At 38.8% G+C, this 72,089-nt stretch overlaps 1 protein-coding gene and 1 long non-coding RNA gene across 5 annotated transcripts; one reads left to right on the top strand and one right to left on the bottom strand.

Moving 5' to 3' along the window:
- Window positions 1–34,754: 34,754 nt before the first annotated feature.
- HMGN3 (high mobility group nucleosomal binding domain 3) lies at window positions 34,755–65,020 on the top strand. Of its 4 annotated transcripts, XM_019029857.4 has the most exons (7): window positions 34,755–34,891; window positions 51,255–51,305; window positions 57,677–57,706; window positions 62,631–62,681; window positions 63,872–63,985; window positions 64,106–64,205; window positions 64,539–65,020. In XM_019029857.4, the coding sequence occupies exons 1-7, from the start codon at window positions 34,877–34,879 to the stop codon at window positions 64,550–64,552; spliced, it is 375 nt and encodes a 124-aa protein (XP_018885402.1). In that variant the 5' UTR covers window positions 34,755–34,876; the 3' UTR covers window positions 64,553–65,020. The 4 variants fall into 4 exon arrangements, with proteins under 4 accessions (XP_018885402.1, XP_004044366.1, XP_018885403.1 ...); XM_004044318.5 differs by lacking the exon at window positions 64,106–64,205 and having other exon boundaries at window positions 63,872–63,944; XM_019029858.4 differs by lacking the exon at window positions 64,106–64,205.
- On the bottom strand, window positions 49,208–57,961 carry LOC134758757 (uncharacterized). Its single transcript, XR_010134298.1, has 3 exons — window positions 57,715–57,961; window positions 57,472–57,543; window positions 49,208–49,276 (listed from the first exon to the last, which is right to left on the bottom strand). It is a non-coding gene; the product is annotated as an uncharacterized lncRNA (long non-coding RNA).
- Window positions 65,021–72,089: the final 7,069 nt, after the last annotated feature.

The following is a 72,089-nucleotide window of genomic DNA, read 5'->3' as shown; positions in this document are numbered from 1 at the left end:
GTTCTTCTTATATTCTGGACAGTTAACTCTTTTCAGATATATGATGGGCAAATATTTTCTCCCATAGTATGGGTAGTCTATTCACTGTTTTTGATAGTGTCTTTTAATACACAAACTTTTTTTAATTTTGGTGAAGTCCAGTTTATTTGTTTTTTCTTTGGTTGCTTGTGCTTATGGTGTCATATCTAAGAAGCCACTGTCTTGGTCAAAGGTCATAAAGATGCATGCCTACGTTTTCTTCTAAAACTGTTATAATTCTGCCTCTTATATTTAAGTATTTGATCCATTTTGAGTTAATTTTTGCATATAGCATGAGGAAGGCAGTCCAAATTCATTACTTTGCATGTGGATATCAAGTTGTCCCAGCACGCTTTGTTGAAAAGGCCATTTCTTTCTCATTGAATGGTCTTATCATCCTTGTCAAAAATCAGCTGACCATACATGTATGGGTTTATTTGTCTAAATTTATATCAGTATTATACTGTTTGAAGTAGTATTTCTTTGAAGTAGGGTTTGAAATCAGAAAGTGTACATCTTTCAATTTTGTTCTTATTTTTCAAGAATAAGGTTATTTTTATTATTCTGGGTTCCTTGTAATTCCACATAAATTTTAGGATCAGCTCATTTATTTCTGAAAAAAAGGGAGTTGGAATTTTGTTAGAGATTGCATTATATCTGTAATTAATTTGGGGGATATTGCCATCTTGACAATATTAAGCTTCCAATGCAAGAATACCAGATGTCTTTCCATTTATTTAGGTCTTCTTTAATTTCTTTCAGCAATATACAGTAGCTTCCAGTGTAAATGTCTTATGCCTCTTCGGTTAAATTTACTCTTAAGTATTTTTTATGCTATTGTTAAGTGTAATTGTTTTCTTGATTTTATTTTTAGATTACTCATTGCTGATATATGTGATTGCTCATTACTGGTATGTATAATTACCCCTCACTTTTGTACATTGAGCTTGTATCCTGCAAACTTGCTGAGCTTGTTAGCTCTGCTAGCTTGTTTGTGGATTCTTTATGGTTTTCCACATATAAGATCATGCCGTCTGCAAATAGATATATTTACTTCTTCCTTTCCAATCTGGATGCCTTTTTTCTGTTGAATATAAGTGGTAAGAGCAGGTATCCTTGGCTTTCCTGATCTTAAGGGGAAGGCTTTCTGTCATTCACCGTAAGCATGATGTTTGTTGTGGGATTTTCAAAGATGCATTTTACTAGTTTGAGGAATTTCCTTCTACCCCTAGTTTTTTGAGTATTTTTGTATGAAAGAGTGTTGAATATGGGTCAAATGCTTTTTCTGCATCTAGTGAAATGATCATGTGGAGTTTTTTCCTTTATTCAATAATATGCTGTATTACATTGATTCAGTTTTGTGTGTTGAACCAATCTTGAATTCCTGGAATAAATTTCGTTTGGTCATGATATATAATCCTTTCTATATGTTGTTGGATTATGTTTACTACCATGTTGTTGAAGACTCATAACAGATATTGGTCTATAGTTTTCTTTTCTTATGATGCTTTTGTCTGGCTTTTGTATCAGGGTAATAGTGGTCTTACAGAATGAGTTAGGAAATGTTCCCTTCTCTTTTATTTATTAGAAGAGTTTGTGAAGGATTAGTGCTAATTCTTCTTTGGGTGTTTGGTAGAACTCACCAGTAAAACCATCTGGTCCTGGGCTTTTCTTTAATAAAAAATTTTTGATAACTGATTCAATCTCCTTACTTGTCATGGGTGAATTCAGATTTTATATTTCTTCCTGAGTCAGTGTTGGTAGTTTGTGTCTTCTAAGAATTTGTCATTTTATCTAGGTAATCTAACTTGTCAGCATACCATTATTTAACCATATTTCATTAAAATCCTTTTTACTAAGGAGGAACATTGCTACCAGTGTCCCCCCTTTCTTTCCTGATTTTCATAATTTGAGTCTTCTCTCTCCCTTTTTCTCTCCCTTCCAGTAGTTATCAGTCTAGTTAAATGTTAATCAATTTTGTTGATGCCCTTAAAGAAACAACCTTTGGTTTCATTGAGGTTCTATATGATTTTTCTATTCTCTACTGTATTTACTTTAGCTCTAATATTTATTACTTCCTTCTTTCTGCTTGCTTTTGGTTCAGCTTGCTCTTCTTTTTCTTTTTTCTTAATGTGAAAATGTAGGTTATTTCTTCTTTTTAAAATGTAGGTGTCTACAGTTATAAATCCTCTCTTCACTGCTTTCATTGTATCCCATTAGTTTTGGTATGCTGTGTTTTCACTTACATTCATCTAGAAGTATTTTCCAATTTCCCTTGTGGTTTCTCCTTTGAAAATCATTGGTCCTTTAGATGTATGTTGTTTAATCTCCACATATATTTGAATTTTTCAAATTTTCTTCTCTTTTTGATTTTCAATTTCATTTCATTGTACCTATGAAATGTTAATACCATGAGTATACTGTACAGCTGTGATTTATACATAAAAAGAATAAGCTTGGCTCCTCTGCCAATGGAGTAGCCATTCTTTTATTCCTTTATTTTCTTAATAAACTTGCTTTCACTTTACTATATGGACTTGCTCTGAATTCTTTTTTGTGTGAGATCCAAGAACCCTTTCTTGGCGTCTGGATTGGGACCACTTTCCAGTAACATCTTGCTGGCAAAGGACGAAGGGAAAATATTAAGGAGTCCCCTGACCCAAAGGAGATAGACTACAGCACCAATTGGCTGCCTTTGGGTAAGTGGTGGGGTACTAAGGTAAAGGGTGGGATTGGGTTGGAGGTCTAACTTTGGAGGGTTAGCGTCCCTCCTAAGACAGAGTGGGTTAAAAGCCCCTCTTAATAAAAGACAACGATATTTGACTGAACTTGGGTTCCAGGCCCAACTTAGGAAGGCTTACAGTCCTTCCTAAGATTTAGGGGGTTAGAGGTCCCCCACCTCAGTAAGTCCTTCTTGGTTAAAATGGATTTGGTACTATGGGATGTTAGTCACTATTCTTTTTGGATTAATCTGCCTTGTGCTCTTTGCTGATGGCTATGGGTGACAGGATTAGGCATATGTAGTATCATGGGACATGGGGAACTTTCTTCTCCCCAAAGGGGGACACTTGAGAGCTGATGGGACTGCTGGAAAAGATCCCTTCACTGCCGAGAAGCCTGAACTTTTGATTCAGTGTCGCTGTAATGGATGGGTCTTTCTCTGGTCTCCCTGAGCTCTTTACCTTCTCCACTGCACTGCAGGCAATGATTTTCTCTTTCTTTCTCTCCTTTCCCTTTTCTATCTTTTCGGTTACTCAGAGCGACCATCTTGCCCAGAGATCACATGTTGAGACTCCTTTAATCCACTTTGAATGGATTAAAGATGACAGGGCCCATCCATAGGCAACTTTGAGCCTTGCCATTTCAATTTTGGGTGCTAAGCAGAGTGGCTAATATCTATGTTTTGTCACATGTGTTTTGCACCAGCCAGAATGGAAAATGTTAATTCGGGTCCCCCATGCAGTTGGTTTGGTGGCATCTTACAAAATTGAGAGGCTTTGCCTGTGATTCCATGAAACAGAAAAAAAAAAAAAAAAAGATTTTCTTTTGTGTTTCAGCTTGGCCCCCAGGGTTATAGTGTGGCAAGGAGGGTTGCTAGGGCCCCTGAGGGAAAGGGAATCCAGAAGCCTGGTATGCCAGCAAAGAGTTAGGAATTTCTTACTAGTCAGGCTTCTGGCTTCTCTTACTTTGTGTAAACCGGTTGAATGAATGGTGAAAATCACTGTTTATCTCTACTGTAAACTTTTGATTAATGGAAAAAAGATTTGTGAGGCTAGTCTGAAGCTGTAGTGAATATGCTGTACTTTGCGCTATGAATTTGTCTGTCTGTGTCACTCCGTCATAAAGAGAAGTACCTTAGGATAGAACATGGGCTTAGGACCACATAAGCCAGCTGTTCAAGCCAGTCCAGCAAACTGGTTAGTTGTGTCCTTGGGAGCTTGACCTTGTAATCACATGGCAGTACTTTCTTTTAATCTCTGCCTTCCAGGAATTTTGAAATTCATGTCATAGTTAGCTCTAAAAATTATCTTTGAGCAGTTAAAAGCCTTTGCAAGCTCAAAATTGACTGCTGTAGGCTGCTTCTGGGAAGGGCAATAGAAACCACCAAATGCTGTAGCTAAGCAGCTAAGGTTTCACCATTTTACAATGGTGGCTTGGGTTTAGGTTCAATTCCTGGCTTAGGGAATGCATCCTTTCTGATTTGATATCTGTGTGATCTTTACTGTTTGTTGATTGTCTTCCCCTCCAGGAGCCATCTTGAATTTTCCTTTCTCTGAGCACCTAGGAGGTTACCTTTGCAAAGTTTAAAAGCCAGAAATATTGGCCATTTGATGTGGCTAAAGTCAGGTAATAAGAGATGTAAAAGGATTTTTTTTAAGAGTGCTATGGTAAAAAGTCAGCTTAATTAAAAGCTGATATTCAAGCTCTAATAACCTGGGACTCCTTGGGCAAAACAGGTGCCACAGACCCTGTTTTGGGAAAAAAACCTCTGTTTTCCTCATGAAACCTCAGGAATTGAAAGTGGATACACCCCTCTCAAAATCTAAGCTGTGTTCTGTTTTGCATTGCATTATCTGACATTTTTTACTTTTGGGGTATAAGAAATTACTTCACGTTATGCGAGAGTTTTGTGTATAATAATTAGGTAGGACATATACTTTTGGGGATGGCTGATGGCAGTTATGGGGAGATACTGGGTTCCTTGCACGTTTGAATTAGAAAAGCAAGCTCTTGGTCACCTGGAAGGTATGGCAACATCCCCACCCTTCTGTTGAGAAATAAGACTCCCATGGGAGATGGACTGATTCCCTCTTTTTGGGATCCAGAATCTGGTATAAAAATAGGACCTTCAGGGCCAAGATGGCCGACTAGAAACAGCAGTGTTCGGAGGCTCCCAGTGGAATGAAACCATAATAAGCATGTGAATCCTTCACCAGAAACCAAGGTATCCAGGTTCTCTCATCAAAATTGACTAGAAGGCTGGCGTGACTCATGGAGAGAAGGAAGAAGAGTGTGGTGCAGCAGCCCACCTAAGAGCCACAGGGGCAGGGGAACCCCCTCCCCCAGCCAAGGGAGGCGGTGAGTGAGCATGCTACCTAGCTGTGGAAACTGTGCTATTTCTATGGAACTGTGCAACCCCCCAGTTGGAAAATCCCACTCAGGAACCCACGTGACCAGGGCCTAGCGTCCAAACCCTGGAACATGCAGATTCTTACAGCCTCTCAGCTGGAATCTGTTTAAGCCTACTAAACTCCTGGGGGGAAGGGCAACCAGCACCTGCTGGGGCTGCCTGCTGTCTAAGCCATTTGAGCTCTTTGGGGGAGCGGCAGCAACTAGCACTGGGACTCACAACAGCCTAACACACTAAGCTCCCTGGGCAGGGGAAAGGCGGCACTCATTTCTATAGCTCCAGGCTGTGATTTTCTCCTGCTGGAGGCAGGGAGGCTGGACAGTTTGGTCCCAAGACTTGTCCCCACAGCCCAACACACTGGCTGTGGCAGTCTGCAGCCAGAGTGCCTCTTCAGGTCTAACACTGACCCATCCTTCCTCATTGGTTGGGGCTTCCCTACCAGAACCCCAATAACTCCAGCCACAGGCTCAGAGACAGAATTCAGATCTCTCTGGGCCTGAGCCCCTAGGGGGAGGGGTGGCCACAGTCTCTACGGACCAGCAGAGTTAGCCTCTCCTCCTGGTAGTTCTGAGGAATCCAGACAGCTGAGATGAATGGGTTTTCACCCAGTGAGGCACACCCCCTCCACCAAGGGAAAAAGTGCTTCATTAAGTGGGTCCTGTCCCTGTGCCACCCAACTGAGTGAGACCCTCCAACAGGGGTTGTCAGACACTCTATATAGGAGCAGTCCTACTGGCATCAGATTGGTGCCACTTGAGGTTAGAGGTCCCAGAAGAAGGAGCAGGCACCATCTTTGCTGTTCTACAGCCTCCTTGAGTGACATCTCCATGGAGCGAATCAGATGAATATGGCCAGAGGTGAACCTCCAGCAAATTGCAGCAGTCATACAGAAGAGGAACCTGACTATTGAAAGAAAAACAAACAAGCAGAAAGCAACAACAAAACAGCATCATCAACAACAACAACAACAAAAAGACCCCCATGAAAACCCATCCAAGGGTCAGCAGCCTGAAAGACAGAAACTAGACAAACGCAAGAGGATGAGAAAGAATCAACGAAAAAATGCTGAAAACCCAAAAGGCCACAGTGCCTCTTCTCCTCCAAATGATTGCAGGGTCTCTCCATCAAGGGTGCAGAACTGGACAGAGGATCAGATGGATGAATTGATAGAAGTAGGCTTCAGAGGATGGGTAACAAACTATGCTGAGCTAAAGGAGCATTTCTAACCCAATGCAAAGAAGCTAAGAACCTTGATAAAAAGTTAGAGGAATTGCTAACTAGAATAACCAGTTTAGAGAGGAACAAAAACAACCTAATGCAGCTGAAAAACACAGCACGGGAACTTCGTGAAGCATACACAGGTATCAACAGTGGAATCGACCAAGCAGAAGAAAGACTATCAGAGTTTGCAGACCACCTTACTGAAATAAGACATGCAGACAACAGTAGAGAAAAAAGAATAAAAAGGAATAAACAAAGCCTCCAAGAAATATGGGACTTCATAAAAAGACTGAACCTACAATATTCAGGATATTATCGAGGAGAACTTCCCCAACCTAGCAAGACAGGCCAACTTTGAAATTCAGGAAATACAGAGAACACCATTAAGATACTCCACAAGAAGATTGACCCCAAGACACATAATCATCAGATTCTCCAAGGTCAAAATGAAGGAAAACTATTAAGGGCAGCCAGAGAGAAAGGCCAGGTTACCTACAAAGGGAAGTCCGTCAGACTAACAGTGGACCTCTCAGCAGAAACTCTACAAGCCAGAAGAGATTGGGGCCAATATTCGACATTCTTAAAGAAAAGAATTTTCAACCCAGAATTTCATATCCAGCCAAACTAAGCTTCATAAACAAAGGAGAAATAACATCCTTTCCAGACAAGCAAATGCTGAGGGATTTTGTTACTACCAGGCCTGCCATGCAAGAGGTCCTGAAAGAAGCACTAAATGTGGAAAGGAAAAACTGGTACCAGCCACTGCAAAAACAAACCAATATATAAAGAGCAATGACACTATAAAGAAACTACATCAACTAGTGTGCAAAATTACCAAATAGCATCATGATAACAGGATCAAATTCACACATAACAAAACTAACCTTAAATGTAAATGGACTAAATGCCCCAATTAAAAGACACAGACTGGCAAATTGGATAAGGAGTCAAGACTCATTGGTGTGCTGTATTCAGGAGACCCATCTTACATGCAAAGACACACACAGGCTCAAAATAAAGAGATGGAGGAAAATTTACCAAGCAAATGGGAAGCAAATAAAAGCAGGGGTTCCAATCCTAGTCTCTGACAAAACAGACTTTAACAAAGGTCAAAAAAATAAAGTGGGCAAAGGATATGAACAGGCACTTCTCAAAGGAAGAAATTTATGTGGCCAAGAAACATACGAAAAAAAGCTCAACATTGCTGATCATTAGAAAAATGCAATAAAAACCACAATGAGATGCCATCTTATGCCAGTCAGAATGGCAATCATTAAAAAGTCAAGAAACAACAGATACTGGCAAAGCTGTGGAGAAATAGGAATGCTTTTTTTTACACTGTTGGTGGGAGTGTAAATTAGTTCAACTATTGTGGAAGAAAGTGTGGCTATTCCTCAAAGATCTAGAACCAGAAATACCACTTGACCTAGCAATCCCATTACTGGGTATATACCCAACAGAATATAAATCATTCTATTATAAAGATAAATGCACATGTATGTTTAGTGCAACATTATTCACAATAGCAAAGACATGGAATCAAACTAAATGCTCATCAATGATAGACTGGACAAAGAAAATGTGATACATATAAATCATGGAATACTACACAGCCATAAAAATGAATAAGATCATGTCCTTTGCAGGGACATGGATGCAGCTAGAAGCCATCATCCTCAGCAAGCTAAAACAGGAACAGAAAACCAAACAACACATGTTCTTACTCATAAGTGAGAGCTGAACAATGAGAACACATGGACACAGGGAAGGAAACAACACACACCAGGGACCATCAGGGGAGAGAGGTGAGGGAGAGCATCAGGACAAACTGCTAATGCATGTGGGGCTTAATACCTAGGTGATGGGTTGATAGGTGCAGTAAAACACCATGTCACACCTATGTATCAATTATATATGTTTACCTATGTATCAAACCTTCACGTTCTGCACATGTATCCTGGAACTTAAAGTAAAATAAAATTTAAAAAAAAAACTTTACCAAAAAAAGGAATTATTTTGTAACAAGACACAGTTGGAGAAATTGGTTATTTTACCAAGGCTTTGACTGGAGTGGCTTGCTTTCTTTTAAGGAATCAAACTTGACTTATAGAGCCAATAAAAGCCTCTTTGGAAAACTGGCCTCATACCTTGTCTACACAGTCCCTGTACAGGGTTCCTGACCTGTGGTAAGTAAAGAATGTCACTTTCTAACAGGCCCAGGAGCCCCAGGTTATCTTGGTACCTCAAGAAGAGAGGAATTTACCCTGTTCATAGGTATTTGATGATAAAAACTCATGGCTAGGCTCAGGTTTAAAAACAGTCTTATCTGAGATTCCTTTTATGGAACAAAGTTCCATAAAAGCCAATGTAAAAAGCTTATATGAAAAATAATTATTCTTGCTGCACTTTATACCAATAATCAGGCCAAGTATAATAAAGCAAATTGGTCTTCCCATGATAGGTCTTTAGTAAAAATGGGAAACCAGAAAGAGGAAAATTATGTTTCAAGAACTAAGGTATACCTGTTATTTGATTCTAGTCTCATCAGTTGTTTTTGAGTTTCCTTTTTCCCAGCAATTTAGACTAACCCCGCTTATTCCTGTGAACCAACCAGTGATCTCTGGCCAGTGCTCAAAAGAAACAGGAGGGACCAGTAATGTAAAAATCTGGATTAGTATTCTAATTCTGGGTATGTATTGGTATCAGCTAGCAACCCCACATCAGCTTGTTTCCAACAGTTGCCCAGTTCATGGAGAGTCTTGTTATTTAGTTTACTTGGGATAATTTTACTTACTTTGCTTTACTGTTGTGCAATGTATTCCTGTTGTACTCATTGTGTAGGAATGCAGGATAAGCTTACCAAACATTTTCTTAAATCGAACACTTGTTAATCTTCCAGATATCACCTTTTGTTGGAACTTGGAGTTATAAATGGCCATACTGATGCTTTCTGACTGAGCTCCTCTCTACCCCAAATACAAGAGACCCTAATAGTTAAGCAAGAATATCATCACCCCTATTCAGCCTGAAGAAGTTACAGAAGATGGATCTTCACTGCTCTAGAACCCTTAGGATTAAGGGTTCTCTTATAAAAAGGAAGCGGGAAATATGTCAGAGGCGTTTGAACAAGAGCTACTCCATCTTAAATAGGGGCTGGGTAAAAATAAGGCTGAGACTTACTGGGCTGAATTCCCAGGAGGTTAAGTCATTCTTAGTCACAGGATGAGATAGGAGGTCAAATCATATTTTCCAGCAAAAGTAAAACTATTAATAACATTACATCAGAGTGAACAGGCAACCTACAGAAAGGTCACAAAGACCTTGCTGATAAAACAGCATATGGTAAAGAAGCCGGCCAAGGGGGTGGAGCCAAGATGGCCAAATAGGAACAGCTCCAGTCTACAGCTCCCAGCATGAGCGATGCAGAAGACGAGTGATTTCTGCATTTCCAACTAAGGTACCAGGTTCATCTCACTGGGGAGTGCCGGACAGTGGGTGCAGGACAGTGGGTGCAGCACACCGTGCATGAGCTGAAGCAGAGCAAGGCATCACCTCACCCGGGAAGCACAAGGGGTCAGGGAATTCCCTTTCTTAGTCAAAGAAAGGGGTGACAGAGGGCACCTGGAAAATTGGGTCACTCCCACCCTAATACTGCACTTTTCCAACGGGCTTAACAAACGGCACACCAGGAGGTTATATCCCACACCTGGCTTGGAGGGTCCTACTCCCATGGAGCCTCACTCATTGCTAGCACAGCAGTCTGAGATCACCTGCAAGGTGGCAGCGAGGCTGGGGGAGGGGTGCCCACCATTGCCGAGGCTTGAGTAAACAAAGTGGCCAGGAAGCTTGAACTGGGTGGAGCCCACCACAGCTCAACGAGGCCTGCCTGCCTTTATAGACTCCACCACTGGGGGCAGGGCACAGACAAACAAAAGGCAGCAGAAACCTCTGCAGACTTAAATGTCCCTGTCTGACAGCTTTGAAGAGAGTAGTGGTTCTCCCAGCACACAGCTTGAGATCTGAGAACAGGCAGACTACCTCCTCAATTGGGTCCCTGATCCCCGAGTAGCCTAACTGGGAGGCATCCCCCAGTAAAGGCGGAATGACACTTCACACAGCTGGGTACTCCTCTGAGACAAAAGTTCCAGAGGAAAGATCAGGCAGCAGCATTTGCGGTTCACCAATATCTGCTATTCTGCAGCCACTGCTGCTGATACCCAGGCAAATAGGGTCTGGAATGGACCTCCAGCAAACTCCAACAGACCTGCAGCTGAGGGGCCTGACTGGTAGAAGGAAAACTAACAAACAGAAAGGACATCCACACCAAAAACCCATCTGTACATCGCCATCATCAAAGACCAAAGGTAGATAAAACCACAAAGATGGGGAAAAAACAGAGCAGAAAAACTGGAAACTCTAAAAATCAGAGCACCTCTCCTCCTCCAAAGGAACGCAGCTCTTCACCAGCAATGGAAAAAAGCTGGACAGAGAATGACTTTGACGACTTGAGAAGAGAAGGCTTCAGAAGATCAAACTACTCTGAGCTAAAGGAGAAAGTTCGAACCAATGGCAAAGAAGTTAAAAACCTTGAAAAAAATTAGATGAATGGATAACTAGAATAACCAATGCAGAGAAGTCCTTAAAGGACCAGATGGAGCTGAAAACCATGGGATGAGAACTACGTGACAAATGCACAAGCCTCAGTAACTGATGCGATCAACTGGAAGAAAGGGTATCAGTGATAGAAGACAACATGAATGAAATGAAGTGAGTAGAGAAGTTTAGAGAAAAAAGAATAAAAAGAAACAAACAAAGCCTCCAAGAAATATGGGACTATGTGAAAAGACCAAATCTACATCTGACTGGTGTACATGACAGTGATGGGGAGAATGGAACCAAGTTGCAAAACACTCTGAAGGATATTATCCAGGAGAACTTCCCCAATCTAGCAAGGCAAGCCAACATTCAAATTCAGGAAATACAGAGAATGCCACAAAGATACTCCTCAAGAAGAGCAACTCCAAGACACATAATAGTCAGATTCACCAAAGTTGAAATGAAGGAAAAAATGTTAAGGGCAGCCAGAGAGAAAGGTTGGGTTACCCACAAAGGGAAGCCCATCAGACTAACAGCTGATCTCTCGGCAGAAACTCTACAAGCCAGAAGAGAGTGGGGGCCAATATTCAACATTCTTCAAGAAAAGAATTTTCAACCCAGAATTTTATATCCAGCCAAACTAAGCTTCATAAGTGAAGGAGAAATAAAATCGTTTACAGACAAGCAAATGCTGAGAGATTTTGTCACTACGAGGCCTGCCCTAAAAGAGCTCCTGAGGGAAGCACTAAATATGGAAAGGAACAACCAGTACCAGCCACTGCAAAACCATGCCAAATTGTAAAGACCATCAAGGCGAGGAAGAAACTGCATCAACTAACAAGCAAAATAACCAGCTAAAATCATAATGGCAGGATCAATTCACACATAACAATATTAACCTTAAATGTAAATGGGCTAAATGCTCCAATTAAAAGACACAGATGGGTAAATTGGATAGAGTCAAGATCCATCAGTGTGCCGTATTCAGGAAACCCATCTCATGTGCAGAGACACACATAGGCTCAAAATAAAGGGATGGAGGAAGATCTACCAAGCAAATGGAAAACAAAAAAAGGCAGCGGTTACGATTCTAGTCTTGGATAAAACAGACTTTAAATCAACCAAGATCAAAAGAGACAAAGAAGGCCATTACATAATGGTAAAGGGATCAATTCAACAAGAAGAGCTAACTATCCTAAATATATATTCACCCAATACAGGAGCACCCAGATTCATAAAGCAAGTCCTGAGTGACCTACAAAGAGACTTAGACTCCCACACAATAATAATGGGAGACTTTAACATCCCACTGTCAACATTAGACAGATCAATGAGACAGAAAGTTAATAAGGATATCCAGGAATTGAACTCAGCTCTGCACCAAGTGGACCTAATAGAGATCTACAGAACTCTCCACCCCAAATCAACAGAATATACATTCTTCTCAGCACCACACCACACCTATTCCCAAATTTACCACATAGTTGGAAGTAAAGCACTCCTCAGCAAATGTAAAAGAACAGAAATTATAACAAACTGTCTCTCAGACCACAGTGCAATCAAACTAGAACTCAGCATTAGGAAACTCACTCAAAACCACTCAACTACATGGAAACTGAACAACCTGCTCCTGAATGACTACTGGGTACATAATGAAATGAAGGCAGAAATAAAGATGTTCTTTGAAATCAACAAGAACAAAGACACAACATACCAGAATCTATGGGACACATTCAAAGCAGTGTGTAGAGGGAAATTTATAGCACTAAATGCCCACAAGAGAAAGCAGGAAAGATCTAAAATTGACACCTTAACATCACAATTAAACGAACTAGAGAAGCAAGAGCAAACACATTCAAAAGCTAGCAGAAGGCAAGAAATAACTAAGATCAGAGCAGAACTGAAGGAAATAGAGACACAAAAAACCCTTCAAAAAATTAATGAATCCAGGAGCTGGTTTTTTGAGAAGATCAACAAAATTGATAGACCGCTAGCAAGACTAATAAAGAAGAAAAGAGAGAAGAATCAAATAGATCCAATAAAAAATGATAAAGGGGATATCACCACCGATCCCACAGAAATACGAACTGCCATCAGAGAATACTATAAACACCTCTACGCAAATAAACTAGAAAATCTAGAAGAAATGGATAAATTCCTCGACACTTACACCCTCCCAAGACTAAACCAGGAAGAAGTTGAATCTCTGAATAGACCAATAACAGGCTCTGAAATTGAAGCAATAATTAATAGCTTACAAACCAATAAAAGTCCAGGACCAGATGGATCCACTGCCGAATTCTACCAGAGATCCAAGGAGAAGCTGGTACCATTCCTTCTGAAACTATTCCAATCAATAGAAAAAGAGGGAATCCTCCCTAACTCATGAGGCCAGCATCATCCTGATACCAAAGCCTGGCAGAGACACAACAAAAAAAGAGAATTTTAGACAAATATCCTTGATGAACATTGATGCAAAAATTGTCAGTAAAATACTGGCAAACCGAATCCAGCAGCACATCAAAAAGTTTATCCACCATGATCAAATGGGCTTCATCCCTGGGATGCAAAGCTGGTTCAACATACGCAAATCAGTAAATGTAATCCAGCATATAAACAGAACCAAAGACAAAAACCACATGATTATCTCAATAGATGCAGAAAAGGCCTTTGACAAAATTCAACAGCCCTTCATGCTAAAAACTCTCAATAAATTAGGTACTGATGGGATATATCTCAAAATAATAAGAGCTATCTATGACACATCCACAGCCAATATCATACTGAATGGACAAAAACTGGAAGCATTCCCTTTGAAAACTGGCACAGGACAGGGATGCCCTCTCTCACCACTCCTATTCAACATGGTGTTGGAAGTTCTGGCCAGGGCAATCAGGCAGGAGAAGGAAATAAAGGGCATTCAATTAAGAAAAGAGGAAGTCAAATTGTCCCTGTTTGCAGATGACATGATTCTGTATCTAGAAAACCCCATCGTCTCAGCCCAAAATCTCCTTAAGGTGATAAGCAACTTCAGCAAAGTCTCAAGATACAAAATCAATGTGCAAAAATCACAAGCATTCTTATACAGCAATAACAGACAAGCAGAGAGCCAAATCATTAGTGAACTCCCATTCACAATTGCTTCAAAGAGAATAAAATACCTAGGAATCCAACTTACAAGGGACGTGAAGGACCTCTTCAAGGAGAACTACAAACCACTACTCAATGAAATAAAAGAAGATACAAACAAATGGATGAACATTCCATGCTCATGGGTAGGAAGAATCAATATCGTGAAAGTGGCCATACTGCCCAAGGTAATTTACAGATTCAATGCCATCCCCATCAAGCTACCCATGACTTTCTTCACAGAATTGGAAAAAACTACTTTAAAGTTCATATGGAACCAAAAAAGAGCCCACATTGCCAAGAGAATCTTAAGCAAAAAGAACAAAGCTGGAGGCATCGTGCTATCTGACTTCAAACTATACTACAAGGCTACAGTAACCAAAACAGCATGGTACTGGTACCAAAACAGAGATATAGACCAATGGAACAGAACAGAGCCCTCAGAAATAATGCCATATATCTACAAGTATCTGATCTTTGACAAACCTGACAAAAGCAAGAAATGGGGAAAGGATTCCCTATTTAATAAATGTTGCTGGGAAAAACGGGCTAGCCATATGTAGAAAGCTGAAACTGGATCCCTACCTTACACCTTATACAAAAATTAATTCAAGACGGATTAAAGACTTAAATGTAAGGCCTAAAACCATAAAAATCCCTGGAAGAAAACCTATGCAATACCATTCAGGACATAGGCATGGGCAAGGACTTCATGTTTAAAACACCAAAAGCAATGGCAACAAAAGCCAAAATTGACAAATGGGATCTAATTAAACTAAAGAGCTTCTGCACAGCAAAAGAGACTACCATCAGAGTGAACAGGCAACCTACAGAATGGGAGAAAATGTTTGCAACCTACTCACCTGACAAAGGGCTAATATCCAGAATCTACAATGAACTCAAACAAATTTACAAGAAAAAAACAAAAAACCCCATCAAAAAGTGGGCAAAGGATATGAACAGACACTTCTCAAAAGAAGACATTTATGCAGCCAAAAAACACATGAAAAAATGCTCATCATCACTGGCCATCAGAGAAATGCAAATCAAAACCACAATGAGATGCCATCTCACACCAGTTGGAATGGCGATCATTAAAAAGTCAGGAAACAACAGGTGCTGCAGAGGATCTGGAGAAATAGGAACATTTTTACATTGTTGATGGGACTGTAAACTAGTTCAACCATTGTGGAAGTCAGTGTGGTGATTCCTCAGGGATCTAGAACTAGAAAAACCACTTGACCTAGCCATCCCATTACTGGGTATATACCCAAAGGATTATAAATCATGCTGCTATAAAGACACATGCACACGTATGTTTATTGTGGAACTATTCACAATAGCAAAGACTTGGAACCAACCCAAATGTCCCACAATGATAGACTGGATTAAGAAAATGTGGCACATATACACCATGGAATCCTATGCAGCCATAAAAAGGATGAGTTCATGTTCTTTGTAGGGACATGGATGAAGCTGGAAACCATCATTCTCATTAAACTATTGCAAGGACAAAAAACCAAACACCGCATGTTCTCACTCATAGGTGGGAATTGAACAATGAGAACACGTGGACACAGGAAGGGGAACATCACACACCGGGGCCTGTTGTGGGGTGGGGGGAGGGGGGAGGGATAGCATTAGGAGATATACCTAATGCTAAATGACGAGTTAATGGGTGCAGCACACCAACATGGCACATGTATACATATGTAACAAACCTGCACGTTATGCACACGTACCCTAAAACTTAAAGTATAATAATAATAAAATTAAAAAATAATAATAAAATAAAAAATAAACTAGGTAGCCAAAAAAAAAAAAAAGAAGCCAGCCAAATCCCACCAAAGCCAAGATGGCAGCAAAAGTGAACTCTGGTCATCCTTACTGCTCATTACATGCTAATTATAATGCATTAGCATGCTAAAAGACATGCCCACCACTGCCATGACAGTTTACAAATGCCATGGCAACGTCAGGAAGTTACACTATATAGTCTAAAGAGGGGAGGAACCCTCAGTTCTGGGAACTGCCCATCCCTTTCCTGGAAAACTCATAAATAATTTGCCCCTTGTTTAGGATATAATCAAGAAATAACCATATAAATGGCAGCTGAGCCTCCCACACTGTTGCTTTGCCTATGGAGTACTGATTCTGTTATTCCCTTACTTTCTTAATAAACATGCTTTCAATTTAAAAAAAAAATAGTCAAACAGAGAGCCAAATCATGAGTGAACTCCCATTCACAATTGCTACTAAGAGAATAAAATAACTTGGAATACAACTTACAAGGGATGTGAAGGACCTCTTCAAGGAGAACTACAAGCTACTGCTCAACAAAATAAGAGGGGACACAAAAAAATGGAAAAACAATCCATGCTCATGGATAGGAAGAATCAATATTGTGAAAATGGCCATATTGCCCAAAGTAATTTATAGATTCAATGCTATCCCCATCAAGCTACCATTGACTTTCTTTGCAGAATTAGAAAAAACTACTTTAAATTTCATATGGAACCAAAAAAGAGCCTGAATAACCAAAAAATCCTAAGCAAAAAGAACAAAGCTGGAGGCATCATGCTACTAGACTTCAAACTATGCTACAAGCCTACAGTAACCAAAACAGCATGGTACTAGTACCAAAACAGATATATAGACCAATGGAACAGAATAGATGCCTCAGAAATAACACCACACATCTACAACCATCTGATCTTTGACAAACCAGACAAAAATAAGCAATAGGGAAAGGATTCCCTATTTAATAAATGGTGCTGGGAAAACTGGCTAGCCATATGCAGAAAACTGAAACTGGATCCCTTCCTTACACCTTATTAAAAAATTAACTCAAGATGGATTAAAGACTTAAATGTAAGACCTAAAACCATAAAAACCCTAGAAGAAAACCTAGGCAATACCATTCAGGACATAGGCATGGGCAAAGACTTCATGACTAAAACACAAAAGGCAATGGCAACAAAAGCCAAAATTGACAAATGGGATCTAATTCAACTAAAGACCTTCTGCACACCAAAAGAAACTATCAGCAGAGTGAACAGGCAACCTACAGAATGGGAGAAAATTTTTGCTATCTACTCATCTGACAAAGGGCTAATATCCAGAATCTACAAGGAATTTAAACAAATTTACAAGAAAAAAAACAACCCCATCACAAAGTGGGTGAAGGATATGAACAGACACTTCTCAAAAGAAGACATTTGTGTGGCCAACAAACATATGAAAAAAAGCTCATCATCACTGGTCATTAGAGAAATGCAAATCGAAACCACAGTGAGATACCGTCTCACATCAGTTAGAATGGCAATCATGAAAAAGTCAAGAAACAACAGATACTGGCAAGGCTGTGGAGAAATAGGAATGCTTTTACACTGTTGGTGGGAGTGTAAATTAGTTCAACCACTGTGGAAGAAAGACAGTGTGACAATTCCTCAAGGATCTAGAACTAGAAATAGCATTTGACAGAGCAATCCCATTACTGGGTGTGTAACCAAAGGATTATAAATCATTCTACTATAAAGACACATGCACACGTATGCTTATTGTGGCACTATTCACAATAGCAAAGACTTGGAACCAACTCAAATGCCCATCAATTATAGACTGGATAAAGAAAATGTGGTACATATACACCATGGGATACTGTGCAGCCATAAAAAAAGGATGAGGTCACGTCCTTTGCAGGGACATAGATGAAGCTGGAAACCATCATTCTCAGCAAACTAACACAGGAACAGAAAACCAAACACCACATGTTCTCACTCATAAGTGGGAGTTGAACAATGAGAACACATGGACACAGGGAGGGGAACATCACACACTGGGGTCTGTCGGGGGGTGGGGGAATACGGGAGGGATAGCAATAGGAGAAATACCTAATGTAGATGATGGGTTGATGGGTCCAGCAAACCACCATGGCACGTGTATACCTACATAACAAACCTGTATGTTCTGCACATGTATCCCAGAACTTAAAGTATAATAAAAAAAGTAAGCTTTTTATATATAATGCAGAATGAAGAATAAGTAAAGTTTTCAAGTTAAAGTAAATTAAAAATTAAAAAGGTATCAATATTTAACTCAACTTTAAAACAATATGCTGAGTAGCTTCAAATATAATTTACATGCTTAAATAAATTATAATATATCAAATTACAGATGCAAATGGTTAATATATAGAATTACACAATAATGATAGCAATAGGATCAATTTTAAAAACATTCAAATCATATTTTTCAGCAAAAGTAAAACTATTAATAACATTAATTTCTTAAAAATTATTTTTAGTAAACTTTTGACCTTTACTCAGTATGAGAACATCTTTTAACTTATTTAGCTGCTAGATACCCTTTCAGATATTGTTGGCATTTTTTCCTTTTTAACATTTGACAAAATGAATGATGAATTGATTAATTTTGTCAAATTAAATAATGCAATATAAAATATTTTAGTTTAATTCTGAAAGCCCAGTGTGCACACAAAAGCATGAGGATCAAATATAAACAACATCCACAAGGTGGCCAATAGCAGCCCATAGCGATGCTTGGGCCATCTCTTGCAATATGACTTTAAGATGGAATAATCATGCATTAGAAAGTTCTTTAATCACAGCCATCTATTCCACATAGTTTTGTAACAGTGATCTTCCATACATTTTGCATATTTTCCAATTATTCAATTTCTATACTGCTAATGTGATGCCCCAAAACAACAGCAAAACCCAGTAATAGAAATTAAATACTAAGGAATAAGGTTTTATTATTTAGGGTTGAGTTTGTAGGGCTACAAATCATTGCAATAGCTAAGATTTTTTTTTTTTTTTTGCCCTCCATGAACCAATTTTAGCCCTGTTGGGGGCGGTATCACCCCTGTTGAGAGGTCATGGTCTAAATAAAGTATCATTTGTCACTCCTGTTTCTAAAATAATCTCCTGCTAGGCCTCAATACCTCCTTTCTTCCCCTCTGCTCTGTTCTGCACAATGCTATCACATGATTTCTCAAAACATAAATCTGATCACCCCACCTCCTTCAATGATTTCAGTGCTTTCAGAATGAAGCCACAATGCCCAACGCTACCTACAAATCACGCATAACTTGGTCCTAACTCTGGTTTCACCTCATACAACATTCTCCAACCTTCTCTGCACTTCATCAGCACTAGGTTACATTTCATTGAACCAATTCATGCCACAGGGACTTCATACACGCTGCTCTTCTGCCTGGAAGCCCCTTCTCTGCCTTTTTTGTTTAGTTAAAGGCTACTTCTTCAGACTGTTGCTTAATCATTCCTTCCTCAAGGAATCCTCTACTATTATCTTCAATTTCATCAAATCTGCCTTTAATAAACTGTGATAGAGGCATACCTTCCCTTCAATAACACTCATCCCAGTTGTAATTTCATATTGATTGTGCTGTAAGTGTTATAGTTGCTATACTTTATAGTTTTTTTTTCCCATCAGTATCTCCCCTGTATCTAGCACAAGTCTGATACATGGTAGATGCACAATGAATTTGTTAAATGAATGCATAATTGATGAATTAATTGTGTTTTAATGAACTTGAGTAATTCAAAGAGGTAAAAAGTGAATGACATCCATACCATAATAGTCAGCAAAGGCTTGATGAGGCAAAAGTAAAACTATTACAAGTATAAACTATAGTAACAAGTAATATGACTCTATACCTTGATTCTTCTACTAAATTATATTCCAGGAATCTTATTTTAAAGTCCAATTAAATAAATTTTGTGGGTTGCCATATTGTCACCTTAGAATGCCATCATATGTAGTGAATACTAAGACTGTTCTAAATATAACTACTTTTCGATACTTCAGATCACATCCTAAAAACTTGTAGTGCCTTAGGGACATCATTGTGAACCACAATTATCATAGCACAACTCAGCAGTCACAGACAACAAAGGCTTGCTTTCAGGATCTGTCAAAAATGCTGCACCAGCATTTTGCACTTCAGCCTTCTGCTGTGCTCTGGGCTGAAGACAGTACCCTGGCATACACCAAGTAGGCAAAATTAGCTCTCACAAGCCTTATCCATGGGAAATGGGTAAGGCAACCACTAACCTCTATCCACAGAAAATGGCCTTCACGCCATTTATGGTACAAGTGTTTAGCGTTGTTCCTGCTGAGGACAGCAATAATGTAGTGAAACATATAACAAACAGGGTTTAGTCAGAAATTTGGGACTTAATCCTGCCTCCATTATTAACCAGTTGGATGATCTTGGAAAATGCATTTGACCTCTTTATACCTCATTAGAAAGTTAGAATAAATCAGTAGTTGAAACATTTTCACTACTAAGCTCTCCTGTTAATAACTTTTAACCATAAATCTTGTACTTCAAAATATTATATTTAGAAAAATTCACTTACTGAGCAGTAAATTTTGTTTTGTTAAAAATTCTGACAAATATCTAAGGGGGTTAGGAATGGTGGCAAACAAAAAAGGGGAGCTGTGGGAGGCAGAAGGCAGGGTACATGAATGGGCGGGAAGGAGATGTCAGGGAATTAGCGTCCTGTTTTTATAGAACAAAGACTGAGCACGTTAGGGAAACAAACTCCAGCAAGAGTAGGATTTTCTCTAGGTATTTTGAAATATTAAAAATAGTTTACAACACCCATTACTACCTTTGTAATTATCCAAAGATCTGGGGCTGGACACTATAGCACAAGATGATCCCTGAAGTGCCTAGGAAAAGTGTGCTTCAAAGTGAATTTCTATTAAAAGAGTTTTGAGTCACCGACTTCTGTAATCAACTTAGGGAAATTTGGGGGGGGCAGGCAAAGGGGAGTTATCTCTTGTAAATATAAGTTACATGTTAAAAAAAAAAGTCATACAATTCAAAGGAAAATATTTCTGTGCTGCAAATACACATTCAAAATATTAATTGTATAAATATGTCCTACCATTGGTTTAAATTCATTTACATTATGCATTCCCAGTGAGTACACTATTACACTCAATTGGGCAAAAATTATTTCTTGGGGGATGCTCAAAAAAATCTTAATATTGCAATGGTATATGGGCCGCCAAAGCTCAACCCTACCTGGTAAAATCTCATTTCTTAATTCTAGTTAATTCCTCTCTTTGGGTTTTGGATTTGAGAGAGGTATCACATGAGCAGCATGGACACTGAATTCACCAAAGGTACACAAGATACATGCCAGATCAATGCTACAAAACTATGCACATAGATAGCTGTGAATCAAGGACTTTCTCTTGTTTGATGGCTGAATCTCAGACTCCTATTTCAAGAAGTGGCCTGCTCATGGCTATGGGTTGCTGTTGGCCTGTGGATGTTGTTTATATTTGTTCCTCATGCTTTTGTGAGTTGGGCTTTGAGAATTAAACAAGAATAGTTTACATTTTATTATTTATGCTGAAAAAAATCATGTGATCCATTATTAGTTATGTCAAGTGCTAAAAAAATCTAAATAAAATCTAGCAATTACATTAAATTATATTCTCATATCAAGCAAAAGCCTAAAGTTAACTGATTAAGAATAGTTTTTAAGAAATCAATTTAATATTTTTATTTCAGCTGGAAAAATAATACTTTGGAGTGATTTTTCAAAACTTTGATTACATTTCTATCATTCTTATGTATTTATATAAATTTCTAGGATTTGACCCCTCTTTTGAATTTAGTTCCTTTAGAATTTTTTGTATTTAACAGCTATCATTTTAAAAATTATTTTCTTAGTTTGTCCAATTTTTTTCCAGTTAAAAGTGAGAGTGACTGTCATAACTTTCTACATTCTAACTGGGGCAGAATGCTACTTATTTTAATTTTGCCATATTGATAGAGGAGAAAAATTAACAGGATACAGGGATTCTATATATTTGAGAAAGAAGAAGGGGTAGATCAGTATCCGAGGTGAAGATTAATTCTCCAGGCTAAAGACACTGACACACTAGGCACTTTATTCTGAAGGGGTCTCTATATAGGGAAAAGCAGCAAATTGATTTCTTACAAATGGGCCCAAACACTGGGGATGATGCTGATTCTCAAATTGTGGGGCTTAAGCTCTTTAAACTCTTCTTATGTAAAGTCAGTTGATCCATGCCTTTGAACTAAAATTTCTTTTAGTTTCCTTTTAGGGTCAAAAGCAGATGTAAAACCTCATTCAATACTTTTTTCTTTGGTCCAGAAAGAGATGTTAGCCAGAATGCTAGATGAGATCAAAGATCTAGGGAGAAGCTCTAGTTTCTAATGTCCATGTATAGCCACCCTTTGTGGGTCACAGTTTGTAGAGGCCTGAAGCTAGGCAGAGTATGTATCTTTCTGAAGTTGCATATTCTGATAATTAATGGTTTTCCATAGCTAATCATCCCAAAGAGGAAACCCTGTCATCAAGGCTGCTAAATGAGCAAATTAAGGAACTTTGTGCTAGAGAATGAGTTTTTGGCTGGGCACAGTGGCTGATGCCTCTGATTCCAACATTTTGGGAGACCCAAGCAGAAGGATCACTTGAGCCTGGAAGTTCAAGAACAGCCTGGGCAACATAGCAAGACCCTGTCTCTATCTTAAAAAAAAGTTACTGAAAAGAGAATGAATCTTTCTACTTCATTGCAGTATATTAGGTATTTGGTTAGCAGATAACTTAGCTACATCCAGACCTGATGGAAAGGACTAACTATTTCCTGGAGGTGTGTTAGACTTTGAGCTGAACACTGTAACTGGAAGATGTGGATGGGTTTCTCCTTTGGACAGAAGGTGAGTATGTTCTATGTGTCAAAAAAACAGTATGAATATTTGGGTGGCCAAAGTGGAGGGCATTGTGGCTGAAGCTGCTAATGTATTATTTTTCTATTGCTGTCATAACAAATTGCCATAAACTTAGTGACTTAAACCAGTGGTCCCCAACTGTTTAGGCATCAGGGATTGGTTTTGTGGAAGACAATTTTTTCACGGACTCAAGGGTGGGATGGGAGATGGTTTCAAGATGAAACTGTTCCACCTCAGATCATCAGGCATTAGATTCTCATAAGGAGCATGCAACCTAGATCCCTCACATATGCAGTTCACAATAGGGCTTATGCTCCTATGAGAATCTAATGTCATCACTCATCTGACAGGAGGTGGAGCTCAGGCAGTAATGCTCACCTGCCACTCAACTCCTGCTGTGCAGCCCAGTTCCTAACAGAAAACAGATGAATGAACAGATAACAGGCCATGGACCCATGGCCCGAGGATTGGGGACTCCTGGCTTAAACAACAGAAATTTATTATCTTTCAGTTTTATAGACTAGAAGTTTGACGTGGACCTCACTGGGCTAAGATTAGGTGTTAGCTGGGCTGAGTTACTTTCTGGAGATCCTAGGAGAAAATCTATATCCTTGCATTTTCCAGTTTCTAAAGGGCAACTACATTCCTTGGCTAATGGTTCCCTTTCTTCCTCCTCAAAGCCAGCAATGGTGGGTTGAGTCCTTTTCACATGGAATCTCTGACCCTCATCTTAGCTCCCTTCTTACCATAGCTTGGAAAAATTATCTGGTTTTAAGAATCTATGTGATTAGATTGGGCCTACAGGGATAATCCTAGATACTCTGCCTGTCTAAAGGTCCTTGCCTTAATCACATATGCAAAATCCTTTTTCCTATGAAAGGTAATACATTTACAGAAACATTCTAGTATTAGGATGTAGACATCTTTGGGGGAAAATTATTCTACCTACCACAGCTAATTACACTTCAATACTAATGTTCTTCTTCATCACAAGTATTTACTAAAAACTGGGAATATCACTATAAATATCCATGTCATTTACTAAAAACTGGGAATATCATTGCCCAGAATAAAGATCATGTTTCTCCACTTCCTTTGATGTGACTAAATTCTATGATGGGATGTAAATGGAAGTGATATGTGCAGCTTCCGGAAGTTGCCTTAAAGAGGGAGGACATTTATCATTTATCCTTCCTGCTGGCCAAAATGAACATATGAGGAATGAAGGTGGATAAGACATCTTCAGCCAAGATACAGAAGGTGCATAATGAAGGTGAAAGAGTAATGAGACAGAAAAGTGTGTCTCAGTTAGTTGTGGAACCACTGTATCAACCCTGTGTTTTTAATGTGAGGGAAAATACTAACTCTATTTTCCTACCCACTGTTACTTGGGAGTTTTCATACTCACAGCCAAAGCTAATCCTATCAAATACAGCATGTAATAAAGTTGCCAGTCCAGTGTACAGAAAATGAGATAAATGGATGAGGAATGAGAAAACAGGATTTGAGATTTCTCCAGACTTTGGCCAGTTAAAGAAGGAGAAGCTATGGGTATGGCCATCCTCCCTACCTTCCCACCCCTACAGACTCAAGAAGAAGGTGTAACTGCAGGACACAAGAGAACTATAGGGCTCAAATACATCAGCCTTCTCCATTATGGGAGTCTCTCATCAAAGTTCTCTGCAAACTTTGAAAGAGTCAAGTTTTAATTTTAAACCTTATCAGTTTTCACTAGGAAAAGAAAAAGGATCCCCAAATCTCTGTGGCTTCAAAACAGCAAAGGCTTATTTCTCGTTCACTCTACATGTCCATCTTGGGTCAGTTGGGAGCTCTGTCCATTTTAATAATTCAAATGCCCAGGTGGAGAGAAGCACATCTTTGCATGTGCTTCCTTGCTCATGGCAGCAAAAAAAGGGGGCAGTATGGTGAATCATGCACTGGTTCTTAATGATGGTGCTCAGCATAGCAACACTATTCACAATGGCCAAGAGGTAGAAGCAATCCAAATGTCCACTGATGGATGAACAGATAAATAAAATATGGTATATTCATACAATGGAATATTACCCAGCCTCAAAAAACGGAGGAAATTCTGTCACATACTACCACATGAATGGACTTTAAGGACATTACGCTAAGTGAAAGAAGCGAGTCAATAAAAAGACAAATACTGTATGATTTAACTTATGTGAGAGACATAGAGTAGTAAAATTCATAGACACAGAAAGTAGAATGGTGGTTACCAACGGCTGGAGGAGGTGGAAAAGGGAAGTTGTTTGATGGGTATAGAGTTTTAAGTTTTGCAAGATGAAAAGGTTTTGGAGAGTGGCTTCACAACAATGGGAATTTACTTAACACTACTGAACTATATACTAAAAATGGCTAAGATGGTCAATTTTATGTTATGTGTTTTTTTGCTGCAATTAAAAAAAATGATACTCAGAAAAGACACACATCACTTCTGTTCACATTTAATTAGCCAAAGCAAGTTACATAGTTATGCCTACCTTTAAAAGATGGGGAGGGGAAGTGCAATCCTGCCATGAGGCAGTAAAGCAGAAATATTTGGTGAATAGTACTAATGATAATTGCAGTCTTCACTTCAGGGCATGAAGTATTTCCTTCATCTTTCCTCCCATGTACAAAATGTATTCATTCACTTTCCTCTGAGGGAAGAAAACTCAAAAGTCTCAGTGATGGCATCAATTTCAAAACCCAGGATCCCTGGATGATGCATGGTAGTCTTTATGTCAGGGGATAATGTGAAGGAGCCTGTAAAATAGGTCTGTGTATATCTCCTTTTGATCCAGAGACCTGGCCCTCCCACCTCCCACTCACACATTATCCAGTAGTAGAACAGAGTCAAGATACCTTCAACAAATACTCACATTAAAAAGCAGAAGAATGGGAAACATATGGCAGTCATTGGCCTCTCATTAGCAGTCATTGGCCTTTCAATATTAGACTGGGCAGATGTTTTAAACCTCCTACCCAGAGGATTGGAAATGTTCCTTGAATAGGCTGGATTTCCTGAAAGGAGCTCCCCTGTCCACTGATCTCCGTGATTCTTGGATTCTCCCTTTGGGAAAGTCCTCTTTCAGCCTTCTCTGAATAGGCACCCCGCTTCCTGCCTATAAATGGTGCAGAGTCCAAGAGCCATGTTAAGTCTCAAATTGCAACAATCACATTTAATCCAGGTTAGAGCCTTTGTTTAGCAGTAAAACTGTCTTACAAAATTAACCTTGGTTGTCTTCTGACTTACTCCCATGTTTCTTTCTAGATTTATTTCTTTGCCATATTTCTGTGTTTTCTTGCCCCAGCAGTTCTGTTTTCCCTCCCTCTCCCTTTTCTCCCTCTGTCCCCTCTCCCCTAATTATAGGTTCCTTGAGCCTAGCAGTGACAGCTACGCCTTTTCCCATGAGCCAATTTAAGTCATTCTGGGCCATTTGGTCTAATTGAAGGAATCACTGGGCACCATACCCTAATTCACGGTCAGTGATCTGATCCTTGCCACAAAGCTGAGTTTTAATGTGCTTTTGTTGCTCAAAGGATCGATTTTACCTTTCATTTTTTAGACTGAGAAGCAGTTGCCTTTTCCAACCTTATAAGTTCTTGACTTTGCAGACTCTCTAAATCTCTTTCATCTACCCTTACAAACTGACCAAGTCTTCTCTGAATATATCTTTTTCTTAAAATGTCTTCTTAAATACAATTAATAATAGGCAATAAACAATAATGATAATCTGTTTTCAACCTCTTCCCCAAAGTTAGATATGCCTTTTGCCTCCAAATTACTGTAGGCAATAGTCATACCAAACTTTTCCCCACTAGAAAAATAATTTCCATTCTTCCAGGCTTCAGTAATAGTTTGCTTGATTCCCTCTGACCAGCTCTTAAGCCAATGCCACTTATTTTAGGGTTTGTTTTATTATTAAAGCAGCACCTTTCTCTTAGGATCTAAGTTCTATATCATTTCAGGATAAGATAGATAATCCTGTGGAAACAAATTTCCCTCAAATCTCAGCAGCTTAAATAAAAGGTTCATTTTTAGCTTTGACAGCTCTATGTCCATTGGAGGGGGGGATATTCAAAGGGTTCTGTTCTGTTCACTGTGATCACTGAAAGAAACACATGGGCAATCTCCATATCAATATCTGTTTCCATAATCAGCTCCAGTGAGAGTGTGTCTCTTTTTTGTTTTTGTTGTTGTTGTTCTTTGTTTTTTGTTTTGTTTTGTTTTGTTTCATTTTTTGAGACAGGGTCAGGCTCTGTCACCCAAGTTGGAGTGCAATGGCACAATCTCATCTCACTGCAACCTCCACAACCTCTCTGGCTCAAGCAATTCTCCCACCTCAGCCTCCTGAGTAGCTGGGACTATAGGCACATGCCACCATGCCAGGTTAATATTTGTGAGTTTTTTATTTTTGGTAGAGATAGGGTTTCACCATGTTGCCCAGGTTGGTCTCGAATTCCTGGGATCAAGCAATCCACCTGCCTTGGCCTCCCAAAGTGCTGGATTACAAGCATGAGCCATTGAGCCCAGCCAAGTATGTCTCTGAAAGCTGGAAATATTTGGTAAGCAACACTAAATGAAGCTCTGTAGTTCTGGATTCAGTTGTAGAGAACAGAACCCACTCTACCTAATTTAAGGAGAAAAGGTTTCAAAGATTCAATAGACTATGGGATAGCTCAGAAGACTAAAGAGATAGACTGCAGGTTGAACTCTCAGAAAAGTCTCCCAAAGTCACACTCAGAACAAGGTCGTCAAAGGAGCTGTGTCTCTTTTGCAAGCAGGAATCCACTAGTATCGGGACTCTATAAGAATAAAAACACTTTCTCAATCATAAAGCCCCTGTCTCTGCCATTTTCAGACCACACCTCACCAGCTACAGTCTATGCCTACAGAGTGAATGCAGGGAGACATGCCTCTCCGAATCCACAATGCTGGTGCCTGGGATCTTTGCTGATGTTGTTTTAGGAAAAAAAGCAGCAGACACAGCAGATGTAGCAAAAGTGTGGCCTCTTCCTAACCTCCACTGTCTATACCTCATGCTTCTAATTAGGCAAATGCAAATTACATCCAGAACCCCAGCTGTAGTGTGGACTCCAGCATCTAGAGTGTAGGGAGTCACACTAAAACTGAGATGGAGTTGAGCAACAATCCAGCATTTGCATTGGTAAAACATAGCAATAGGCCATATTATGGAGCACCCCCATATTATGGAGCACCCCGTTCTATAGCAACAATAAAATACTTATTTTAATCATGTTTATCCCTGCCTACTTTAAAGTAATTTTAAGAGGTTTATGCTAAGTGTTCATAATCAGGCCCTTAGGGATTCAGGAAAAGTTAAAAATTTTCTGTGTTCTCTTTTATCATTTTAGGGGGAGTATAATATACATGCTTCAAATGAAATATGTTAAGCATCATCCTTCAGGGATATGCACATTCCCATAGTTTGGTGGTTTAACATCTTCAATTTTCACACCAGTTCCATGAAACAGTGTATCAGTTAGGGATAGTATTCAGCTGCACATCACAGACATCCACCTAAAGTGCCTTGATCAAACATCGTGTTTATTTTCCAAACATTAACTGTAGACTACAGCCGGACAATCTGTGGCCACTGCAGAGACCTCAAGTCCTGCCTTTCTGCTCTTTCATCCTGAACTGTGGCCCTTCTCTCTTTGGACATAGATGGCTGTTCTACTTCCAGACATTGTTAGAAACTTCCAGGATGGAAGGAGAGGAAGAACAAAGGCACAATGCAGCTAGCTACCGGGTTAGGTTTGCCCTGTTATTTGGTGTTGCTTACACAATCACCTTATGACTGTGTGTTCATGTATTTCATTAGCCCCAGAGGTGTCACATAGCAACCTCTATCTGCCAGGGAGCTGGAGGAACTAAAGATTGCTTTGTTATGTTTTGTTTTGTTTTGACCAGGCCTATTGCCAAAATCAGAATTCTGTTAGTAGGAAGAAAGCTAGTGTGAATATTGGGCAGGTAACTAGTGGTATCTGCCTTGCATAGACATTCTTTTTCTCATTTTATAATAAGGAAACCAGAGTTCAAAGAGGTTAAGTAATGTGATGGTAGCTCAATAGCTTGAGATCTGAATTCATGCCTATGACTGCAAATTCCAAACTTTTTGATAAACATTTATTTTTAAAATAGTTAAAACAATTTTTTTGACATGTTAAGAGGTAAATTGGATTATTTAGGAGAAAAAAAAGAAAAAAACAACCCATTTGCTTAAGATTACAGACAGCAGAAGTGGGAGTGGGAATGAGAAGGTAGAAAAGGATGAGAGTTTTTTTGTGGGAGTAGCACAATTCTGTGTTTTAAAAACAACAAAAGCCCTATGCAGATAAGCAGCCTTGAAGATTATGGCACATTTGCAGGCTAGTTTTCCACTGCTGGGCAAAAATTTATTGCCTTGTGGCTAGAATTCATTCTGACCTGGTGGCTAGAATTCATTCTGACCTGGCCAAACTCATTTTATCGGCTAACTCTTTCTTAGTGCTTGAGAATTACAAGAGTTATTAACCAAGCTAACCTGAAAATCATCTCCAGTTGCTTTATGGTATTTTTCAGAATGATTCATTCGACTCGCATTTCCCCAAACCAGCATATTCTTGCTTTCATTGAGAAAAGGAAAATGGTATGATATCTCTGAAAGGCAGGACCATTGAGGGTAGCGACGGGGATGGGGTTACTAGATGTTCCTTACAAGCTCCCAGGGATTCTGAGATTTGAAGGAAATGCAGAAGACACCAAAAATAGGTAGTCAAAATCACTAGCTTAAAGAAAAGGGTGTGGTCCCATTTGAGAGTGTACTGGCACTGACAGTAGTTTACAAGAATGTGCAATTCAGTCGGAGAGCTCTGCAACAACCACTAATTGGTCTTTGGCACCTTGCAGCTTGTGGCTTTTTACCTAAGGGGATGGGATGGAGTCCTTATTTTGCTGTGTCCTCACCATGAACTTTGGGGATTTCCTTCCCTTAACTTTCTCACCTCCTTGAGCCTGGATGGCTCTTGGCACCAGCCATGCTAACAATCTGACAAAAAGGAATGGCTAAACCAATGTATCCCAATCCCTGGTTCTAGCTACTGAGCATATCTAATTCATTCCCAAATAGTCATTTGGGTGCTAAAAAGAGCAAATTAATCACACTCCTGTGAGTTTAAGCAGCAGGAGCAAGAAGGAGAGGTAAATATCACAGAGATTGAACCTGAAAAGTATCGGGGGTGGGAAAACTGTGTAAAACATACCTGGGGTAAAGAATCTGCACAAATATTAAATTTGATTGAAGGTTGGGAAAACAAAGAGTGGGTTCCTTGGAAGGTCACAGAATGCCCTGGTTCCTCTTGCTGTTAATGCAGTTGTGAAGTATGCTTATGCAATCATTGACATTTAGCCTTGAAAGGGTGTGGCTTATGGGGCTTTGGAAGAGGTAAGTTCCCTTTGAGGATTTGGGGTCAGGGATTTTCATCTCCCAGGGGCCCAAGGAGCTGCCTAGAGGGGCTGCCTGGGAAGAAGAAGACACTTTTCTAGATATCTGGATGTGTGCAGTTTTTAATCACTCTTCAGGTTCTTTGCAACTACAGAAGAGAAAGAATGTGAAATAAACAGGTTGTGCCCAGCAAAACTGAGATGGAGCAAAAGCATGAGGTGAGGACTGTGGGGCGAGTTTCACCCACAGAATTACGCTCCTGCTCTGGAAGTATGTTGAGAACTCCACAGGCTTTTATAGATACCTGTCATCAGAATCCAAGTACCGGCATTCAGCAAATATTTGTTGAGAGCAAGGGCCTAGTCTATTAAATACTCTAGTCCCCAAATTATAGTGTAAGCAACACATGAAAAGCTTGTTTGAAAATGCAGATTTCCAAGCCTAGCCATTCAATACCTTGGGACTGGGGCCTGGGGATCTGCACTAATATCAGGCAGCTCATTTGATTTGGGACCGTTGGTTCTTGGACTCTTATTGTTGCTTTGTAAAAACTAACCTTGGTCTCTTCAAAAGTTAGCACCCAATCAAAGTAGAGACTTGACTGGAAAATACAAACAAAATATTCTTTTGCCACCTCTTATTTGTTGTTTTTGATGTTGTTTTGTTACACACCTGAATTCTTCACTGTGTATTTTTTGACCTATTTATGGAAGATTAGTAACTTAATCTGGAATTACAAACTATCAGAAGCAACACACTATCATTTTCACTTTTCCCCTTTCTTCCTTTCCCCCTCTGTCTGTCTGTCTCTCTGTGTGTGTGTGTGTGTGTGTGTGTCTGTCTGTCTGTCTGCCAATGTCTCTGTCTCTTTCTTTGCCTTAATGATAGTCATGACTATCATTTGTTTTGCCCTGCTGTCTGAAAAATGCAAAGTAGGTGTACAGTTGCAACTATCAAAAGCAACAATATGTACATTCTGGATCTGACTTCTCCAGTAATTTGTCATTACTTACAGCAAAAGCCTAAGGGACCCTGCCTGTGTCTGCCTGAAAGAGGAAAAGAGGGACAGTTCAAGAGGGAGGTGATCTGCAAGTAATTCTTTCCTTTGAAAACTTCCTCTCAAGCCTGGTGTGGTGGCTTGCACCTATATAACTACTCAGGAGGCTGAGGCAGGAGGATCTCTTCAGCCCAGCAGTCTGACGTGCAGTGAGCTATGATTGTGCCACTGCATGCCAGCCTGGGCAACAGAATGAGATCCTACCTCTAAAAAAAAATTTTAATATTAAGCATTTTTTTTTTCGGAACGTCAAAGATCCACAACATTCATTAGCAGTGGCATTCAATTTTTTTGACCAAGACCATACTAAAAATATATTTCATGTCACAATCCAACATACACACACACATATGTGTGTTGTGTATGTGTTTATATGAGCACATATGGAAAATAGAAACAATTATCTTATGAAACATTACTTACCTTTACCATATATGCTCTGCTATTTTCTATGCTTGGCCCTTTCTTTGCTTTTCTTACCCTTCCCTTCTCCCCTCTCTCTCTCTCTTTCTCTCTCTCTCTCTCTCTCGCTCTCTGTGTGTGTGTGTGTGTGTGTTTGCATGTGTGTGTCTGTCAATGTCTCTGTCTCTTTCTTTTCCTTAATGATAGTCATGACACTATAAATGGTTTTGCCCTGCTGATTGAAAAATGTGAAGTAGGTGTACAGTTCCAACAGTTTTGAGTAGGACAAAAGAGGAGAGGAGCTGGAATTGGAAAACAAGTTTGTTCACTATTTTTTTTCTTTCTTTCTCAGTCAGTAACTCTGTTAATTTATCCAGGTCTACCTTAGCTAAGATAGTATATACATCCTACTTTTACTGTCTTAGAGGCTGATATTCCAAAGTAGTAGAAATGCTCAGTGGAATATATTGATAAACAAATGAGTCTGTACTTCTTACCAGCTTGACCTCCTCACTGTCTTCTATGTGACACCCTCATTTCTGCCCAGATGTCTTTATCTCTTAACCTAGAATTCTAGCTACCCGCTAAATCATTCTCTTTGCCTACTCTTCTTACCTCCAGGGCCACCAGTAGAGGTTTGCACTGACTTTCCCAGATCTTGAAGGCTACTAAAGGTACAAGGGAGAACACTTTATTTCCTAGAGTAGTGCTCAGCCAGGTGCAATCTACATCAAAGGAAAGATAAGCAATGATGTTGTTTTTCAACTGAAGCTGTTATTTTCATTACTTGTAAATGAACTAAAGATTCCAAGAACTCGAGGTCCTCACAATCAGCTTTCTTCATCCAACAAGCAAGCTTCAATTTCATCGTAGCATTTTTATTGTGTGCAGTAAAAACATTCACAATTTTGTTTGCTGTTGATGATCTGAGTGTTTGGTTTTGAAAAAAAATTAACAAAGAAGCCAATTTTGTGAGTTATTTTTCATCACAGAGGAGAAGTATTCACCTTAGCACTACCTTTGTTGTGGCACCTTTCCATCTCCATGAAGAAAAATAGCCATCCAGTCCAGATTGCAAGTGCTACTCAGTATCCTTCTCACACATATCTTACTAAAAATGTTTTCACTGACTTTTTCCTTATTTAACTATCAAGTATTTGGCAAATTAATCTCTTGCAAGACATCTTCATTATAACTATTATTTTAATGATAAAATTATTAACTTGTAAATTTTTATCTAGCTCTAAGCAATTGGTTTTTATCTTAATTCGTTTCAGTATAGTATTGTCATTCACTGAATGCCCAAGAACAGGGAATCTATCAAAAATGATTAAGATCATGTCAAAAGGACACAAGCACTAATTTGAAAGGGCATGCATTGGCTAAAGATGTGGTAATAGGAGCATTAAAAAGGTAATAATAATGATAGCAATACACTGATGCACACCAAATATGTAAAAATCCATGAGTTCATAAAGATGTTCCAAAAAAGAAAGTAATCAACCACCTCTGGAGTGTGCTAGATCAATTAATGTATTCTGAAAATTACTAAAGAAAAAGTGAAATATTAAACTTCATTGCTTTTTTAATACATATTTAATACATGATATTTTTAATACATATTTGCAGCCTCTGTGTTACCAAAGTGGATTTGGCCATATTTGTAATGTAAGGCTTCAACACATTTTCCTGTGATGTGAGCTTTGCCTGCTAAGATGATTCTGAAACTAACTTTGCCCAGTTTTGCTTTTTCTATAATTTCATATGAATGAAATCATTCAGTGTGGTCTTTTGTATTTGACTTCTTTCATACAGCGCTTTGTTTTTGATATTAATCCATGTAGGAAAATTTTTTATTGTTTTTTATTGCTGAATAGTATTCCACTGCATGTGCTCATCACAATTTGCTTACCCATTCACTAGCGCTTTTCCTGCATCTGCTGAAAGGATTGTTTTTCCCCCTTTATTCTATTAATTCTGCCAATTACATTGATTGATTCTCAGATATTAAAAAAGCAGCTTTGCATTCCCAAGATAAGCCCCACAGGTCATGATGTATTGTCCCTTTAAATGTTGTTGAGTTTCATTTACTAAAATTTTGTTCACGACTTTTGTGTCTATGTTTATGAGTGATATTGGTCTGTAACTCTCTTTTGAAGTCTTTCACTGGTTTTGGTATCAGAGTAAATCTGGTCTCATAAAATGAATTCAGAAATATTTTTGCAATGCTTATTTTATGCCTTGCAGAACTTTGGGAAATATTATGCATAAAGTGTAACATGACGGGTGTCATTCAAATATATGTCTCAAATATAAAATAATCAGTTTTTGCCTTGTTCTTTCTTTTCCTAATTTCCGTAACAAACATGTCCTATTCGTCTTCACATCTAGTTTGAAGTTAGCTGAATTAGTGAGTGATTTATAATCACAGATTTTAGAAAATTAGAGCTAAGTGATTTTAGGGACTGTTGTCACTATATATCTAGGGGGGGGGGAAACTGAGGCCTTTAGAGGTTGCCACGCTCTTCCAGTACAGAGTACCTTGCCACGCTTTACAGATTCCCATCATGTAACATTCATTAAAAGCCTTTATGGGTAGGAAATGTATAAAGTACCTGCTGTGTATATATTTACATTATAAAGTTTACGTATTCATTCTTACTCTTTTTCCTTCCTATGAAGACACACACTGTTCTTATTCTTACAATCTCAAAGAGAGAGCAGCGAAACAATGAAACTTCAGGATTGTGTGGCCTGGAGGCTACTAGTTGAACTGGGCATGCTCAGTCGCCAGGCAGATTTTTTCGGTGAAGTGGAAACTACAACAGCGCGTACCGCGCGCGGAGGTGGGCGTGCCCTCGTGGAATTTAGAACGTTGCCTCAGCCAATGGGGCCTCGCGGCCGGCTGGCGGGGCTCCTCATTGGAGCAGCAGGGAGGCGAGCAGAGGGCCCCCAGAGGGAGCCGCGGAGGTGCAGGTCGAAGAGGCCGGGCTACGTCGTGCCCTGCGCGTGAGCAGCTGCAGCGGCAGAGGCAGCATCCAGCGGCGGCGCCAGCAGTTCCAGTCCGTTGCTTTACTTTTTGCTTCACCGACATAGTCATTATGCCGAAGAGAAAGGTAAGTCTTACCAAAAAAAGATTTCAAAAGCCTTCAAATTCTGCTTACAGTAAATGCTGGCATTGCAATGGCTCGCGCAGAACGCGCGCGGTAGTAACCCGGGGATTGGGAATCTTTGCTCCTCCACGCTTGTTTTTAGATGCCTGTTGCAGACGTTCCTCTCTCCCTCTCCCCCCTACCCACTCCGTCCTCATCGATCTCTTAATGTTACTTTCTCTCCAGTGACGCGGTTTCCCTTCTTTTTGAACTCATTCTCGCTGGAATGTTTTCCACCCCCAACAACAAGAAGCAAAAGCGGCTTTCCATTCCGAAAGGGAGTTTCCTCTTTGCAAACTGCCAGGTTGCGAATTAGTGTGAAGGGAAAACAGCGAGAGGAGAAAAACAAGTACAAGCGTAAGGAGAGGGAAGAAAATAAATCAGGCAAATGTTGGGATTATTCCCATGCGGCTGTACTCGCGGGCTGGGTGCGCTGCGGTGGCTCCTAGGCTAAGGGAAAGAGAAAGCCATATTTAAAATAGCGCTCACCCTGCTGCTCGCCTCCGCTGCAGACCCGTATGTACCAACTCCAGTGTCAATCAGGGCTGGGGCCGGCGAGGCGGGGCCTGGCGGCCTGGACCTACCCGCAGTTCGGGGCGGGAGCGGTGGAGTTGGCAGCGTGGAAGACGGGACGGCGCCGGGGTGTCCAATATGGCTCGTCCAAGGTCAGGGGGCCACCAGGTCCTCCCCAGCGACTGGAACCCACACTCGGTTGGGAAAGGCGGGGTCCGCGCGCTATCCGCCTCTCTGCGCGTCTAGCGAACTGGAGTCATTTTTGTCTTGTCTTCCGCCCCTTGCGGACTGTCCCCTTCTGCGCAGGCCCCGGACACCAACTACCACATTCAGGGACACAAATCTCCCTCGGGGTGGGGCTTCGACTTGTCCCGGGGAGGGAAGGGAAAGGTTTCCTCCTCCCTGAGAAATCAGTGTGTGATGGCTGGTTCCTAAGCAAGTGCTTTGCACCCTCCCACCGCCAGCCTCAGTGTTTCCAACAGTGTCAACGAGTGTGGGTATTAAATTTGAAGCAAAATTACACCTAATATCTTGCTTTATCAAAGACCATGGACTAATTTGTGTGTGAGAGTGACTGCATTATTTTAAAATATTGAAGTTTTAAAAATTCAAAAGCTTTCCCCTTCTTATATGTTATTACTAAAAATTGCGTGGAAACTTGTCTCCTACCCCACTTTTTAAAAATAATTGAAAGTGTTTAAAAGTCTTAGAGTTTGTTGTGCACATACTGTGTCCCTCACGCTGTGCATAATTTGACTTGCATTATCTCATTTAATCCTGAAAACAGCTTGAGCGGTGTTACCCCCATTCAGCTGGGACTTAAAGATATAAATTGCCCTGCATCTCACCAACCAATAACTACTAGTAAAGATTTAATCAGATGCTATAGATGCCAAAGTCTTATTCTCACCCATTTCGTACTCACTTACGAAAGGGTGGGTCAAGAGGAATTAAGGAAATCCAAAGGTACTCCCAGTTTAAGAAGACAGATGGCATATTAAGAGCACTAATACTTGAGATTTATTATTTAAACTTAATTTTATGAAGGTATTTTCTAGCCCTGTTTTACTAGAATTAGGATATTAAGTGATGTCACCATTTTCAGCATTTTGACTGAGGGTTAATGATGGATTGGAAATTCTAGTAGAGACAAAGGAACTAATCATCAAGATACGGGTTACAGAGTAAGTGAGCTGGAGGCCATCTTTTTTTCCTGGGAATTATAACAATTGTTTACATAAACAGTAGGTTAGGTGTGCACACTTTATGTATAATGGACCCTGACGATGGAACCCTTCCTTGCTGTTTATTCAAGGGCCAGAGCTGCTGAAACCATTATTCTTACTTCCCCTGTCTACCTCTCTCAAGGAGACAGAGGGAAGGAAAAAAAAAAAAAACAACTAAAATAACAGTAAAATTACAGCTACAGTTTTATTTCCCTGGAAGGCAGGGAACCCCCATGCATAAGCTAGCCAATGGTCCTGAGACTAGGGGCAAAACTGTGTACAGGCACCTGTGTGTCATTCCTGAGGACATCAGAGTGTTCTCCGGTGATGGAAAACCTCTCCTTGATTAATAGGAAGGCTTTCCATTTATACCTGAAGCCTAACGACCTCAGTTGGTACCTGGGCAGGAACAACCTCAGATTAAACACGGCGATCATGGCCATCCATCTATCAGTCAAGTCTTAGAGCAGCCTTATGGAATCCTGAAGTTCACTGGAACTTATGTGAGGAACCACTGTCATTAGGTAAAGCCTGCTTAGATACAAAAAAGAACTGGAGACAATCCATGCATAGCTCTTCAAGATCTTCAAAGCTGGGGTAACTGCCAAAGCATTTACATACTACACAATATTTTTCTTGACTAAAGAACTGTCTGCTCTACAATATAATAAGCTTTTAAAATGTCCCCATAGTACTTTTTTGCCTTCTTAGCCCCCTGTATCAACCTTTCCTAGAAATCAAGAAATGTTATTTAATGAACATCTGAGTAAGTTGTTCTGCAGAGCAAGAAGTGGTACAGATAAAGTCAATGAAAACATCTGGAATCCTAGCCCTGTTGTAATGCTGTAGGGACATACAGTTTTTGCCCTCTTGGAACTTGTGTTTAATTCAATGAGGTGATAAGTCTAGCAGCACAAAACAGTTGAATAACATTAAAACTGTGTATATGTTCCAGAATGTGTAGTTATAGATCCCATAAGCAGTAGGACAGATAAGGAAAGTTAACTTTAGGCTGGTTTTAAAAGTGTGGGTAGGACTCAAATATACAAAGAAGTCAGTCATTTTTTGTTACCAGGTATTAAAGTGTGTCTCCTGATTGTATCTTAACATGACCAGGCCTCAGTTTTGCAACTTCAGGGCTGTAATATCATCTGAATTAATATTAAAATGTTCTGATGACATTTCTTTGTAAGTTTTATGTGTATCTTTGTGTGTGATAGTCATAACTACATTAAGCCAAGTGGTTTTTTATAAATGCCATAGTATTTTGTGAAGTAATACAGCACTTACTGAAGAGTTCTTCAGTGCATATTATCTCTAAGTTTGTGAGATGTAAATAAAAGTGAGTTTCCTGTATTTTTTAGATAATGGATGGTGGGTGAGTGGAATTACAGGGGAAATGATAACATTCATGGACTCAGTGGTGAGACAATGAGTGATTGAGTTCTAGACTGTTCTGGCCAGACATCCACAAATGCCCGCAGTGGTCATGTTGTTATGTGATGATTTGATGTTCTACGAAGAGACATGAGCCAGCGAGGCCTAGAGTCACAGTCCTGGCATGATTAGCGACAGGAAACACATTTTTACCTCTTTCTTTTTATTAATGTTTTCCAGTTCCTTATCACTAGAACTATTTTAAATGTCTAGTGTATCACATCAGAAATTCTCTAATGAGGCAATTTTCCATGAATGTGGCATGTAAGCAGTCATGTCTCTTGACACTTAAAGGTTTAAGGAAAGCCCATCTGCCTCTAGCTTTGAAACTCAAAATTAGGTTTTTATCTGTTTCCTTAAAATGGAAGGCCCAGTAGCAGTAGCATTGGGCTTATTAGCACAGGGGATGCTTAGCTAACCATGATCAAGGTTTGTGATAGTTAATTTTGAAAAGAATATTACTTGTCATAACACCAAAAACAGAAACTGTAGATGAAAACACAGATAAATTTGGCTACATGAAAATGAATATTTCAATATGGAAAAAAAAACTTAACAAAATTTTTAAGTTTATGAAAAACTGGGAAAAAATATTTGTACCACATATCACTGAAAAAGGTTTGCTGTTTTAAAAAGATAGCATCTCACATTTCCTTATGGAAAAGATGTATATCTTTATAGGAAAATAATGAAGACTCAAGTAGACAGAAATGTTTGGTTTTACTAGAAATCAAAGAAATGTACAATATTAAGAATAATGAGATGTAATTTTTAAAATAACCAATCTGGTTTAAAAAAAGATTAAAAACCTACTGGCTAGTGCTGAGGGATATAGACACTCAGCACTCTCAGTTATGAGAGTATAATTTCCTTTAAAACATTTATTGAGTATAATCTACTTACTATAAAGTCCATTCATCCATTCGAAGTATACAATTCAGTGATTTTTAGTAAAGTATAGAGTTGCGCAACCATTATCATAATCCAGTTTTGTAACATTTCCATCATTCCACAAAGGTCCCTCATGGAGTTTATAGCCAATCCCCACTCCCAGCCTAGCCCTAGGCACTAATCTACTTTTGCTGTGTCTAGATTTGCCTTTTCTGGAAATTTTATTTAAAAGAAATGATACAATATGTAGTCTTTTGTGACTGATTTTTTCACTCAGCATGATGTTTTTGAGATCAGTTTGTGTTGTAGCATATATCAGTACATCATTCTTTTTTATTGTCCAGTAGTGTTCCATTGTATGGATATACTCGTTTTTGTTTATCCTTTCACAAGTCGATGGACATTTGGATTGTTCCAGGTTTGGATTATTATCAATAATGCTGCTGTGAATATTTGTAAATAAGTGATTGCATGTACATATATTTTCATTTCTCTTGGGAAGATTTCTAAGAGTAGAACTGGCGGGTGGTATGAAAGTCTATGTTTATCATTTTTTTTTTTTTTGGAGGCGGAGTCTGGCTCAGTCGCCCAGGCTGGAGGGCAGTAGCGCGATCTCAGCTCACTGCAAGCTCCGCCTCCCGGGTTCACACCATTCTCCTGCCTCAGCCTCCCGAGTAGCTGGGACTACAGGCGCCCGCCACTACGCCCGGCTAATTTTTTTGTATTTTTAGTATACACGGGGTTTCACCGTGTTAGCCAGGATGGTCTTGATCTCCTGACCTCGTGATCCGCCCGTCTCGGCCTCCCAAAGAGCTGGGATTACAGGTGTGAGCCACGGCGCCCGGCCGTCTATGTTTAACATTTTAAGGAACCTCCAAACTGTTTTCCAAAGTGCATGCGTTCTAATTTCAACATACTTGTTCATACTTGGTATTGTTGATTTTTTTGCTTATAGAGATTCTAATGAATTTTAATTTATATTTCTGTAATAACTACTGACAATAAGCATCTTTTCACGTGTTTACTAGCATAATGTGTATCATATGTGAAATGTCTATTCAGATATTTTGCCCATTTTTAATTGGGTTGTCTTATTATTGAAAGAGTTCTTTATAAGTCTGAGATACAAGTCCCTTATCAGATATATGATTCGTAGATATATTCTCCCAGTTTGTGACTTAAAAATATTTTTTTTTCTTAATGGTGTCTTTTGAAGAACAAAAGTTTTTAATTTTGATGAAATCCGTTTAGTGTTATATCTAATAAATCTTTGCCTAATTCAAGGTTATGGATATTTTCTCATAGAGGTTTTATACTTTTAACTCTTATATTTAGGTATGTTATCCATTTTGAATTAATTTTGTGTGTGGTATGAGGTAAGGGTTTAAATTCATTTTTTTGCTTGTAGAAATCCAATTATCTCAGCACCATTTGTTGAAAAGACCATCCTTTCTCTACTGAATTGACTACGCACCTTTGTTGAAGCTCCTTCATAAATGTAAAACTTTATTTCTGGACACTCAATTATGTTTTACGGTCTGTATGTCTGTTCTTATACCAGTGCTACACTATCTTGGCTAGGTGAGCAGTGGCTCACACCTGTAATCCCCACAGTTTGAGAGGCTGAGGCAGGAGGATCACTTGAGGTCAGGAGTTTGAGACCAGCTTGGGCAACATAGCGAGACGTCATCTCTACAAAAAATTTAAAAACTACGCTATCTTGGTATCTTGATTATTATGGTTTTATAGTAAGATTTTAAATCTGGTAATGTCAGTCCTTCACTTTTTGTTATTTTTTCCCAAAATTGTTTCTGGCTATTCAGTCTTTTATGTTTTCATGTAAATTTTAGAATCACTTTATACATTTCTACAAAAATAAAGCCTGCCATTATTTTGATAGAGATTGAATTGAATCTATAAATCAGTTAGGAAAGAATTGCTTTGTTAGCAATATTGAGTTTCCCAGTCTGAATATGAAAGGGCCTGACATCCATAAATGCTTGCTCCATTTGATTGAGTTAAATATTGATATGGAATCTATATTTGAGTAAAGGCTCCAAAATGGCAGGGCTGTACGTTTAATTATTCATTTGCTCCATGTTAAACATTCATTGGGCATCACCTTTATGCAAGATACCATCGCCTTGGGAAATTAAATGAAAAATTACTGTTTTTTTCAACCTGAATGAGTAAATACCCTTGTTTTTAAGGATTTTTCTGTCTGATGGGATAGGTAGAACACATAAACAAGTATTTATAATTCATGCCAGAAAGTGATAATGAGCCACAAGAGAAGCTATGAGCAGTGAGCATTCAAAGGTTTGGCCAGGCTGAATGTCCAAAGAAGAAACACTGCGAAAGAATGTTGTTCAGTTAAAAGGGTTGGGGGTTATAGCTTTTAACCACCCTGTTGTGTTTCAGAAGTTGTCTGGCGCCATGTTTCTAAATCAGCACAAGTTATTTGATTGATTACCTATTTTTGATTTAATTTTGTTTTGTAATCCTAATTTTACTTTACCATGAAGTCATTCATGGCTCTGATCTTCCTTTCTTCCCCCATAGCACCTAGCACAGGTAGTGTAAATATTTGTAAAACAAATTGATGAATAAATTGTTTTCAAAGGAAGGGAGTAATAAGTTTAATCATTTCATACTAAGTAGGTTTAATTATTTCATACAGTGGGAAAAACTCTAGTATGGTTCTGGCATTCGCTGTTTATTAGCTATATGATCTAAGGTAGCTTCCTTAACCTCTCCCTAAGCTGCTAAGTTCCTAATTCTCTAAGACTCAGTTTCCTCTTCTGTAAAATGGGAATAATGATATGCTCTATTTCGTTGCATTATTATGAGAATTAACTGAGATGGTGAATTCAAAGAACTTAGCCCAGTGCCTGATATGTGTAAAACAGTCAATGGATGTTTGTTGTGATTATGAGATTTTTAATTATTAAGAGAATCACAGTGAAATAACAGGCTTCTAACAAGCACTAGGCCTCCACTTTGTGGGATGGTAAATGGTGCACGCAGTGAGTAGTAGGGAGCCAGCAGATCCCACCCTGATGTCAAATTCACTGCAATTATAGAAATACATGTTTAATCACCAAATAACAAATGGAGTGTTTCTGAAAGAACAGAAGCTTTAATCTTGTGCATTTTTACATGGTTGATTTTTCTAACGGAAAAAAAAATGTTTAAAAATATCTTCATATAATGTTAAAATTCCCTTGGAAGATCAGGTACCAAGTGATCCTCTTTTCCTATATTTTTCTCCTAAAACATTGCTTTTGTTTACACCAGAGTTAAATATATTCCACTTTCCTGCAGGGTACAATTTGGAAATGGTGACTGAAATAAACACCATTTAAGCTGTCTGCCTTCACAGTACCTAGAGTGTTGAAATATGATGTTAGTCTCCTGAGTAATTTAAAAATCACTGTCGAAGTTAACAAACCAAATCAAAATGTTGAATTCCTTTTCACTGGTTACTTACTTATTGTACATTTCACTGTCTTCTTAGAAGAATTCAGTCAAATCACGTAGGGGTTCTTGGTCAAGCTATTTATTGAATCCAGTATTCTTCTACCCTGTGGGCATATCCAGAAACAGGGCTATTGAGATATGCCCAAGGCAAATACATATTCAGTCACACATAAAGTAAATGATATGCACATTCAGAAGTAGGAAGATAGAAAAATGGTTTTAAACTTCGAAATTGGCTCCAAAATTTAATATTTTAAGAGAAATGTATGTCAGTAATTAACACAAATATACTTACTACTATTAAAATTGAATTAATATCAAAATCGAGCTATTTCCTGAATGCCTGGGTGTACCCGACCTGAGATACGTGTTTTGTATTCATAATGCACCTTAATTTAAATAAAAATGTGAAATTATTAGAAATAAATGCGAGAGAAGTATATACTATAATTTCATTTTTCATTTTATTCTCATAACAGTTTAATGAAGCAATTTCATCTCACAGCTAAGAAAGAGGTCTCTTTCTATGAGTCAGACTGTTTTTAGCACTTTGCATTAATGATATTAATTCTTCCAACCACCCAGTAAGGTGTGTCCTCTTCCCGTTCTCATTTGACATATGAGAAAATTGAAGCACCAAGAGGTTAACAGACTTCCCCACAGCACCTGTGATAAGGAATGGCTGAGTTGGGATTTCACTCCTGAAGTCTGGCTGCAGAGCCTGTGATCTTAACCAGTGAGCCCTGCAGCCTTTCTCAAACACAGAGGAAAATATTGGGATTTAGTGAGATTAACAAATTTCCTCTGGGTCACACAGCTAGGAAGTGATAGAACCAGCATTCTAACCAAGCCCTCTTTTACTCAGGAATTTTGCTGTTAACTACTACACCATAATACTTTCTGTATATGTTTATTTCTAATAACCACATGTATTTTTATTTTAACTACAGTGCCTAATGAATGAAACATGGAGGAATCAAGAGTTACGTAAACATGAGTGTTCATTTGTTTAAAATATCTTTATTACAATATAGGCTGGTGCCATGGTTTCTAAATGCCCGTTGTAGAAAGTTACCCAACAAGTCATTATTATTTGTGATCCTGCCCTAAGGCTGGCCTCAGGGTCCAGTTCTGTTCTTGGTGAGAGAGGAGCATTACCATGAAATCTTCTAGGTATTTCAGTAACTAGTGGACTGTAGGGTTATAGACAACATCGCTTGGTGGCTTTGAGTAAAACTTCCAGTGTCTGTTTAATGTGTCATAGAAGTATTTGAATTTAAGGAGACTACCTTTTAACTCAAGAAGCCTTATAAGAATTTCATGGACAGTGCCCTCATTTGTGGAGAGAATTAACCTTGTGTTAAGTAGTTATGTGTTCATTTTAACTGAAGAGCGACACAGTTAGGTATAGGCACATTTCAGACCTTCTCGTGGTGTGTTATTTGAATTTTTTGGTGCCTTAGTGGTTTTCTTGTTAACCAATTTAATACTGGACTGCTTTTTTCTCCAGCCTTGAGTTTGTAACTGAAAAAAAAACAATAAAAGTAATAATTTTAAAACATTGGCCAGCAAATTAGAAAAAGATTATCTCAATGTAATACACTCCCTAGGTTAAAAGAAATGATTGTTGGTCTCTTTGCACTGTTATATATACCATCAGCTTTTCCTCGTTAGCATGGATAACCTAGGAGTTGAGATTGGATTTATTCTGGGGCTGCTGGCAAATGGTTATTTGAGTTTCATAATTACTGTAGGCCTTCAGCTAATTCGCTGAAGTCGTAAAACAATAGCCTTTGTCACTTAAACTCTTAGAAGTAAAACTCTAAGTAAGTAACTAAGAGCCTACGTGTACCAATGAATTTGTACTACGTGTACCAATACGTGTACCAATACATGTACCAATGAATTGGTACTACATGTACCAATGAAGGTTTTTTGGAAGTTTAACATAAGAAAGGTCCAACACTGTGCTGAAAATCCTGAGCCCTCCTCTTTCTTGTCTTCCATGGGCTGAAGATCACTCCTAGTGCACTAGCGTTAAACTTCTCTGCCTCCTGCCTCTCCCTCAGTGTCCTTCTCCACACTAACAAAGCCACAGACTGCTGCCATCTAAAGCCGTTCCTAAGCAGCTGTTGAAAGGGTGTAAGGATTTTCTTACACTCTTCTGATACCTTCTTGAGTTTGGAGGGAGAAAATTGGGCTCATCACCCCACAGTGCCTGTTTATGTTGTGGTAACCACTGTTTACATGAAAGAAGGTCAGCAAACCTTGTTGATTCTTCATGGATGGCCTATGGAATAAAAATTCCAAGTTTCTTCCCTTGGTTTCTGATAGGGACTGCTGGAAAGACTTAAGGAAAATACAGTTCTGATCCCTTCAGTACATTTGAGTGTTCTGCACATGCAGGACCCAGGCATCTTTGTGTAAAGAAAGAATGGGGATGGCACAGTTGGTCAGCTGTTGAAGGAATCCACACTCCCTCTGCCCATCTCGACTCCCACACTCCTTCAAGAGTTCTGAGTCCAGTGCCTTCATTATCAGTACAAATGAAGCAGTTATATTACATGTCTTGTACAGAAGAGGAGGCAATATAAACCAGATTGATATGATATTGAAGAAATAGAAAAAATGCTGTGAGTAAACCTAGTTATGTAATTTGTATTAGGGAGTAGATATGGTACTGTTTTTAATAGAGTAGGTTTGCTTTTAGTCTTTTTCTTCTCCCCAGTATGGATAATATTTTTATTTAGAAAAAAACATAAATACAGAGAAATCCAGGAAATAATATAATATACCTATTTACCCACCACTGAGAATTCACAAATTGGAGTCTTTTAAAAATCATTGTTCATTTCAGGCCTTTTTAGAAAATAAATTATTAAAGTTCAGTTTCCTTTGAAACATCCCCTTGGTTCCTTTTTCCTTATCATCCCCCCCAAAGATAACCATCATCACGAATTTGTTGTGTATTCTTCCAGTTCTTGCTTTTATACCTTTCTGACACATCCATCCATCCATCCATAATATTGATTTGTGCATGTTCTAAAATTTGTATAAGTGGTGGGGCGTGGTGGCTCACACCTGTAATCTCAACACTTTGGGAGGCCGAAGTGGGTGGATCACCTGAGGTCAGGAGTTTGAGACCAGCCTGACCAACATGATGAAACCCCATCTCTACTAAAAATACAAAAATTAGCCAGGTGTGGTGGCACGCACCTGTAATCCCAGCTACTCTGGAGGCTGAGGCAGGAGAATCGCTTGAACCCAGGAGGTGGAGGTTGAAGTGAGCCGAGATCGCGCCATTGCACTCCAGCCTGGGTGACAGAGTGAGACTTCGTCTCAAAAAAACAAAAAAGGAAATTTGTAGAAGTGTAGTCCTGTACATGTATTACTCTGTTTCTTCCCTCTGTCACTTGACATTATAATGGAAGGGTATACTATGTCTAGGTATATTGTGATTGCTGATTTATTTGGACTTTTTATGTTTTCTATTCTTTGTTTTCCTTTGTTTTTTACTTTCCTGCTTTTTATTGGTAAATATGTTTTATTCCACCCCTCCTGATTTGGAAGTTTATAGATCCTATTTCTGTTCTTACATTTTTTAATGGTAACTTTAAATTTTATTTTAACAAAGTCTAAAATTAATCTGTATCTGTGTCATGCTCCAGAACAAAACCAGGACCATAGTATCCTTTAACTTCTTATCTACCGACCCCACTTCTATCTTTCATGATTGTTTTTGTCTAAAGCTGTGCTATATGGTAGCCATTAGCTGCATGAGTTTATTAAACACTTAAGAATGAGGAGCTGAATTTGTTATTTAATTTTAATCAACTTAAGTTTAAAAACTGATATTAGAATCAGCGATTGGTAAATTATAAATGTTTGGAACAACCTGGGTAAAACTACTGTAAATTTTATGAATTCTAAATACAGATTAGATGTTTCTGATAAAAATTTAGCATTTGAATAAAGATGTGTTCTAAGTATAAAACGAACACCAGATTTTAAAGATTTAGTACAAAAAAGTCTGTGAAATATCTCATTAATCTTTTTTTGCATTAATTACAGGGTGGAATAATAAAGTTTTAGATATAGTCAGTTAAATAAAATATTAAAATTAGTTTTACCTGTTTTTATGCTTTTTCAATGTGGCAATTAGAAAATCTAAAATTATATGTTGTATTTCTGTAGGAAAGAACTGCTCTAGAATTTCTGTTGAAACTTAAAAACACAATAGGTAATGTTGTTTACGATTAGTGGTTAATTACATTTATTAGTATATTTTTTACATTTTTTTCTTACATAGTTTTCCTTCCTTCTAGATTTGTTTTTCTTATTACTAAATTTGATCCTTTAGTAATAGATTCTTGTTGAAAGAAATGCTTTGTTGGAAGTGAACTCTCTTTATGTTTGTATTCTGAAATGGCTTTATTTTGCCATCACTCTTGAATGATAGCTAGATATAGAATTCTAGGTTGGCAGTTTTCCTCAACTCCTTGAATAGTACTCTATATTTTCATACATTTGTATTTGTTGTTGGAGAAGTAATTCTTTATAGGTAATCTGCCTTAACTCTGATAACTTTACAGTTTTTCTCATTTTCCTTGATGCTTTGTAGTTTTATTACAATATGTCCTGTTGTATTATTTTGTTTGTTTTGTTTTGTTTTCAGTTTGTTCCTTGGTGTGAGTGTTCAATCTGGGGAGTCAAGACTTTACTTTGGGAAAATAGTCATTATGTCTTTGCCTTCCTACTGATACCTCTTTCTCTGCTTCTGAAATGCCTATTAGATAGTTGTGGAGCTTCTCAATTAACCACATCACCTAACCTCTCTTTTGTTCATCCTTTTGTTGTTCTTTGTTGCATTCTTAATTCCTCAGCAGTCTATGGCAGTTCCTACTGTGTCTGGTCTAGAGTTTATCCATGTTTTGAGTTTTTTATTTCAATGAGCCTGCTTTTATTAGCTTCAAAATTTCTATTTTGTATGAATCAAAAACATTTTAATATAAAACATACATGCATACGTAGTATCTAAATAAATATTATTTACATAATAATAAACCACCATCTAGCTTAAGAAATATAACTCTTACCAATGACTTTGTCTTTCCCAGTCAAATTACCCTCCCTTTCCTCAGCAAAAGGTAACCTCAGTCGTGATTTTGCAGTTATCATTTGTTATGCTTTTCTTTATAGACTTTTCTTGTATTTGTATTTTCAAACTTTATTTAAAATCGTGCCATGACTTCCCTTTTTTGCCCAGCATTACATTTGTGAGATTCATCTCTGTTGATGTGCACACCCATAGTTCATTTGTGTTCACTGCTACATATCATTTGATTATATACCACAGTGTATATATCCTTCTGATGACATATATTTAGGTTGTTTCTACTTTTTAATTAATTTTAGCTAAGTATATATTTTTTCAACATCCTTTTATTTTCATGCTTTCTATATCCTTGAGTTTTTGGTGTCTCTTTTAAGTATCATATTGTTGTATAAGTGTTAGTTACCTATATTGTTTATTATTTTTAAGTCTTAAAATCTAATTGAGCAAGCATTCCTTCCCTCCCCACTCCCCATTGTTTTCCTTCTTGGGGTGTGCCAGAAGGGATAAGAAACAAAGCCTAGGGCTGGTACAGGGTGAGAGCATACAGGAGTATCCTCACATAAGCAGCTTCCTTAAAAGGCATGAGAAACCAACAACAAAAAGTTAAAACATCTCTTGCAGACGTGGATACATGCATGAGACCTTTTTATTTGACCATGATTTGGGCCCTCTTGACCATTCTTGGTTCAAACTGGATTAGTGTAAGCCTGTTGTGTCCTGGAGAGTGGGGCAAGAGCCCCCTTTGCCTTGGCAGTCCCTGCATCCCATCTAACTCTCCTCATCTTTCACATCCACCTGCCAGAAGGTTGAAGTACATCTGAGATCCCCTATATCCACCCCCAACCTTTTGTTTCCCTCCTTTCTATGTTTTTATTCTTCGCAATCCCTTGGCACAAAAAGCTTTGGGTTTCTGTTTTAATCCCTTAAAACCATGCTCTCTTCCTTCCTGTCTCCGGCCTGTGGCTTAGTGTTAATTGATGGAGAGGGTTACGTGATAAGACAGCTTATAATGGTAGGTCTTTCCAAAATAGTCTACCTGTTACTCTGTGCAACAAAAACAGATAACCAGTTTGCAGGGAATCTGGATGTAAGGAAATGTGCTCAACTTTAAGGCTCTGTTGAATATAGTTTCATACTGTATAATTTAGAAGACTAAAGATCTTTTTTATTGCATAATCTCTGTGTAACAATTTACAGTTTATGAAATGCTTTCTCCAGTATCTCACTTGATCATAAGCAGTACCCTTTGAGTTAGCTGTCATTATCATCTATCATTCATGGATGAAGGAGACTGAGCCACTGTGATCAAGTCACTGTCCCAGATCATACAGCTTCTAGGTATAGAGCCAAGATTCAAACCAGGTGTCTTGAGCTTACATCCTGCATTCATACCATTGTATCACACTGATCCCCGGTAAAGATTGATTGTTCCTGACTGCAGATGTATTAAATGCTTGCTAATAGAAAGCCATTGTGGTAGATTGCCAGAGAAACGAGCTTTGCTAGCTCTTTACATCCAGAGTCTTATGTTCATTTGTCTGAAGGCATTCACATTTTCAGTGTACCTGCTTTTTTCATGCAGTGCCTTTCCAAGTTTCTCTTTTTTGAATAATTTGCATCCCATACAAACATTACTAGGTCGGTGTTTAGAGATTGAACTCCATCATATTGCCTGTCACTGATCCACTGCATAGAAAAATATGAAAATAATGTCATTAACATCAGTTTTTCTTATAATAGCTATGTACTGCTGCTTTAACTGCCTATCAATTATAGGTAGAGAGTACCCTAGACTGAAATCTACTGAGTGACCTGACAGGTCTGAATGAAAGCCCAGCACTCCTAGACAACCAAGGGTCTGTTGTGTGGCCAGAAGGGTTGAGTTTGTAGCCATGGAAGTGAGCAAAGACCAGTGGTCCACCTAGCAATTATCTTCATATGCTCAGACTAAGATTTTGCCATCTCTACCACAACTGACTGATTAACACAAGATCTATAAATGAAATATTCCTGTGCAAGAGAGTGGAGTACAAAAAAGAGAAAACTGTTTCTTCATAATTGAGAAGGTTCCACGGAGGAGGGGAGATGGTTAATTTGGAAACAGAGAAATCCATGACATGGGAGGTTCTGGAAAGAGGGCATATGATAGGCTCTGGGTAATGGGCAGCTCTAGGGAATAGAGAAAGGTCATTGGGTCCTTTGCCTTGAAGAAAAGCTTTTATCTTTCCTAAAGACTTTTATATATACTTAGGACCTTTGTTTTGCGTACATTTTTATGACCTAAGTTTTTGAATTTAGCCTTATTTTATGTGGACTTTTCATGTATTTACATCGCCTAACTTTTTAATTCCATTCACTGTTACATAAATATGTAAATAAGTAATAGTTTACTTAATCATTTATCTATTATTTACTGATACATGAGTTGCTTCCACTTATTCCATATCAGAAATAGTACAAATAAAACCATATTTTTACAAAGAGTTTCTTTTTCTGAGTCCAGGTACCAAAATTGAAATTACTAGGTCATCATATTAGTCCTCTGTGTCTTCTTCATATTGCCAAGTTGTTCTTTGAAACGATTATATTAATTTACAATGTCACTAGCCTCAAACAGTGGGTTTTATGATCTCTTGAATTTTGTTCTCATTTTATCAGATGAGGCATTACCACATAGCTGTTTTATTTTGCTGAGCCAAACATCGTGTCAAATGTCAGTTTGCTATTTGTATTTTTTTCTAACAGGAGCTCTATTCAGATCAGCAGCCTATTTGTGCCACAGAGACTAAGTATTCACTTTCTAACTTTATGTAGTTTAAAAATGTTAAATAGTCTAGTTTTCTAAGTAGTTTAGTTGTTTTAATATTATTTAATAACTCTTAGCCAATAAAAAATATTGGGACATGTGCAGTGTCCAATAAATCCAAAGTACATTTTACTTTAAAATATAAAGAAAATATAAGATATGTTTTTCCCATAGTATACACATCCTTTAAAGGAATCAGGTTTGAGCTGTTACAAGAGGAGGCAGGTGCTGCCCCAGGGGATGGATGAAAACCTGGAAATAAATCAGCTGGGGGTGGCACGTAGCCTGGCTGTCATGCCAAGGCTGGGAGTTTAGTAGAGATGCTGGAGTTGATAATGGAAAAATGGTAATCTATGATAAATTTGTCAGTTCATATCAAGAAATGGGCTAGAAATCAAGGCTAGGCAAGGATGGGATGAAAATGTGCTTTTGTGGTTGGCCTGGGCTTTACCAGCATCCTGCCCTTATCTTAAAGGAATGGAGTGACTGGAACAAGCAAATGGAACAAGAGCGTGGCTCCCAGGCAGTCCTGCCACTGACCTCTGGCCCCTGTTCTTTAACTGGAATCATCAAAGATAAATGAAAGTCGCTTAGGGTGAATGCACATTGAGAACAGGGAATCACATCGTTCTTTCACCATTTCTGCTTTAAAAGTCGAGCAGTTATGCAGCTATCTACCGTGTGTGTGCATGCATGCACGTAGGTGTGTAAAAGACATACCCTGTTGTAATTTACTTTTTCTTTGCAAAAAAATCTGTTGGCTTGTCTTGTCCTGGGAATGAGATAACTTTTTAAAAACATTTTTCTAATGTGTGTTTTCCAATTTAAATACAATTCACTGAAATATTTTCTTTCTAGTCTCCAGAGAATACAGAGGGCAAAGATGGATCCAAAGTAACTAAACAAGAGGTAAGTATATCTTTGACATCCTATATTTAATTATTTACATTGAAATGTTTAATATTGTTAGGATTGTCTGCATCTGAATGAAATGCGGACAATTGTATGAACAAAGTTTAATATGAATGATCAAGGTTGTTAAGACTACCTGAAACAGCGATAAGTGTCTATATGTAGTCTCGCTTGGCCTAGGTGTGTTTCAGTTGGGTATATTGATGAGGCATTTTCCACTTACTGTGTTGTTTATGTTTCTACCTGTCAGCCCTGCTTTCTGTTAAAGCAGATACTGAGAATTCCTTCTGGGCAAAGAGTAAGATAATAGGTAAATTCATCAAGGAGAACAAAGTCTGCCTTTCACAGCAAGAAAATGAAAGACTGTTGATCTCATAAATTCTATGCTCCAATGAGTGGATTATAAGTCACTTTTTAGGTTCTGAATATTTTGCCTGAGAAGGATCATCTCTAAAATCAAAAACTATAGGCCGGGCACAGTGGCTCACGCCTGTAATCCCAGCATTTTGGGAGGCCGAGGCGGGCGGATCACGAGGTCAGGAGATAGAGACCATCCTGGCTAACACGGTGAAACCCCATCTCTACTAAAAATATAAAAAGTTAGCCAGGCGTGGTGGTGGGCACCTGTAGTCCCAGCTACTCGGGAGGCTGAGGCAGGAGAATGGCGTGAACCTGGGAGGTGGAGGTTGCAGTGAGCCGAGATCACACCACTGCACTCCAGCCTGGGTGACAGAGCGAGAGAGACTCTAAAAAAAAAAAAAAGAACTATAGAGGGATACACAATATGTCAAAATATTAAAGCTTTTTTTTAAATTGGGAACACTGAGGATATTGGGATAATTAATTAGGCAATGATTCAAAGATGTTTTGTTTTAAAATTCAGAAACCTCCAAAAGTCTAGAAACTTGGAAGAGATTCTTAGATTTGACCATCCACAGTTATTGTTATGAACCTCTAAAAAAAGATGGGCTAAACAGTAGGAAAAGAGATATAACTTGATGACAACCATTCCCTTTGCACAGGGCTTTAGAATAGGTGGAAAACTGCAGATGTTACCCTTGAACTTATCAACTAAAAGGGGTCATGGGTGAGACAAAAACAATATCTAGTTACAGGTTCTTTGGGTGATTCATAATGTGGTTAATAATTCAGAGGAGTTTATCATGATACCAAAACCCCTGCACAAGATTTGTACAAGGAAATTCATTCTGCCAAGTGGAAAATCTTAAACAGAACCTATAAAGAAATAATTTAAAAGCAAAACAAAACAGTCTGTCCCCATCATCCATGTACCTAGCATTCACTGTTTGACAGAGTTTGGAATAATCATGAAGTTTGTTATCCAAAACAGAGTCATCACACTCATGCAAGAACCAACCAAAAAATGATAAATGCTTGAATTTTCTAGGGAAATGGCAAAATGTGATTTTTAGAACAGTTGGCTAAGTATAACTAACCTTAATGTTTTTAAGATTTGGACACCAAAACAAAAGCATTTGGGTTTTTCCTTAGGGATTGGCATTTAAATTGATTTGTCAGTCAAAAAACCTAGAAACACCATGGCACCCAGTAATCTTTGATTGTCTTTCCAATTCCACTACAGCAAAAGTAAATCAAGCTTGTGAGAATGTATATATAAAGGATATGTGTGTGGTTTTGCTTGTACGGCTGTCTTATACATATTATTTTATTTTATTTTATTTTTTGAGATAGCATGTCACTCTGTAATCCAGGCTGGAGTGGGTGAGGTGGCAAGATCATAGCTCACTGCAGTCTCGATCTCCCTGGCTCAAGTGATTCTCCCATCTCAGCCTCCAAGTGGCTGGGACTGTAGGTGCATGCTACCACACCTGGCTAATTTTTTTATTATGTTTTTATTTTTAATTGTTATTTTTATATTTTATTTTATATTATTTCTATATATTTTATGTATTTTTTGTTGTTAATAAAAATGGTTTCTAGACAAGGCTCTACCTGTCATTTAAGCCAAGGCCAGATTAAAACTCATGATAATGTCTTCAGGACATCAACACAGTTATTTAGAAAGTGAAAAGGTCAGTTAGTTTGCTGATGGTTTCGGGTAAAAACTGTCAGTGTATTGATTAATTGATTTTTTTTCTTTCCCACTAGATTGACTGAATTTTCCAGTTATGTCATTGAGTATGCACCACCTTGACTTTAGTGAATAGATAACAGTTACTAAGGGGGATTCTCTTTTGAAAATCCTCTTCCACTGCCATATTGGAAGGCATTGTGCAGAAGATAGTACTTCAGGGGACTTGGACAGTAAATAACCAAAATAATACATTATAGTCATTACAATCAACAGTTACAAACCCTTTTACATCCATTATTTTGTCTGGTCCATATAGTAACTCTAAAATGAGAGGAAGGCAGATTATTCCTCAACAAAAATGTATAAGCACCTATAATGCGCCAAGCACTGTTCTAAGCTCTCCAGATCCCACAGTGAACAAAAGAAGTAAAAATCCCTGCTTTCATGGAGCTTCCTTTTAGCGGGAGAGAGAGTAAAATAAAATGATTGAATATTAGCTATGAAGAAAAACAAAGTAAGGAAGGAGAATAGTGAATGTCAGAGAAGTGCTATTTTTGAGGACAGATTGACAGATGTTATCCCTATTTTAACTAGAGCAAAGTTCTCAGAGAAACATGATTTTCCCTGGGTGTTAGAACTTGTAAATAGCAGAACCAGGAAAGATATCTGCATCTCCTGCTCCAAAATCCGCTATCTCTATGGCCCTTTATGGCAGTCCTAAAAATCTGGTAATCCAGTATCCATTTTTCTGTCTTGTCTATTCCCAGCCAAGGCTCTGAGGTACAAACTTTTCTACTTCCCAGTTTTGAAAAAAAGGCAATTTCTTTTTAGGCATTTTTTTTTTTAGAATTAAAAGCAACTTGACTTTTGGGTTTTGCTTGGAGGTACATGGTCAGGCTCAGGAGCAAAAACATCTCATAAAAATAAAAATACTCCCACATTCCAAAGGAATAGTCCATGTGTTTCAAGCAGTATCCAGCAAAGTGCAGTGATTCTGCTGAATCTAGCTATCCCTGTGTACTTTGTCATTGGGAGATTAGACTTCTATGTTGCTTTTGCAACCAGGATATTAAAGTAGAAGATTTCATGTCTTTCAGAATAGGCTTCACCAGAATTTTCTCCAACCTAAAGGATGATCATGCCTATGGGATGATGCCTATGGGATAATTCCATTGTGACCAGCACCTGTATACCATAGTGGCAAACCCTCACATTTGTCGTATCTGTTTGTCATATTTATCAATGATGACTTTTCATTCTAAAAGCCCTCCTTCCCTCCCTGAGAGCTAGTAAAATAATTGGATATTGGCAATTAAGGAAAACAAAGCAAGGAAGGGAAATAGCGAATGTCAGAGAAGTGCTGAGGAGCAGTCTCTGGACCACTTTTCCTGAGGATTCACAATTAAAAAAAAAAAAACAAGAGAAATTCTTAATAGCTTTTTTTTTCCCCTAGTAGTCCCACCCAACAATCTGAGTCTCAAATGAGTACTTCACTTGTTAGTGTTTTAAAAAGGAAAAAATAGCAGTCTAATCTATTTCATATCCAATAAATATAGTCCAATAATTTACAGATTTTAAGGCTGTGAAAGCTGATAGAACTTTCCAGGAAGGTGTCCATACTTGTATGCATAATCAGTACTGCTGACTGTGAGTGAAACGTTCATCTCAGCCTCCACTGTTTGCAGTGAAAACGAAAATCTCTTATGATAGCTACTGGAAAAGAAAATGTAAGAAAAGTCTTTTTTAATGGCATAGAAAGAAGAGCTGGGAAATTGTAGGTAGCAAGTCATAAAATGATTTTATAATAGAAGATAGGATTTTCAGGGACTGGCTGGTTTAGACAGCTTAGGCTTTTTTTTTTTTTTTTTTTTTTTTTGCATTAATTTCCTAGGCTTTTTATTTTGGAACTCCTGTACTGGACCTGAATTTTTAAAAGGTATTAAGTCCTTTGGATCAGAACAGCTGTTAGTCCCGGTAGAGCAGTGCTTAGATTGGAATGTCTCTGGAAATCCCAAAGAGCTCTCTGGCATCACTTAGTCTATTCGGTATGTTCAGGTGTTCACATGGAGAGGAACAACAGTGTCGCAGCTGGGGAACTTTTCACATGATTTTGCCTCACTTCATGGAGATTTTATTCAAGACAACTAGATGGCAGATAGGGAGGCAGTTTTGAGTAATGGCTAACATGTTTGGCCCCTTTTCAGGCCCCAAACTAAAGAGTAACTGAGTAGTGGCTCTAGGACTTCTTCCCCTCCCTACAAATTCACAGTTGCTGTATGTTTCTGGTGCTTACCCCTTCTGTTCATCTCAACACTTATTGAGGGCCCCTGCTACATATTGGAGCCATAGAAATATAAGAGAAGGTGGTCCTGTGCAAGGAGGTATGGAGCCGTGTCAGATGAGGTGAATGTGAGGCAAGACCAACATGGTGCACATGAGTTGACATCAAGTGGAGAGGGAGTCAGATAAGGCTCTTTCACCTCTCTTTAGCATGGAGACTGTCACTTTCATCTTGGAAGGTATTGTTCTGCCTGCTGTAGTTTGTGAGACATGGATAGTCCTTGAGGCCACACTGAAGCTTCAAAGCTGAGCTCTGTTGGGTAATTGGAAGCTGCTCTTTGCTCCTCTATGCTCAGAAAGTACATTAAAAAAACACAAGATACCCTCTTATTGCCCGGTTTACTTGAAAATGTTGCCTTCAGTATACTTAATACAGTTAACCATGCTGGGAAAAGTATTGCAGGATTTGGATTCTGGTTCCCAGGGACTTATGGGTGCACTGTCAGGAATGCACCCTTGATAACCATAGCAGGCACTATGGTTCTATGGAGAATCTGACACACACTCCTCCTGTACTAATTCACAGGGCTATGTGCTGAGTTGTACAAGCTTTTACTCTGTGCAGTGAGTGTATCCCACCCAATCACTTAACCTGCACAGCCTTTCATTCTCAGCACATTCTCCTAGCTGGCCTTAAGTCCAGCTCTGATCTTTCTTCGAGACTCCAGGGTTAAAAGTATTCATGGAGGCTCTGGCCCTTCATTTCCTTCTGTAGTTTAAAGAAAGATGAGTTTAGCTTCTCTGGCTATTTTCAGCAAGAAGGTTCTTAGATGTGGAGATGGCAAGAAATACTTCTTCCAGTTTGGCCTGACTGGCTGACCTAGACTGACCTTAGCCCCACTTCAAGAATTCCATGATTCCTCATAATTATGGCATGGATTCCTACTGACCATTTTTGCTGTCCCCCTTAGGAAAAATTATTTGAAACATTTAAGCTATTGTAATGAGGCAAAGTCTGCATAAGGCAGTGAGAATTAGGGAAAGGCTTGGATTCATTTATTCAGCAAATACTGAGTTTGTACTATATGTTGGCCAGTACCCTACTGTACTGGAGATGGAGCAGTGAATAAAACAGACAAAAAGTATGGAGTATTTATTTCTAGAGCACTTTTTTTAAAAAGGCAGTTATGCTTTTAGAATGTGAAATCCCTTGGGGAGCCACCGTAGGTTGGATGGTAAGTAGAATATCAATTTTGTGTGTTATTGCTGAAATGCCTAGGACAGTTCTGTTAATTTAGATTTTCTTTTCAGGGTCATTTGCTGTTAACTTGTAATATCCTTGAAGAAAAAAAGATTTCCCCAAAATATCAATTTCTACACAGTTTCTCTGTAAATTTTCTAAACTTTGAAATTAAAAGAAAAAATTAATGCACTTTTAATTCTAGTTACATCCTTTGAACATATACTACTAGATAAATGTGTTTGTTTTGTTATAGGTAAAAAGAAGCCTTTCTTGTCAACTGCCAAGATTTGTAGTCATTTTCATTTCTAACATAGCAGCAAGATGGGGAACTCCTGCTATTTTGGTTTCTACACAATTGCATAAGTCTCTTCTTGTATTAACTTAAAAGCTTTAGTTCCATTTTTAAGGAGCTGGAGTCAGACTGAAGACTAGCTCTTAAATAGCACCTCAATGTTCTTGCTGTTGATTTTGTCATAAAAGTAGAGGTTTTAATTTGGGATAAAGCCTAAGTTGATCTTCATTTCCCTTACTTATTCACCACACCCTTAGTTGGGAGAAGCCGTTTATTTGAACAGTATACCTACCCCTTTTTAGAAACACTTCCTCTTGAGTGTCATCGTGCCCAGGGGACTTGGGATATGTTTCACTGTGCTTACCTGGAGAAGGTGATGGGAATCATACATTATAGTCATTCAACAAAGTAAGGTATATTAAGAATAGATTTTTAAAAATCAACTTCGTTTTGTGTAATCACCAAAAAATATGTATATTTTTCCATTCCCTTTGTAGCCCACAAGACGGTCTGCCAGATTGTCAGCGGTAAGTACCTTAGAACCACTTCAGTGTTAGTTCTTATGAGTACATGTTCCCTTTGTCCAAAGTGAAGCAGCAAAAGGAAGATTAACATGGTTTCCGATGAGCTTATTTTCTTTTTGAAAATTACCTAGGGTCCTCATGTCTAGCAAATTTGACCAGTGTTGCCAAGCAATTCACTTGATCAAATGTGTCAGAAAAACAGTGGCCAGCCCCATAACGAAGAATATAAAGCAGGATGTTGTTTGACATTGCTAGATCTCTGAAACAAAAGTAGTATATTAGGCAAAGTTCCGGTCTTCAGATTCTACCTATGATGTGCTGAAGTGGACAGAATTCTGATTCTCTGTCCACAACTCATACTTTAGAATGTATGTATGAGAATGTTCTGAAAGTTGTCTGAGTCCATATACTGTAGCCTCATTTCAGACCTAAAGAATCTTTGTAATAGTAATAATTCTACTTTGCTATTTGGTGTCTCCTTCTGTGGGCCAGGAGATTCTTGCGGGGTTAGGATACAAGCTGAGATGGGCAGATGTGGCTGAGCCTCTGAGGTGGACATCCTTCAGCTCTTCCTCACCAACCTGTGCTCCTTACTGGTTCTTATGCTCTTCTCTTTTGCTGCTCTCCTGAGAGATTAGCTGGACTCTAGTGGAGGATTTTGGTTAAAATTCCTGCAGCCCAGACTTCCCACTGAGAAGGTAGAGGGAAAGGCATTGGCATTTTGGCTGACACTATATTAGTATATCCCCATACTAGCTATTACAGAAGCTTCATGCTACTTTGGTCTTCAGGAAAGCATGGATTTCATTCTCAACCCAAATCTGTGCCTGATACAATATAAGGAATCAAAGCAAAAATGGGTATTAGGACCACTCACAAGTTCAGAAATACAGCTGTTTGGATCAGGCAAGCCAGTGTTTCACATGAGTCTCATAAGGAAGTATATTAGTCTGTTTTCACACTCACTGCTGATAAAGACATACTCAAGACTGGGCATTTTACAAAAGAAGGAGGTTTAATTGGACTTATAGTTCCATGTGGCTGGGGAAGCCTCACAGTCATGGTGGAAGATGAGGAGCAAGTCACATCTTATGTGGATGGCAGCAGGCAGAGAGAGAGCTTGTGCAGGGAAACTCCCATTTTTAAAACCATCAGATCTCACCAGACTCATTCACTTTCACAAGAACAGCACAGGAAAGACCCGCCCCATAATTCAATCACCTCCCACCAGGTTCCTCCCATGACACATGGAAACTGTGGGAGTTATAATTCAAGATGACATTTGGGTGGGGACATAGCCAAACCATATCATTCTGCCCCCAGCCCCGCCCAAATCTCATGTCCTCACATTTCAAAACCAATCATGCCTTCCCAACAGTCCCCCAAATCTTAACTCATTTCAGCATTAACTCAAAAGTCCAAAGTCTCATCTGAGACAAGGCAAGTGCCTTCCACCTGTGAGCCTGTAAAATCAAAAGCAAGTTAGTTACTTCTTGGGTAAAATGGGGATACAGATATTGGGTAAATACATCCATTCCAAATGGAAGAAATTGGCCAAAACATAGGGGCTACAGGCCTCATGCAAGTCCGAAATCCAGCAGGGCAGTCAAATCTTAAAGCTCCAAAATGATCTTTGACTCCTTTTCTTGCATCCAGGTCACGCTGATGCAGGACGTGGGTTTCCATGGTCTTGGGTAACTCCGCCCCTGTGGCTTTTCAGGATACAGCTTCCCTCCTGGCTGCTTTCACAGGCTGGCATTGAGTGGCTGCAGCTTTTCCGGGCACACGGTGCAAACTGCCAGTGAATCTACCATTCTGGGGTCTGGAGGGCAGTGGCCCTCTTCTCATAGCTCCACTAGGCAGTTCCCCAGTAGGGACTCTGTGTGAGGGCTTCAACCCCACATTGCCCTTCTGCACTGCCCTAGCAGAGGTTATCCATGAGGACCCTGCCTCTGCAACAACGTCTGCCTGGGCATCCAGTTGTTTCCATACATCTTCTGAAATCTACGCAGAGGTTCCCAAACCTCAATTCTTAACTTCTGCACACTCGCAGGATCAACACCACATGGAAGCTGCCAAAGCTTGGGGCTTCCACACACTGAAGCAATAGCCCCTGTACCTTAGCCCCTTTTAGTCACAGCTGGAGCGTCTGGGAGACAGGGCACCAAGTCCCTAGACTGCACAGAGCAGAGGGACCCTGGGTCAGGCCCACGAAGCCATTTTTTCCTCCTAAACCTCTGGGACTGTAATGGGAGAGGCTGCTGCAAAGGTCTGTCACGTGCCCTGGAGACATTTTTCCCATTGTCTTGTCCGTAACATTTGGCTCCTCATTACTCATGCAAATTTCTGCAGCCGGCTTGAATTTCTCCTCAGCTCAGAAAATGGGATTTTCTTTTCTATCGCATTGCCAGGCTGCAAATTTTCCAAACTTTTCTGCTCTGTTTCCCTTTTAAAACTGATTGCCTTTAACAGCACCCAAGTCACCTCTTGAATGCTTTTCTGCTTTGAAATTTTTTCCACCAGATACCCTAAATCATCTCTCTCAAGTTCAAAGTTCCACAAATCTCTAGACCAGGGGCAAAATGTTGCCAGTCTCTTTGCTAAAATGTAACAAGAGTCACCTTTGCTTCAGTTCTTAACAAGTTCCTCATCTCTATCTGAGACCACCTCTGCCTGGATTTCATTGTCAATATCATTATAAGCATTTTAGTTAAAGCCATTCAACAAATCTTTAGGAAGGGTCACAGCCATTCAGCAAGTCTCTAGGAAGTTCCAAACTTTCCCACATTTTCTTGTCTTCTTCTGAGCCCTCCAAACTGTTCCAACCTCTGTCTGTTACCCAGTTCTAAAGTCACTTCCACATTTTCAGTTATCTTTCAGCAGTGCCCCACTCTTCTGGTACCAATTTACTGTATTAGTCCATTTTCACGCTGCTGATAAAGACATACCCAAGACTGGACAATTTACAAAAGAAAAAGGTTTAATTGGACTTACAGTTCCATGGTTCCATGTGGCTGGGGAAGGCTCCCAATCATGGAGAAAGACAAAAGGAGCAAATTATGTCTTACGTGGATGGTGGCAGGCAAAGAGAGAGAGCGCTTGTGCGGGGAAACTCCTGTTATTAAAGCCATCAGATCTCATGAGACTCATTCGCTAATCATGAGAACAGTGCAGGAAAGACCCACCCCCATAATTCAATCACCTCCCACTGGGTTCCTCGCATGACACCTGGGAGTTGTAGGAGTTACAATTCAAGATGAGATTTAAGTGGGGACACAGCCAAACCATATTAGGAAGAGGTGTCAGTCACTAGGAGGACTTAAGAGCTGGGGTTGCTGTTGTGAATCTCCAGGCAGTTAAGGGAACAGACCTGGTAAGTCAAATGAAAACCAAAATTTAAAACAAAGCTTTTCCTGAGCACCAGAAACCAGCAATATAAGCACCTTCCACTGAGATCATTCCCTGTGCTACCGAAACAGAGCCTCCTCAGAGGCCAGCAGGATTACAGACTACAAAACCTCATTTCCTGGTCCTATCAAAACACTTGAATGCTGGGTCAGAGGGAAAGGTCTGTCCTACAGAAAATAATATAAAAGGAAATTGTTTACTGTAAATGGAGAAAACATGTATATTAATACAGTATATCAAAGCTTAGGATGACAAAATGTTTTAAATTCTGAAAATGTAAGAGCCATGAAAGCTGCTGTATTTGGCCTGCAGATTTAGGGTGATAAGAAGATTAATAAAAACATTTCTTAACTTTTCAAGCTCGATTTTCTTTTTTTATTTGAAAGGTCATTTCTAACAGCCAATCTTCTGAAATCAAACTGTCTACAATTTCACTTTATGCCCTTGATGAAAAGGGGCAGATTCAGTGTGAACGTGAATTACCTAGAGGCACTAGGGAGGAACATGTATTTTTCTCCATAGGGGGAGACCCTGGCCAGTGTTTTCTATTTTAAAACCATTCTTCTAGTGCCAGGAGAGATGTACACTTTTTTCTAGTTCTATGAGAGAAATATTTGCCCTAAAGTATCCACAGAAAACTCCTGGTGTAAAATGGTTATCTTTCCCCGGTTATCCGCATGTGCCACCTGGTCTCAGGCCCCTGGGAAGCTGGCCAGGGCTGAAGCATTGTGTGGCAGAGGGTCCATGGTCACACGGTGTGCAGGTGCTGCTCATGGGAACTGGAGGAGGACCACATGAGGCAGGAGAAAAATAGTTTCCTAGGGGACTGTTTGGCTAATAATATCTGTGAAAAACTTTAAACTTTGGGAGCTAACAGTAGACATTTTATCACTATAATGATGTTCTCAATAAAAACCTTTAGACACAAATGAGCCCAGCATATCTGGTTAGACAAGAGATTCTCACCTTGAGCTGGCATTGGGGAGAATAAAAGTAGGAAGAAGCTTGGCAACAGAACTCGAAATCTACATTAGAAGTGGAAGGATTTGGAAGTGATTTTGAAATACTTCACAGGCAGCAGTCTTCATTACCAGTTGGGCTTTGCTAGTGATTGTGCTGTGATTTCTAGACTGTTAGGAAGGCCAGTGCAACTGAATTCATTGAGTCCTTTGGCCATGGGCCTGAGTCATTCCTCTTGCTGCTGTGCTGTGATAAAAGGAAGAACAGACACATTGGAGATAGAAGCTTAGACCTGTTCCTGGAGAGCTATTCTGGACCAGGGAATAAGGAGTCGGCTTTTCGATCTCACCTGCAGTTCCCTTGTGAACCCAGGGTGAAAATAGGTATGAAATGCAGAGATCTTTATGCTGTTACCTGGTGCTGAAAATAGGATGAAATACTTTTTAATGACCAAAGCCATGTCAAAATGGATAGTTGTCTTTGTTAGTCCTTTTGTGTTTCTTTTGGTGCTGATAGTTTTTTTTTTTCAGTATTTGTGTAATTTAAATTATCTTTGCAGAAACCTGCTCCACCAAAACCTGAACCCAAACCAAGAAAAACATCTGCTAAGGTAAGAAGTGCTGTTTCCCACTTTTGGCTTTTTAAACAATGAATAAATTATAATTCCCTACCTCAGAATCATTCAAAGAAAGGCCGTATTTAATGATCCAAACTAAAACCATTACCACTGTTACGGGCTTGCTTAAAGGCATAAAGCACAGTTTTCTGCGTTAATAGGAGTGTGTTTTCCATTTGGTCAGTGAGGCACAGGAAGTCAGAGATGTTGCTCTGAGAAGCCTCATGTCCGAAGGGGGTTTGGCAGCAGCCTCGTGAACATGTGGTTCATGTGGCACACAGCAGGGATGAGTTTGGGCCCTGGCAGCACTGCCCCACTATGGGAGGAATTTGGGAAGGGGCTTCTGACTTCATCTAACTGGATTTCGCAGGCCAGTCTGAGGTCTAATAATAATAATATAATAATGCCAGCAGGTAATATTAGCATTTATAAGGCCCTTATAGTATGGCAGATAAGGTTGATTGCTTTACTCATATGACCCTCACATCAACTCTGTTGAAGTAGATACAAATATCCTGTTTTGCAGATGAGGAAACTGAAGTACAGAATTCTTAGGGAACTTACCCAAAATGGCTTTTCTGCACTCTGCCCTTTGGTATTGTCCCATGTGAATTGTTTAAAACTTATGTGTATAGTGGCATGAGTAGGTGATTTCAGAAACAGAACTCACTTTTGTTGTTTGGTCTTAAAATTAGGAACTTTTCTTCATCTGGGCTTCATTTCCCTGCACCTTCCCAGCTTTCTAGTCATGCAAGCCACATGTCTCCACGTGAGGGGTTCATTGGAAAGCAGCCACAGAGCCACCCCCTGGCTGGGTTCTTCCCCAGCTCTGCTTCCTCCTTCCCCAAGTCCTGCTGCTGCTCTCTCCGTGGCAGAACCACTTCTCCCCTTACTGGAGGGGAGGTCCACTGAACAAATCCAGGAGAGGAATCATTGTGTTTTCCACAGAAGAGAAAGTACACTGGACTTTCTGTGCAACCTGTTACTACATTTTCACAGAGACTCATATTTGTGCAGTGTAACTCAGTTGAAACCCAGCAAAATTAGGCTCCCGTGTCTCCATAAAGGCCACCATGATGGTAACGGTTGTACTTCACCTTGTGTTTGGACAGAGGCTGATTGATTTTAGCCATCATCACACCATGTCTAACATTCTCTTTCACTGTGCTTTGATCCTCTGTTAGAAAGAACCTGGAGCAAAGATTAGCAGAGGTGCTAAAGGGAAGAAGGAGGAAAAGCAGGAAGCTGGAAAGGAAGGTACTGCACCATCTGAAAATGGTGAAACTAAAGCTGAAGAGGTACTTTCCATAAATACCTCCCACTGATTGAATCAGTGTCTTTAAAGAAATTTCTCAATCCTTCAGCCGGTGATAGCACGTTCTTAATGTCTCTTTTTATTGCCTGTAATGTTATTGCAGATCCACATCTCTCGCTCAACTGTTAATGTCTCAACCTCCAGAGGCACCCCACCCAGCACACTGTCAGTAAAGGGGCAGATTGAAACAGTGAGAGTTAAGGGTACAGTAGAAAATTCTGCATGTTTGCAGTGACTAGAATCAGATAGTAGTGTGGTGGTTTTTTTTTTTTTTAATCATTATGAAGAGTGGGAGCTTGCAGGTAAGGCTTCTGTGGTTGTTTGAGAAGCAGAAAGCAATAAATGAAACAAAGTGTTTGTGTAATATATTCCTGCCTTGTCTTCTTCACTTAGAGTTGAAACAGGTTTTGCAGTAAAGCTGGAAAAAAAAAAAAGAAAACAAATGTTCAAAACTGTGTGTGTTGGTGGGTGGAATTTCCTTTGCTTATAGTAGTTTCAGTAGTAACTATATTTTTTTTTTCCTTTCTTTTTCACAGGCACAGAAAACTGAATCTGTAGATAACGAGGGAGAATGAATTGTCATGAAAAATTGGGGTTGATTTTATGTATCTCTTGGGACAACTTTTAAAAGCTATTTTTACCAAGTATTTTGTAAATGCTAATTTTTTAGGACTCTACTAGTTGGCATACGAAAATATATAAGGATGGACATTTTATCGTCTCATAGTCATGCTTTTTGGAAATTTACATCATCCTCAAGTAAAATAAATATCAGTTAAATATTGGAAGCTGTGTGTAAGATTGATTCAGCATTCCATGCACTTGCTTTAAAATTTAGTCCTGTGCATACTGTGGTGTTTTTACTGTGCATATTTGAATTTTTCATGCAGTTTTTCTAGAGCAATAATCAGTGGTGCTTTTGTACCTAGGTTTTATGTGATTTTAATGAAACATGGATAGTTGTGGCCACCTGCTGACTATTTGTGGTTTAAAATAAAAGGTTTACTTGTCTGCAGAATACCTGACTCTTAGTATCTTTACTGCATTTTGGGAGTGTTTCATTTTATTGTTGCAGAAGATATAAAGAATTTTGATAGACCTTGCCATAGCGGTATCTCCAATAAGTCAAATAAAATTGTTTCTTAATTTTCTGGCCTTTAACATTGTTACTATTTTAATAAAATCACCTATGAATGCTAATGTAGAAGAATTACATCTAATTCACTTTATACCAGAAGTGGCCAGCAATGATTACTGTATAATAAAACTTCATAAAGCACTAATTTTTTAAAATCCTTATAAATAGGATATAGTGCTGCTAAATCAAAGCTAGTTAAAAAAAAAAAAAAACACCATAAACTAAGGCTCAACTTTGAAAATCTCCCACTTTCGAAATGATAAATACTAGTCACATTTGTACAAAATCCTTCGCATTCAGTTGAGAACTTCACAGCTTTGAAAGTGCTTTACCCAACATGAGCATGTTTCAGCCTTGCATCAGTTTGAGAATGGAGTTGGCATGGGTATTATTAGAGCTCCTTTCTAGGATAAGAAATAGGGATGTGGAGTGTATTTGACTTACTGGAAGGAGAAAATCCAGGCTGGAGTCTTGAATTTTAAACAGTGTCTTTATGTCTATGAAAGGACATAGCAGTGCCAGGAACAGAGGAGTTATTTTATACATGTAATTTTTTGTTGTTGTTTGCAACCTGAGAAGTTTGGTAACTGCATAAGCACTCCAGGAAAGCTGAATTCTGGGCATCCGTCTTAAATGAAGACTTGAATCTTTTAAGATGGCAGGTAGTGCCTGTGCTGCTCAGGGACTCCTGCAAAGAAGCTGTTGTTCCTTTGGGCCTTAGACGCTTTTATATTGTGCTTATGAACAAAAACAAAGTTCCTCCTCCAGATTGTATTTTGGGCCTAAGAACTTAAACTTGCCTCATCGTCCCAAGTCTGTCATTAGTTGACTGCATATATCAACCATGTTATATACAGAATAATCTTGTTCATAGTTTACTTGGCTTCTGAGTATGAAACATACTTTAATTCATGAGTTTTGGACATGCTAAAAACTGCTTTACCTCGAAGAAAAATATCTAGTATCCAATGAACTCTTCACAAAAATATTTTCAGTATACAGTTAGTACTCAGTTGAAGTATATTGCTGGCTAGTTTCCATTCCAGAAGTGAACCATAAATTCCCTAGGTTTACTTTTTAAAAAATTATATAAGTGATACCAGTGATTTTTTTAAAAGAAGACCAAATACTACAATAATACATAAAGCAAAAAGTCAAAATCTTTTTTCCTCCCATTCCTACATCCCAGAGATAATCACTGCACACTATTTTCTCTATTTTCTCTTTCTCATGTGTGTGTATGTGTGTGTGTGTTAGGGTTATGTACACACACACATATATATGTATATATATAATTTTTAAAAGAGAATGAATCAGTATCCTATTTTGAATTTATTCAATCTGTAGTTGGAGAAATAGATCATTTCTAATATTACAGTGCTGTCAATGATACTGCAGTAAACATGCTTATATACAAAGCTTTGCCTACCTATGTATTTCTTCTGCTCAACTAAATAACTTCCCAGAAGCAGAATGTCTGAATCAAAGGGAATATACATTTGACATTTTGACTGCCTCCAAAAAGGATGTACCAATTTCCCCTTCCATCACCAACATTTGAATACCATCTCTTTCCACCTCTGCCAGCACTCATTTTGGTCAGTCTAATAAATGAAAATATGCCTCACTTTTAATTTTAAATGTATTCTATTATTAGTAAAATTAAACTTTTTCTGTTTAATGGTCATTTGGATTTCTTCTGTGAATTCTGATTTTGTCTGTTTTTCTATTGGGGAGTCAGTGTGTTTTAAATCATTGTTGCTCATAATAACCATTGATGCTATTACTATTATTAATAGCATCAATTATTACTATTATTGCTATCAGTAATAGCATCAAACACACAAAGATCAGGGATTCTGTAGGCTATTGGTGTCTACTTAAGTACAATATATGGATATTATCGTGGCCACATTGAAAAACCGAGCAGATATCACAGAGACCACAGCTACCCAAAATAACCCAGGATCCCTAAATTGGTCCCCCAGAACTTGAAAACTTGATGAATATACTGCCAAAGATAAGGACACACTACCTTCAACTACATGGAAGCTGTCGGACTCTCCATGCACTGCCCCACTGCTACCCCTTTGGTGAATTTATAGAAAATTAGAAAAAGGTTCTTCTCTAAGACACTTGTCTGCTAATTTGCTGGAGAATCATAAAAGCCCTATGAATCTACAATCACTTTGAGTCAGATGGTACCCCCCGTAATTGAGTTGCACTATTTGTACACTTAAAATTTACTGCACACTTAAAATTCTCTCTGGAGGCTACCCCATGGATTCTGGTGCAGCAAGAGTGGGCATGTGGCCCTGGAATCCCCAATTATAAGTTCTGTGAAAAGTTAATCTGAACCAAAAGTCAAGATACAATGGTCAAACAATAGGTGAACCATCCCATAAAATCTTAAATGTATGTTTACATAATTAAGAAGTTGGAAACAGGTATGAAATGAAGGTTTCTATCCCCAAATTTTAGGGGACATCACTGTTGGTTAGAGGTACAAATGCTATCCCTTAGGTTGACCAAAAAAATGGGCTTAGAGAAGTTGTCTCAGCTCAGCTATCACATGCTAATGCGTCTCTTTTTTGAATGTTTTTCCCTTTACCATGAATGCCAAACTTTTATTATTTTCTATTTATTATTTTATGCAGAATATCGATTTAAAATCTTAGGATGGTTATAATGATTAGGATAATAATAGCCAGAATGTGTTTAAGGTCCTGTAATAAGCACTTTACATAAATAATTTTAATTTAGGAGAAAATGTTTGTTTATTTAAATGTAATGTTCCTATCCCCTAGTGAAAATAAGCCCAATTTTACAACACCAAATAGAGACTTAGGCTCACTTAAAGCCATAAAGGGAACTTTGTGATTATGCATCTCTTCCCTCATGGGAGAAGAGAAAGTCTTTGAAAGCCCGATTTTAAAATATTTACATGTATATCTTCATGACTTTAAATTAGGCAATGATTTCTTAGGTATGACATCAAAAGCACAAGAAACCAAATTAAAAATAAGTAATTTAGGCTGGGCACGGTGGCTCACATCTGTCATCCTAGCACTTTGGGAGGCCGAGGGCAGATCACCTGAGGTCAGGAGTTCGAGATTAGCCTGGCCAACATAGTGAAACCCTGTCTCTACCAAAAATACAAAATTAGCCAGGTGTGGTGGCACATGACTGTAGTCCCAGCTACTAGGGAGGCTGAGGCAGGAGAATTGCTTGAGCTCAGGAGGTGGAAGTTGTAGTGAGCTGAGATCATGCCATTGCACTTCAGCCTGGGCGACAGGAGCAAAACTCAAAGAAAAAAAAACAAAAGATTTCAATAGACATAGCTCCAAAAATGGATGCAAATGGCCAATAAGCACATGAAATATGAGAGGACAGTCAACGTCATTAGTAGGGAATTGCAACTGAAAAACATCATGAAGAATCACTTTATACCCACTGGGATGGCTATTATAATAATTTTAAAGGAAAAATAGTACTGAGAAGATATAGAGAGATTTGAGCCTTCATTCACTGCTGGTGGTACTGTAAAATGGGAAGCCTCTTTAGAAAACAGTTTGGGCTGCTCCTCAAAAGTTAAGACAGTTATCATATGATCCAGCAATTCCACTCCTAGGTACATACCCAAGAGAACTGAAAGCATATGTTCACACAAAAACTTGCACATGAATGTTCATAGTAGCATTATTGGTAACAACGAAAAAGTGGAAACTAATCCAGATGTTCATCAACTGGTGAGTAGATAAACAAATATAATATGTCCATAAAATGGAATAGCCATAAATAGGAGTGAAATATTGATACATGTTACCACACAGATAAACCTTGGAAACAAAATGCTAAGTAAAAGAAGCCAGACATAAAAGGCCACATATATGAAATATCTGGAATAGGCAAATCCATAGAGACACAAACTAGATTATTGGTTGCCAGGGGACAGGGGAGGAAGGAAAGGGAAGTGGCTACTAAAGGGTGGAGGGTGTCTTTTGTAATGTCCTGGAATTAAATAGTGGTAATGCTTGCACAACTTTGTAAATATACTAACTAACAACTACTGACTTGTATTCTTTTAAAAAATGACTTTTATAAGCCTACTGAGAGCACAGGACTCCAGAGGCCTGAGCTTAAATCCCAGCACTATTTCTCAAAAATTGTGTGAACCCAGACAGGTCATTTAAGTTCTAGCTCTCAGTTTTCTCTGTAAAATAAAGATAGTATCTGTTTGACAAAGCTGTTAAGATTGAATGAGATAGTCACTGTGAAATCACCTGGTGCAGTATCTAAAATACAGTAGGTTTTCCACAAATATCAGTTGAACTCATTGGATGAATACAAACGGGCTATGTAGCCATCTTCTAATGAGTATATACCACATTTTTTGTCAGAGGCAGTGGGTATCCCTTGAACAATGCAAAGGAATTGTGCTTCTCTTAGAAGGCAATATATTATAATGCTTAAGCTTGTGAACACTGAAGCCAAACTTGTCTTGGTTACTCACCAGCTGTATGACCGCAAGCATTTACTCAGTTATTTATATTTTAGTATTTTTATATATAAATGGATTAAAAATGGTACTTACTTTATAAGGTGTTTAGAAGTGTTAAATGGCACAAATTAAGTGTTCAGGGAGTGATGTGGTTTGTCTGTGTCCCCAACCCAAATCTTACCTTGAATTGTAGTTCCCATAATTCCCAAGTGTCGTGGGAGGGACCAGGTAGAGATAATTGAATCATGGGGGCAGTTTCCCCCATCCTGTTCTCATGATGGTGAATTAGTTCTCATGAGATCTGATGGTTTTATAAGGGGCCTTCCCCCCACCTTCGCTTCTGACTTCTCTTGCCTGCCATCATGTAAGATGTGCCTTTGTTCCTCCTTTGGCTTCCACCATGATCGTGAGGCCTTCCCAGCCTTGTGAAACTGTGAGACCATTAAACCTCTTTTTCTTTATAAATTGCCCAGCCTCATGTATGTCTTTATTAGCAGCATGAGAATGGACCAATACAGGAGTATTAATATTTCTAGCCAAAACTTGGAGCACATTAGTTCCTTGAGGAGTGGTTGCGTTGTCTCATTCTCCCTTGTGCCTCTAGGACATGACAAATTAAATAGACTCAGTAAATACTTGTTGAACTGAATTTGGTCTTTTATGGACAGGAAATGACCAAGCTCAGGGTTATTAGCACTGCTATATCCATCTCCAACTGAAGCTAATTGGACGCTATATGTTTGGTGTAGCCCAAACATATAAACCATGGTTCTGGCAAGTATTCCTTGGAATTAATGCAAAAATTAATCTTTACCTAATTTAGTTTGGATTTAAAGCCTTTTAAAACACTAATACCACAAATTTAAGAAAATATTTCTGTTGGTTGTGGTCCTATTCTTGTGATAGTACTTGTTCACCTTGTGTATACACATTTATTTTTAATCTAGACCCAAGTTCACTTTTGTAGAAAAGTTATACCATGATCTGTAATACCTTTCTTTTTAAATCATATAATATTTAACAACTGAATACAGAATATCCCCTTAGAGATAAATACACCTGGACCTACATTAATGGGTCTCACTGGGTTCCTTGAAGCCAAGTCATAAACTCTAAAGCTGAGAAGAGCCTCTGAGGTCATCTAGTCTCTCCCTGATGTGGCTTAGATTTCTCTTTACAATAGGATCAAGCAAAGAGTTACTCAGACTGATTAAATACATCCGGTTTGAAGAAGTATCATCCAAACAGCTCTGAAAGAAAGTTCATCCTTATTGCTGAATTAAGAACTGTCTCCTTGTAGCTTCCAATTATTGATTCCAGTTAAACTAGGATCAGGCACATATAAGCTAATTTGATCCTTCCCCCAAAGCTGCTCAAATATCTAAAGATGTCTATCACATCCTGTCTAAAACAACTCTGTTTCTCTTACCCTGCCAGATTATGGTCATAGGACATAAATGTCTTTTTTTATTTTATTTTATTTTATTTTTTTGATGTGGAGTCTCACTCGGTCGCCAGGCTGGAGTGCAGTGGCACGATCTCAGCTCACTGCAACCTCTGCCTCCTGGGTTCAAGCAATTCTCCTGCCTTAGCCTCCCGAGTAGCTGGGACTATAGGCGCATGCCACCACGCCCAGCTAATTTTTGTATTTTTAGTAGAGACGGGGTTTCACCATGTTGGCCAGGATGGTCTCGATCTCTTGACTTCGTGATCCGCCCGCCTCGGCCTCCCAAAGTGCTGGGATTACAGGCATGAGCCACTGCACCTGGCTGATCTCTTTTGAAAGTGTGATGCATTTAAATGAGTCTTATAAATTCAGATGGTTGAGAAAAAGGAGCAGGAATGTTCAAAATGGTCACATTAGGTTGAACCAAAAGAAAGGTTTATCTTCTCTTCTCATTTGGACCTGCAAAAACAGCATTTTCCTACGGCTCAACCTACACTTTCCCTAGCTGTTCCCGCCTCTGCAAATTTGATTAGTGTGTCTTCTGTGAGTTCATCCTGATCTCCAAGAAGTATATTTTACTAGACAAAGAGTAATCCAGGAGTGCGCCAAAGTCTATCTTCCATGTTCATCAATTTAGCAAAAATATATTGAACACCTAGGTATCAGGCATTTTGCAAGGCACTAGGGAAGCAGTAGTGAAAAGGTTAGTTTCCCTGCTCTTATGGTGCTTAGAGTATAGTGGGTGGGGAAGCCAACATTAATTACATAGTAACACAAATAAACATACATTTACAAGAGCCATTATGGAATCCTAACCTCTTTCATGGTACACCTTTAATGTAGTTTCTCTAATGGATTTCATTTTGGGAACTATATCTCCATGACTTTAACAGATGTTAGCCATAAACAAACCCACAAGAAATTAAATACGTTAACTTAATGAATAACATCTTAAAAGTATTATTCATCTGGTTGCCAGAGAGTGCCTGCCAAAAATGACA

Source organism: Gorilla gorilla, chromosome 5 (genome assembly GCF_029281585.2).
Source record: "Gorilla gorilla gorilla isolate KB3781 chromosome 5, NHGRI_mGorGor1-v2.1_pri, whole genome shotgun sequence".
Classification (NCBI taxonomy): Eukaryota; Metazoa; Chordata; class Mammalia; order Primates; family Hominidae; genus Gorilla; species Gorilla gorilla.
The sequence above is the reverse complement of the archived record's forward strand: the minus strand, read 5'-3'. Positions and strand labels throughout refer to the sequence as shown.

Coding starts and splice junctions, on each gene's coding strand:
- HMGN3 (XM_019029856.4), top strand. Junction 51,306..57,676: donor CCAAAGTAACTAAACAAGAG/GTAAGTATATCT, acceptor TTCCCTTTGTAG/CCCACAAGACGGTCTGCCAG. Junction 63,986..64,105: donor GTGAAACTAAAGCTGAAGAG/GTACTTTCCATA, acceptor ATGTTATTGCAG/ATCCACATCTCTCGCTCAAC.